The sequence below is a fragment of the Equus quagga genome, chromosome 11 (genome assembly GCF_021613505.1).
Source record: "Equus quagga isolate Etosha38 chromosome 11, UCLA_HA_Equagga_1.0, whole genome shotgun sequence".
Taxonomy (NCBI): Eukaryota; Metazoa; Chordata; class Mammalia; order Perissodactyla; family Equidae; genus Equus; species Equus quagga.
Window position 1 is genome coordinate 18,761,297 of NC_060277.1, and position 59,882 is coordinate 18,821,178.

At 39.3% G+C, this 59,882-nt stretch overlaps 2 protein-coding genes across 3 annotated transcripts; one reads left to right on the forward strand and one right to left on the reverse strand.

The window, feature by feature from the left end:
* Positions 1 to 5,253: 5,253 nt before the first annotated feature.
* TRAPPC3L (trafficking protein particle complex subunit 3L) lies at positions 5,254 to 43,438 on the forward strand. The gene is made up of 5 exons (XM_046676174.1): positions 5,254 to 6,200; positions 7,505 to 7,602; positions 10,371 to 10,470; positions 37,352 to 37,537; positions 41,170 to 43,438. Exons 1-5 carry the CDS (start codon positions 6,159 to 6,161, stop codon positions 41,287 to 41,289), a joined length of 546 nt encoding a protein of 181 aa, XP_046532130.1. The 5' UTR covers positions 5,254 to 6,158; the 3' UTR covers positions 41,290 to 43,438.
* Positions 26,768 to 35,204, reverse strand: CALHM5 (calcium homeostasis modulator family member 5). 2 transcript variants are annotated; one of them, XR_006890662.1, is made up of 3 exons: positions 34,609 to 35,204; positions 30,320 to 31,103; positions 26,768 to 28,082 (listed from the first exon to the last, which is right to left on the reverse strand). XR_006890662.1 is itself a non-coding variant. In XM_046676173.1 (2 exons), exons 1-2 carry the CDS (start codon positions 35,146 to 35,148, stop codon positions 30,714 to 30,716), a joined length of 930 nt encoding a protein of 309 aa, XP_046532129.1. In that variant the 5' UTR covers positions 35,149 to 35,204; the 3' UTR covers positions 26,768 to 30,713. The 2 variants fall into 2 exon arrangements, 1 of the variants encoding a protein (XP_046532129.1); XM_046676173.1 differs by having other exon boundaries at positions 26,768 to 31,103.
* Positions 43,439 to 59,882: the final 16,444 nt, after the last annotated feature.

Below are 59,882 nucleotides of genomic sequence, written 5' to 3' on the forward strand. Positions count from 1 at the left end.
AAAATGAACTCTGAGGAAAGACATGAGAGAAAAAAATAATAAGTACAAATACAATATTTTTAAAGTTCCTTTAGTTATTAGCTGTAGAAATAACTGCTTTCTATTTTAAAAGATGCAACTAAGGCAATACATGATTATAATAAGATATCACTCTCACTACTAAAATGGCTGAAATTTAAAAAAACTGACCATACTAAATATTGCTGAAGATTTCAAAGCAACTGGAACTCTCACACACTGATAGTAGGAATCTAAAACGGAACAACCACTTTGGAAAACTGTCAGTTTCTTTAAAAGTTAACTATTCACCCACAATATAACACAGTCATTTATCTCCTAGTTGTTTACTCAAGAGAAATGAAAGCATATGTCCATACGAAAACTTGTACATGGACATCCATAGAAGTTTTCTTTATAATAGCTACAAAATGGAAACAACATAAATGCCCATCAACAAGTGAGTGTATCAACAAATTGTTATATATCTATATAATGGAATACTACTCAGCAAGATAAAAGGAATAAATTATTGATATATACAACAACAAGAATGAATTCCAAATAATTTTCTAAATCAAAGCATTCAAGCAAAGGAGTACATAATATATGACTCTATTTATATCAAATTCTAAAAAATATAAATTAATCTATACTGACAGAAAACAGACCAGTGCTTGCTTAAGGAGTAGGGGGAGGAAGAATAAGAAGAAAGAGATTACCAGAGAGCATGAGAAGACTTCTGTGGGTTGTATCAATGTGTGCCCAAGGGATTTTAATTTACAGAGGTGATGGAGTGATGATATAGAGAAGCCAATGTCATTGAGAGAAGAATTTATTATTTCCATTTACCGAGAGAAGGGGGCATGCCAGGCCACACAGGGCCACATGGAGAAGCACCAGTTTTTGTCAGGAGTCAGAAAAGAGGAGCGGAAAGCCTGGACAAGAGCTTTTATTGGGGTTTCCATGGGAAAGGCAAGGCAGGCAGGGGAAACAGCTTAAACTTGGCTAGTTTAAATAATTTTAGCCAGTTTGGGAGATAGGAGCTGTCAGCTGTCACTACTTGTCCGGTGCCAGGTCCTGGGTTGACCTAGAGCAGGGGAAATATTGGCTTCGTGTATAAGAGTTAGACAAGAAGGTGGCTCAGAGCGTGGGCTCTGAGTCACACGGGAGATATAAACTACTTTGGCTGTTAGTGTAGCCTGTAATTAATGGATGCCAAATAGACAAAGAATCTAAGATAACACAGTTAAAATGGTGGTGATGGAAAGGTTAGCCATATTGATTGATTTGATGCCTTCAGTGTGGGTACATATGTCAAAACTCATCAAATTATATATCAATTATGTTTCAATAAAGCAGTAAAATTTTTAAGTATAATTATTAAATAATAGAAATACAGTGTACACGTCATTCAAAAAACAGAGGAAATAAACAGGGGCTATTGACAGGAAAAGAGATGGTAAAGAAAGAGAAAAAGATAAAAACAAAGCAAAATGATGGTATAAATGAGACCAAACATGTCAATAATAAAACAAAAAAACTTTAGTTAACCATTACTGAGTGCTTACTCCATGCTAGACACTGTTCTAAGAACTTTACCTTATTTAACCCCTACAATAACCCTATGATGAAGTACTAATATTATCCTCAACTTTTTTACAGATGAGAAAACCAAGGTGTGGTGAGATTAAGGAAATTGCACAGGGTCACACAGAGATGAGTGGAAGAACCAGGATTAGGACCCAGGTGGTCTGGTCCAAGCTGTTCACCGCCACACCAAAGCCGGAGTAAACTCACCTACAGAGATTAAAAAATAGAGTCATACTGCTTACAAGTGACACACTCAAAACTAGACAACATACAAAGCTTGAAAAATAAAGATATTGAAATATGTATCACTGGGAATAATAATATTAATATTTTGGGTAAAACTGAACTAATAGCAAAAAGTGTCAAGAGCGCTATTTTTGAATACTCCCCTCAAATAAAAGGAACAATCCATTATGAAGATCTGACCGTGATCAATTTGTATGTCTGTGACTGCATAACTTTGAAATACATAAAGCAAAAACTAATCAAATTATAAGGAGAATTCTTATAATCATAGAGAGAGATTTTAAACATCTCTATTAAAAAGGATGATCAAATAAACATTAGGATATAAAAGATGTGAAGAACAAAATTAGCAAGGTTTGTCTAAGATATATAGTATTCCATACCCTAAAAATAGAGAATAAACATTTTTAAAAGTTCCCGATAAATCATTTGCCAAACACATGATCGTGTATGAGATGACAGAAGAAATTTCGGTATTAATGTCCAGTAAGAAGGAAACAGATTAATAAACATGGTAATAGAATGCTATAGAGTAGGGGTTGGCACTCTATGGCTCATAGACCAAACTGGCCCACTGCCTGTTTTGTATGGTTTGTGAGCTAAGAATGGTTTTTACATTTAAAAATAATTGGAAATTTTTTTTTAATATTTTGTGACGTGAAAATTATGTGAAATTCAAATCTCAGTGTTTATAAATAAAGTTTTATTGAATCACAACCATGCCTGTTCCTGAGGTGTCTGTGGCTGCTTTCCCACTCCAACAGCGGAGGTGAATAGTTGTGACAGAGTCCGTATGACTGTAAAGCCTATAATATTTGCTGTCTGGCCCTTTAAAGAAAAAATTTGTTGATCCCTGCTACAGAACTGTGAAAATAAATTAACTGGAGTGATAGCTATGGATATGATTAAAACTTAACTTTAGAAGAAAAATGAAAGCTGTAGGATACATGTAATATGATGCATTATGTAAAGTTTTAAAACAAAATAATATTACATATTCTTTATGGTTACTACCATATATAGACTTTAAAAACATATATAAGAATGATAAATATCAAGTTCTTGGGAGTGGTGACCACTGAGGAAGAAAGAATAGAATGAAGGAGGGTATAGGATATTTCACCTGTCAGTACCACTTTATTGCTTTAAACAAATCCTGAAGTATATATAGCAACTTGTTCAGTACATCTTGGGGGTAAGTACCACATCTTTGTATGTTTTTAATTTTATATTAAAAAATCCGTTTAATAGAATCTATGGGAAGTGAGGAAGTTAAAAACAAAATCGTAGACCATTCTTTTGTGGGACTATGTAGGAGAGGATGGAGCATTGATTGATGAAAAGTCACTATTTGAGTGTCAAAGTCTTGCTGCAAAGGAGTTTGTTGATGACAAATTCTTAAGGTTTTATTGTTGTTCAATGTTGAAAGAACTAATTACTTCATCTGCAGTACCAGTGTGTAACCTGTCAATGATTTGAATGATTACATCTGTGAGTAATCAATTTTCTTTGGGGCTTTATAGCCAAATGTTCCCCTTCTTAAAGCTACCTTGCTGTCTCCAGTTTATCTAATATATAAAATGCCTGCTCTTCAGCAGGGATCCACCAGTTCATTCACTGAGTGCATGCTGGCACATGGATAGGGAAAATCAGGTCTGATAGCCAGAGCGTCTTCAGTGGGATTGGGGTGCCAAGCAAATCAACACTAATTTTATGTAAAGAAATTCGGTTAAAGTAAACCCCCAAAGCAGCCTTAACTAGAAAAAGAAGTTGCAAAAAGATAACAAGCTCCTGGACCAGATGTTATGGTAGCTGGAAGCAGCATTACCTTGTCTGACAGTGTGTGGATGATCTCCGATGGTGATCCTACAGCTGACAGATCATATGTCCTCCTCCTTTAGCATCTCCCCAAGTCTCTACTCAGCCGCCCAGAGACCTCTCAAGAGAGCAGTATAGGAGGGTGGCCTGGTTCATCATTTCCTTGGGTTGGTTGGCTGCAGTGAAGACATGATGAGATTGAAGAATGCATCGTTTTTCCAGCCCCAGCTCTGAATTCAGTCCTAGGCCACCGAAAGAACTCAATACAGGAGGAAAAACTCTTCTGCATTATTTTGAAATGTTTCTTCTTCCTAGTTTACTTCCAGAGCAGACATCATAAACCTGTTCGAAACATCACCTACCTCTGTGCTTTCTTCTGTTTAAACAAAGGGCGGTTTTACACAAAAAGAAGGAGCTTGGGGAACATAAGGCTCACTCTGATCACAAGAGCTGCTGAAGGCAAGTGGGTTTCACAGGCTAGAAAGCAGCAAACCAGGGTCCCGGCCAGTGCCTACTGCTGTGCTTGGGCGGGTGGTGCTCTTGCAGGGTAGCGCCTGGCAGGGACTCCTTCCCTAAGGCCTGTGGTGCTGGCTGCAGGGGCAGGGCAGAGGGGGAGACACATAAGTCTGGAGGAAGAGCTGGCTTTTTCTAATGTACCCACCATGTCCTGAATGCTCTCGGTGGCTCTGATGTCACCAAACGATAGCCATTAGAGTTGAGTGAAATCAATTCCTGTACCATCACACCCTTCCCAGCAAGTACACAGGACCTTTCTGTATTTTTCTCAGGAATCTCTCATCCAGAACCCAGAATTGCTTCCAAACTGGACCCAGCAACATGCTGTCACCATATGTTAGTGGGTTTTGCAAGTCTACCTCTAAAATATTTTGCTCTAACATAATTAGAAGGTGTGTAGAAGAAAAAAATTTTTGATTTGGAGTCAGCAAATTTAGCCCAAATCCCTATTCCTTGCCTACTATTCAGCTAACCTTGAACAAATTTCTTAACCTCTCTGACTTTTAGGTTCCTATCCCATAACATGGTAATGATTACCGTACTGACTACTTCACAGATTGTAGTTGAATTCAAATGAGAAAAAGAAAATGAAAACCATGCTGTAAACTGTAGTTTATATAACTATCATGTGTTATTAATCTATACCGTACAACCCAGCAAAACTGATTTTCCTCATAATAGTGTCATTGAAGATAGGCACTAATGGAAATACCTTAAATATTGTAGAATTCCATTGAATATATCCACCTACAAGAATAATCTATAGCAATTAGTGTTTCTATAGTGCATTATAATGTGTTTTATGGCATACATTATCTTTCTGATACTCACAATTATCCCGTGAGTTGGGTATTATTATTGCCATTTCACAGATGTGGAAACTGAGCCATAGAGCAATAAAACGGCTTGCCGGAGGCCACACAGCCTGTAAATGGTAGAACCGCAGCTTAGCCTGACTTCCAAATCCTCCTAGGCTCCTTCAACTACACCACATTCTTCTTCAAAATAGCCACTAGTCTGTCACTTTATAGCAAGAGTTTTCCAGAACACATAGGGCTTATTGACTCAAGCTTAAGTGGGAAACTACTTTCTTAAATGGAGTTTTATGCTTCTTTCCCGGAACGGTTTTGATCCTCCACACCCTGCAGTTGTCAAGATGAGAGAGTTTGTTGTTTTAATTTTATCTGTACTTCTGCACAAATAAAGAGAGCCTTCAAGAGCTGACGTCTCAGGGACTATCGGAAGAAAGCCAAGGGCTTGCTTTCTCTGCCAGAATCATTATACATTATTAAACTGTAGAACACCCATTTTGAGCAACAGTTTTATGAGAAAATAGCAGCAGCTAAACTCTATCAATCCTTAAAATTGCTGTTTATGAAGCAAAAAAGGTACCGGCTATATTTGAATTTTGTAATCACACAAGATGAGGGTCTGTGATACCCATTATTTGGGGTATAATGTGATAGCCGTTAGAGTTGTTGATTAGGTTTGAACCCAGGATTTAGTGGCTAAAGATTGCTGATCCTGTCTGGAATTCACACAACAATCAATATGAAGACTGAATAATGCGAACCTTTAGATCTCTCTTGGACTGTGAAGGTTTCTGTCTGTGATTTTAAAACAATGCCTTGGCATGAGAACAGAACACCACTCTTATACTTCCTTGGGCTAAAGAATTTTCAGTAGCTGGTGCTTCTGGTCTGACTTCTCACTTTCAGCTTAATGCCTCTAGATTACAGCTCCTCCTCGCAAGTGAAGCAGGACGTGATCAGCGGCAAGATACGAGGCTACCAGGCTGTCCTGGTTTGTGATGGTTTTCCTCTTCAGTTCAGCAAAGAGCAAAAGCAGGAGAGTGCAGAAGTAGCACTCGTGTTTCAAAGCAGGGAGGAACTCAAAAAAAACAAACCAAAGGACAAAGATTGGCACACCTCTAAAGAAGAAGCCAAAAAAAAGAAATCGAAGATCATATTCTTCATCTATCCAGCGCTATGTCTCGCCCTACACACAGAAGACCAGAATACCGTAAAATAGTAAGATCTTTTTATAAATATATTCTCAAAGAAATTTTTTTCAACTTCAGAGAAAATGTTTTCTTGAGTGATTTCTGACTTATTTTGAAAGGTGTCACTATAAGTAGATTTTTTCAGTGGAGCAAGGAAGTGTTTAGCGGAGTGTACCCCAATGACAACTCTGGGAATAGTTGCAATGATCTCTTACACACTGTAACAGGATAATCGATTCTTTATGCATATTTTAGGGTCTTCTTTTCTGACTAATTAGATCTATAAAAATGTCAAATTTTTCTTTCATCTCTGACAGAAAATATGAAAAGATTAAACAATGCTTTGTATTTCATACTTGTAATTCTTTGTTTCATACTTAGGAAATAGGAAATGAATGTATATAAAATAGTTGATTATGTGTTAAATTGAATAGGAATAGATCATCAAAAAACTCAGGATTAAAAGATTATCTTTAAACATATATTTCCTTGTCTTAAATGTGTTTATTATTATTATTTGTATATGCTATTGTCCTTTCTATATATTCCAAGTTCAGAGTTACTTTAAAAATTTAATTATTTGAGATTAGATTTAGATAAATATTCTTCTTTAATCTTCTCACTATAGTTTTAGGCATTCAGAAGTTATGGATGTGAAATCTCACCATTAAGTTTAAAGCTCCTTTAATTATTTCAGGACACTGATGGGTGTTGGATAAAATTAAGCTAATTTCAGCCATAGGTATAGAATTATATGACTAACTGGCACACCTTGGTTGGGAATGCCTGCAGATGACCCCTCTGGCATTCTGGGATCAAAGTATAAAGAAAAAAGAAATCTCAAAAATTTGCTGCTACAGCTGACTTCCTCCTGATGGTCTCCTTGGCAGATTCAGAATCCATTAGGGATTGTGCAGAATCATGAGAAGTCTCACCCAATTATTTCTTTCAACTGAAAACATGCTCGGCATATACCAAAGGCCATTCTAGAACGTTAGAAATTTATATCAGCAACTAGTATTCTTTTAAAAAACTTCCTCCATGAAAATACATTGCAAGTTATATAATGGAAACAAATGCACAGAAAGACGTCCTTGTGTTAAAAAATTTATTTTATTTCACAGCTCTCCCCACCCCTCAAGTAATGTATCCGATTATGGGTACAATTTGTTCTTAAAAGTGAAAATTGTGGCAATAATTAGAAGGAGGGTGGAAAAAGTGAACAGATGATCTGGAAATCTGCTTCCAACTAGAAAGATTTGTGGAAAAGTAATAGAGTAACATATTGTTTGTAACTTTGCCTGTAACATAAAACCAACCCTTTTTCTCTAGAACAAAGATCTTTTCGTCCTCACCTATGGAGCTCTGGTTGCCCAACTGTGTAAGGATTATGAGAAAGATGAAGATGTGAATAAATATTTAGATAAGATGTAAGTAGAAGTCTTTCATTCTTGTGGAATGTATGTTGTTTCTTAGCATCCTCTGCATTTTGTCCACCTCTGATGACTTTCCAGTTCCATTTCATCAGCTCTTCTCTTCCTTCAATGATTCACATGTTAAACCGAACATAATTTCTGACAACTGCCATTTGGATTGTCCTAAAGTAGAAAGCAATAGGAAGGAACTTCTTTTCTATGAATATCAAGCGTGGAATGTTTTTTTTTGGTTAGAAATCATTTCTTTGCTAGTCGCTTATAAGCAAAGGCTGTAGTAAAACCAAAATCATTGTTTTAACGCTATGATGGATCATCAAGTTGGAATCCTTTCAGAAGTCTTTTGTTGAAACATAACTCCTTCCAATATAAACATCTACTTACATAAGCAGAGACCATCTATGGAAAGAAATGCAAAAAACTACTAACGGTAGTTTCCTGAGAGAACTGGGAGAATGAGGATTATAGTTGAAGAGAGATTTACTTTCTCCTATGCAGTATTTTTATTGTTTGAATGCTTTTACATTACTATGCTTTACTTAAAAATATATTAAATAGAGAAACTCACTATTTCCTTTGAAAATAAAGACCATTCTTTTTGACTTTATTCATGGGAATTCTGTCTGCACAAATTCAGCCTTTAATTTTCTCAGAATAATTATATGATCATCAGATTCATGCCCAATAATAAAATATCTGTCAGTATTTTTTAAACCTCTTAATAATGGATCCTGAAAAGGACACTAAGAGGGCAGTGATTGGAAAACCTGTACTAGTTAGAAGATTTAAACAGATTGAAGGGCGAAATTAGCCCAGTTGAGCATTTTAGAGCTTTTTAAAGTTTATTTTATTTTCAGTTGGAATACAGAAAAAAGACAAAGGAGAGCTTGAAAGATTTTTTGTTTTGAACCCTTGGTTTCCTTCCTTTCTTTTTGCTTATTCTTTTTCTATTGGAAAGTTCTTTTCCATGGTCCTGTGTTTATTTTGGTTCACACACTTTTTTTTTTCATTTCTTCTTAGTCAGGAGCACTCTTTCAGCTAAACTGTCTGTAATGGTGGGAGCTGCTTAAACTGTTTTACACTTTGGTCATCCTTAAACATGTGATGTAGCATTTCCAGAAGTTACGCCATTTTATTTAACTTATGTTAAATTGGCGTTGTTTTGTGAAACAGCTGTAGAAAATGAAGAAACATTTGTTTGACTAAAAAAATACCTTTGGTTAGCTACATGGATGCACATTTCAACAAATATGAATGAAACATTAAAGAATAAATTTTGAGAGGCTGCAGAAAAGCCTTGCCTTAAAAAAACAATAATTCACATTTGGATTTCTTTAATAGCTTCTGCTGAGAGCATCTTACATTTTTACTTTGATATGTAAAATATCTACTTTACAGAAACATACCTTTGACCAAAGCAAGATATATATACGTACGCTGCACTAACCATAATGTTCTGGGTTCCCATTACTGTCGCCAGTGGCCAAGCCTGTGGATAGGCAGAAAAATTAGAAAACACTGGAAACGTTTTTTAAATCCTGGTACAACTATTTCTGTAAAGTGTATGTTCTGTTCTTTGAAAGTCTTTTCAGTGGGAACTTCCTGTTTAGGATCACAGAACATTTTTCTCGAAAGGCAAGTAAGCTAAATTGAATATTTCTATGCACTCAGAAATATAAATAGAATATCTCATAGATTTAATGAATTAACGAGCACTCTGACATCAAATCCATCTCCCTCCAACCACCCAGTCACAAAATATCTCCCCCACTTTTAGACCCTATGGAGCAAATATTGCGTCTGCAACTGTGGAGTCTTTACTTTGCTGGGAATCTGTTGCTCCGTTCAAATTCCTTCACTTGTCTGTGCATGTGTGGCTGTAAAATTCAAAGACAATTTTGTGCCAACAATTTGGCAAAAGCAGTCTTATTCCTTTCTATTTCTACCATTAAGGCCATATCTCCTCAACTAGATTGAAAGTTCTTAGGTTCTTAGGTCTAGCTTGTTGAAGGTGTCTTCTCAGCCATCTTAGCCACATTCTCCGTTGTATTATCGCATCTCAATAAAAGACTTTCAGAATCGTACTTCAGGTACTGCTCAAGCTGTTTGCTGTGTGCTGGAGCTAACAGATAATACAAATAGCTTCTCCCAAGTCCCATAGCTTCAGTTTCCCTGGTATGAGAAATGAATTTTCTGAATTTGGCTTTTTTTCTTTTTACTAAACTTCAGAGTTCTAACTGCTGATGCCTGCACTGGCAACAAAAACTGATTTCTCTATTCCCTTCTTCCCCTCCTTCCAGATCCCATCACAGACACGCCTCCCTCCTACCGTAACGGCTGTGCTAAGAGAAAAATGAGCATCCGGGAACCACATCTGTAGCCAACAAAAAGCTAGCTAGACCCTCATTCTGTTTCCGTCAACAGCTAATGATGAGAGAGTTAGCTGCTAATGAGAAACATCAGGCTGCACACATCAGACTCCTTTAACTTTAACTTACACTGTCAAATTTGGGCCAGCCCTTACTCCTCAGACTCCTTTGCTTGTAGGAGACTAGTTAATATTTCCTGGAAGTGTTGCTCTCTGTTTCTATGGTCTGTGGGGCTCCTTAGCCCACTGCCAAATAGCCATTTGACTTGTCAAGTTTAGTTTACTTTGTTATCCTCTTGTGCAAGGGCCGATCAGATGAATCCATTCTTAAACATTGATAGACGTCACTAATTCTCAAATATTATCTTCAGACCACACTCTTCTCCTTCATCCGCAGGGGATATGGCATTGGAACACGGCTGGTGGAGGACTTTTTGGCTCGCTCTTGTGTAGGAAGATGCCATAGCTATTCAGAAATCACAGACATAATTGCCCAGGTGAGCGCATTTTTCGGTCTGTCAGTATGTTTTGAAAATCTTTGATTTGTCCTCAGTTTGGTGATTTTCTACTCCGATGGAACCAAGTTCCAGTTGTATTCATTATTAGGTGCTAAGAGAGGGGATTCTGATCGAAAAGCATTTTATTTCAGCACAGAGATAAAGCTATTGTGAACGGAGAAAAATGCTTCCAGCCTTTTAACCATCTATCGATTTTTCTGAACACATGGTGTATGCGGAGTGTGTGTCCCACACAGGGAAAAATATTTTGAGAGGGTAAACAGAGGGGAATGTAGTAGGGCAACTTTATAACATGCATGTCCCGAACCAATTTCTTTATATAATCGTTTTCAGCACATGGAAGGAGATAGCCCTTGGCTGTCTCAGAGAATATTATTGTAGCCATTTCATTCCCAGAGCAATGTTTTCCCAAGAGGAAAATAAAGCTTCCTGCAAATGGAAGTGCTCTAAGACTTTCACAGTCCTCATATATGAGACAGAATTTGGCATCATCCAGAACTAGCTCAAATTTTTTAGATATAAGATGAGATGGGGAAATGCAGCCATAGTGAGACTTTCCTTAATCTGCCAGGTTATCAGATTAAATCAGGACTATGGTTATTACCCTAGTGTTGTTCATTTGAAGAAGACCTAGAAAGTGTGCACGGATGTGAGATATGTATGAGGTCCAGGGATGCCACCTCCAGGTTCTCACAACCGGCCAATTAAGTCAATCTCATTCTTCTTTTCTCTCCTGATGCTTAACATTATTATACGTTGCCATACTGACTCTTCACATGAGTGGCAATCATAGTGCTACATGTGCCTTGTGATTCTAAATGCAGTGTTACATATCTTTTTTGTCTTTCGTCCTTACAGTATCTCTGTGAAGTTGGCAGAGTAGGAGTTATTATCCCCATTTTTCCAGATAAGAAAACTGAGTCCCAGAAAGCAAATAATAAATTGATTACTAGTACATGTGAAAAAGAAATTTGCACATTCAAAAACACAATCCAAATGAAAGATTTTCCCGCTTATTGTCATTATTACTTTCATTATGTCATGGCTAGTGGATCATGTGGTTGAAATGGAAATCCAGGTCTTCTAGTCCTAGTGTAGTGAGTTTAGCACAGGACTAAACAGGTTGTTAAAAATTCTCTTTCCATATTGGAGGAATATAACTAAGATCTTGAAACAGTAGTTTGAAAAATGAAATAATTTTTCACTAAATCAATTCTATGGGCAATACTATAAGAATACCAGCTGTTTTAATGGAAAGGAAATATTAAAAATATCTAAATGCAGATGGTTGTGTTCTATTTCTGTAAAAAATGCCATTGGGATTTTGAAGGGAATTTTACTGAGTCAGTAGATTGCTTTGGGTAGTATGGGCATTTGAACAATATTGAGTATTCAAATCCATGAACACGGATGTCATTCCATTTGTTTTTGTCTTAATTTCTTTCATCAATGTTTTGTAGTTTTCAGTATACAGTCTTTCACCTCCTTAGTTAAGTTTATTCCTAGGCACTTCATCCTTTTTTTGTGCTATTGTAAAAGGAATTTTCTTAATTTCTTTTTTGGATAGTTCATTGTTACTGTATAACAACACAACTGATTTTTGTATGTTGATTTCATATCCTGAAGCTTTACTGAAAAGATTTATTAGTTATAAACAGGTTTTTGTGGTGTCTTTAGGGTTTTCTACATACAAAATCATGTTATCTGCAAAAAGAGATCATTTTACTTCTTTTCCAGTTTGGATGCCTTTTATTTCTTTTTCTTGCCTAATTGCTCTGGCCAGGACTTCCAGTACTATGTTGAGCAGAAATGGTGAGAGCAGTTATCCTTACTTTGCTCCTGATCTTAGAGGAAAAGCTTTTAATTTTTCACCATTGAGTACGGAAATGGGAAAAATGTCTCTTCAACAAATGGTGCTGAGAAAACTAAATTACCACATGCAAAAGAATGGAATTGAACCCTTATCTTACACCATACACAAAATCAACTCAAAATGGATCAAAAACTTAAACATAAGACCCAAAACTATAAAACTTCTAGAACAAAGCATAGGGCGAACTACCATGACATTGGTCTTGACAATGATTTCATGGATATGACATCAGAAGCACAGGCAACAAAAACAAAATAAGCAAGTCAGATTACATTAAACTAAAAAGCTTCTGCATGGTAAACAATCAACAGAGTAAAAAGGCAACGTACAGAATGGGAGAAAATATTTGCAAACCATATATGTGATAACAGGTTAATCTCCAGAGTATATAAGGAATTCCTATAACTCTAGTAAAAAAAAAAAAAAAAACTGCTAACCCGATTAAGAAATAGGTTAAGGATTTGAATAGACATTTCTCCAAAGAAGACATGCAAATGGCCAATAGGAATATGAAACAATGCTCAAAGTCACTAATCAGGGAAATGCAAATCAAAACTACACTAAGATATCACTTCACACTTGTAAAGATGTCTATTATTAAAAAAAACACAACAAGTGTTGGTGAGGATGTGGAGAAAGTAGAACCCTTGCACACTGTTGGTGGGAATGCAAAATGGTGCAGCCACCATGGAAAACAGTATGGAAGTTTCTCAAAAAGTTTAAAATAGAGTTACTATTATGATCTACCAATCCCACTTCTGGGTATTTATCCAAAAGAATTAAAATCAGGATATCAAAGAAATATTAGCACTTCTATATTCATTGCAGCACTGTTCACAGTAGCCAAAATGTGGAAACAACCTAAAAGTCTATTGACAGATGAATGGATAAAGAAAATATGGTGTATACATCAATGGCATTAAAAAGAAGCAAATTCTGCAATATGCAACAACATGGTTGAAGCCAGTCACAGAAGGACTAATACTGCATTATTCCACTTATATGAGGTATCTAAAATAGTCAAATTCATAGAATACAAGAGTGGAATGGTGGTTGCCAGGAACTATGGGGAGAAGGAAATGGAGAGTTACTAATCAATGGGCATAAAGTTTCAGTCAAGCAAGATGAATGAGCTCTGGCGGTGTATTGTACAACATTGTAGCTATAGTCAACAATAACGTATTGTACACTTAAACATTTAAGAGGGTAGATCTCATGTTAAGTATTCTTATCACAATTTAAAAAAAAAAACACTTGAAAGAAACAGGTCTGTTTGATATAAAACTAAGAGCATGTATAATATCCATTTTCCCAAATATCTCTTCTCTAAACCTTTCATGTCTTTTTGACCTTTCTGATGTCATGCAAATTCTTGTCTGCTCCTCCTGTCCTCAGTGAACTGGGAAAAGATCCACTTCCACTCCCATGCAAGAGTCCTTCTTAACAATGAGGAGAATATTTCATCACCCTTACTCATCTCTTGCGCAGACAAGTAGTCTCCTGGTCTTTGCACTTTCCTTCAAAGGCTTCCCTCTGCATCATTTTCACTTCTCCAGTAAAATGTTCTTTCACATGTGGGAATGATGTCACCCAATTCAAGAGCATTTTAACACTGATGAAGGGTCAGACTTTAGTTATGTCCTGACCCACTGAAGATTTGCTTATAATTAGCAGCTTTCATTAAAAGGTCTGGCCTTCGGGAGCGTTATCTCATTAATCCTTGTAAACGCGCCTCAGAGGAGGCAGGTGTCAGACGTTCCAGAGTCAGTTTTATAGAGAAGTGTGCGAGGTCAGAGGAAGTTTACGGTAGTCACATGCTGCTTGTGGAGCAGGGCAGAACCAGGAACAGAACCTGATGGTTGTGACCTTCGTTTGGCTGCCCTCTCAGACCATGCTCTTAGACAGAACACCATTATCATCCTTCTCGAGCGCCTGTGTACATGCACTGTGGCTTCCACAGAACTCATGATCCCTGCCCTGGTTTCAGAGAAAGGAAAAACAGAGAGAGAGAGAAAGAAGATGCTTTTGAAGAGAACTGACTAGATGAAGAAACCTATGGCCAGATGAGTGAAGTGAGTCCTCCAAGAGCTAGTTAGTGAAACACTGTGCGTAGGAACAGGTCTCCTGACCTTATGCTGTGCTCTACACTCTGCCTCTGGGAGGGGAAAATTATGTAACTTCAGGTATTAATAACATCCCTTTCTCTCTTATTTTCCTCACTTTGCCTTTTCCAAAGGAGAGGTCACTCTATCACTAAGCATCTGACAAATCGTGTCGGCAGGCCTTAGACCTCAAATTCCGCCATCTAGTGGTCTGAGAAAAAATCCCGTGACACAGGCCAAATCATTGATTGAAAAAAATCTTTAGTCAGCCTTATATTTTACACAAAAAGAGATGACAGGCTAATTCTAAAGGCATCTTCCTGAAACATTAAAATGTACCCATTTTTAACATGCGATTTTTTTCGTATACAAGCCTACTTTTTGTGGTGATTGCCTCGAGGTATAACTAACTACACATTTCAAATAAGACATATAATTCATAAAAATTGTCAGCAGCATTACAAATGATATTGAAAAACTTTAGTAATACAAAATCTTTCTTCATAAAAGCTCAAATTCCCACCTGTTGTCTTTTTTTCCCTTATGAGAGCCTTGTACAGTAAAAAGGGCATCTATCATTAACCCCATTTTACTGATCACGTAATTCAGACTTAGACGTCACCACAGACACATAGTAAGAAAAGTCAGCTTAGAATTCAATTCTTCTGACCTTATTCCAGTGTTTCTTCCAAATATTGTTTCTTTAAAATATGCCTTTGAAGATTTTCTCCTATTATGATCATTATTATGAGAAAAATGAAAATGTGGAATTTGCAGGAGAGTTGCCATAGTGGTTTTTAGTTGTGGTATTGAAATATTAGAAAGTTTAACTGTAACTTAACAGGCATAATCTCCTTCGGTTTATTATCAGGATGAATAGAAAATACAAAGTTACTTCTCTTTGGTCTAAGGTCTAAAAAACCTCCTTAGTTATACAAAAATATATTTCATGGTTTCCAAACACACTTAAGATAAAAGTTTTATTATTAGAGATAAACTTGATTATTTAAATCAAGATGGTCATATTGACAAGAAATATTATAATATTGCCTTTTAAGAGGAATTTACACACAAGGAGCTCTGATCCTCGTCAGATTCAGAGCAATAGTCTCATCAAGTCCAATGTAGTAGACATTAAAAGGTGAGTCCACATCCTGTTCAGCCACATTCCCACTGTGACCCTGAGCAAATCGTAAAGACTGCCAGAACCTCAGTTTCCATATATGTCAGACGAGAGTTTTCTCAGTATAGTTCTCCTGATTTTCAGCTATTACTTTCCCAAGCTGAAATCTAGACAGGGAACTATAATCATAAATAGCTGAATGTGGTGGGCGTAGCTTCCACGGCCTCTCTCAGAGCATCCATAGCTTCTAGTTACTGATGGTGTTTACAGCTGCTTGGTGCAGCACGAGCTGTTCATCGCGGCTGGGAAAGCTTTTTACTGTCAGGTCGATGTCGTAATGATGGTCGCTCTGAGGGGTATTGAGGGAATTTATAATTTTTCAACATAAACATCACATTATTCATGTTGTCAGTGTAAGATGAAATTTTTAAAGAAAGAAAAATATGATATAAAATATATAAAAAGACTTGTTAAAACTTGAAATTCTGGTCTTCAGACTAAAAAATTGGAACCCAATATATTGTACTTGTCGGAAATTCTGGAAAGCAAAAATGAGATCATTTCCTTTTAATAGTATAAATTGAAATTTTGCCTTAATTAAATAATGTGAGCAATGATTGTTTTTTGGATAAGTAATAAAAAAATCGAAGAAATAATTGAAAGCATGTGTTCATAGGAGGCAACATAAATGAGGATACCTAAAGCAGGAAAGGAAATCTAAATGGCGAATTTTGTAAATATAAACTCCAGGACAAAAGATTTAGGAATATAATCCAGAGAGGAGTCTAAATGGCAGAGGGAATTTTTTTTTAGTGGATAAATCATTTTTATTTCAATAAAGTGGTCCATTTAAGATTAGAGTTGATTCTAGAAGGACTCCAGCAAGTCCTTCTGGTCATATTTCTTTTATCCTGCTTCCGATCTGAATGCGCAAAACTGACATGGCAGAATCTATACAAATAATTCAAATACTTTGAAGCCTTAAAGTCCTGAGTCACTTTCAGGTGGTGGCAGCTCCGTGGACGTAGAATTGCCATCTCCAACAAAGATTCGTACTCAGAAGCACTGATTTAATACCTCAAAAGGGACATCCAAATCTGACTTTATTAGACATTTTCAGAGGGGTGTGCCATGGCTTGGAAGGTGAATCAGTGAGGTCTCAGTCAGGAGATAGAAATCACACAATCATTTCAACAAGGAAGGTTTAGCATAAAACATTAGTAACTATTTACAGGGGACTACCTGGTAAGAAAGGGAGAAAATGCTGAAGAATTCCCTAGTGCTGAGAGAGAATACCCAAAGAAGCACCACATTTTGAAGGAGGCCCCTCTTCCCAAGGCTGAGCCTCTAACGTCTTTGGAGACGTGTGATTGGGACCCACGGATGGGGGAAAAGGCCTCTGGGTTGCCTGGCTGAGACTGGTGGGCAGGGGATCCTGGATCAAAACTGGTAAGTGGGAATCTCCCACTGGGGTAAAAGTGGGTTGAGGCGGGCAGTGAAGGAACCACGGGCCGGGACTAGCCAGCTGGGAAGGGAGTGCCACTGGGTAGCCCACGCACTACCAGTCACCATTTCCAGCAGGAGTAAAACAAGAAAAGGCACGCTAGAGCCAGGAAGAGCAGCCCCCCCTCCTGCTGTGCCCCTACAGAACCTTCCACTGGCAAAGGAGAGAGATTTGCAAGATCTACCTCCAGCATCACAAGCAAGGCACTGAAGAGTGGGTTTGGAGCTGAGAGGCAACAATCCCGCTAACAACCAGCCCAGAAGGCAAGAGCCATTGTGGTGCTTGCTTACATGTCTACTACCGTTTGTGACTTTGGTGGCCTCATGTTTGACCCTATCCAAACTGCTTGCCTACACATGAGCTGTTCTCACCTCTAAGTGCAACTCTAGCAGGCTGGTGGAAGGGAGATGTGGCAAGGGAAACCGCATTCTTTTCTTTGAAGGGTAGGGCCAACTTCCTTACAGTGAAGATGCAAAATAGAATGAAAAGCACAATTTTCAATATGCAAACTTTTCTTCTGAAATAAAGATTTTCTGTTAAACACTGAAGTTTGTTAAATACAGCCGCTGCTTCTTTTTCTACGAATTTCTCTGTAACCAAATCTATGTCCTCTCTCCCCTAACTATTAAATCTACTCTGTTTTATTACCGTTAGAAGTGGTATTAAATGACATTATGGGCCAAGAACTGCAGAATGTGGCTGACCAATAACTTGTACTCTCTTCCATGGAAGTCCACGGAAGTGAGATGTAAGGCACAATGCAGGTCGGCACGTAAGCTGCCACCCAGTGGAAGATATGGTGGGATCTTGGGGCTGAGACTTACAGCCTGCGTAAGGATCTCAGACTCTTTAAATCAAACAAGTGCATTTTCTGAAATGTCCATATGTTAACGTGCCAAAGGGCGAAACTTCCTTTGCATTGTAGGAGGCAGGAGTTGCGAGGTCCAGATGAGTAAGCAAACATGACAGAACAACCTTGACAAGGTAAAGGAACTCATGATTAACCTTACTTAGAACATCTTTATGATGAAAATAGAGCAACCTAAGCCTGCATTTTAGTTTAATGTTTTAATCAGTCTGTGAAATACAATTTGACTGTGTTTTGTGCCTGTTGATCTTCCAAGAATTTGCTGTTGACCAGCTTCCTTTGTATATATTTCATTCTCCATCTAACCGGAACAAAAGTGTTTCGCAAAGAATAGAAATAATATAGTTTTCTCAGGTTACAGTAATACTCATAAACTTTGTTTGATTTGGTACTTTGTTGTACTATCCAGTGAAGTTAACTCTCTTTTCTGGGACATTTCATTTCCCTGAAGTCTGTAAGCTTTTCAAAGGGCGGGATAATTTCAGGCGTTCCTGGGGTTTGTCCCACCGTGCTGTGGCAAACCAGCACATTGTAGACATTCATTAAGTACCGTTGAAGTGAATTTAGGAAATATTTGGAGATGTTTTCACACATCTACTCACTGTTGCTCCTCCTATTCTGTCCACAAGAGGGCAGCAGTCCACATTCATCTTCAAATTAAAGAGTCCACTCCCTTTCCCTCGCACCCCAACTCTCACCACCTGCAGAAGCCCCCTTATTTCAAGCAACATTTATTACACTGAAACTTCAGCACTCCAGAAGTGTCTAGTTGCTCACAATAACAAATTCTCACCAACCAAATTTGAACTGCAATAGGATCCTGGACAGGAAAATAGCTGATTCTTATTAAATAATAGAAAGTGAAATCATCTTGATAATTTTATTGAAAGGTTTATTTTTCCCCTATTTATATGAGTGGAGAAAGTTTCAGGAGAAGAAGGACATTCATTCTTGTTACATTAAGGTCAATTGTGATTACAAAATGCAAGCATCAAATAGGTAATCAAATGATTAGACATTACAATTCACTTAACTTACTTAACAGGCATGTATCTCTTCCAGTTTATTATGAGGACAAATAAAAATGCAACTGTATCCCTCTCTTTTCTAAGACATAAATACATCTCCCTAGTTACCCAAAGTATATTTCATGCTTTCCAAACACATTTATGATAAAAAGTTTTATTATTAGGAGAAGCTAATTAGAGATACAATTAATCATGTAAATAAATAATTTCCATTTATTATGGAACATATTCGAAATATATCCTAAAATTCATCACGGAGCTAAATTGTGTTAGATAGACTCCTTTATATTGCTGGCATTGGGATTATGTCAGGTCATCGTCGTTTATGGTAAGGATATTTTGTGGCTCAACAGCTAGGCCTCATGGAAGAATAGAAACTGAAAATCCTTCATTCCATCTTATCATCTCGGTAGCAGACATTAGCGGTTCCCTACCTCAATCCTCTGCCACTTTGGTGACTCGTCTATTCTTGGCTTACTTTGCTCTTACAGCTTCCTGCCGGCATCTTTCTTTCTCCTTTATCTTCTCTCCACCTCAGCGATCCTGCTGCTTCATGGTTTTTGCTGCCTCATAGCTTCTGCTTACTCTCTTTTTCTGCATATTTTTTATCATCCAAACTGTGACTCTGTGTGTCTCATACTCAAAGTCCCAGAAAGAGGGTCTCCAGCCTGTCAGTCAATCACTAGCCCTCTGCTGGGTAAAGCTTTCACACTAGGCCACTTCCACGCCCATAGCCAAACTATGTACTGACCGCCTGGGCTTTCCAATGCCCGTGCAAGTCCATTGTCTGTGGCCAGAACAGCAGGGTAATGAGACACAGAGCATGGCCATCATAGGGAACCCCTAGGAAGAGGATTTGGGTATGAAAAACATTCTGAGATTTCCCAAAATGGGACAAAGTCATTAGCAAAGACCTTGTTCTTCCAGTCTAGGAAATCTGTAACAGTAATTTGAGTCTTACTTTACCTATGAACCTGCTGCTCGCTTTACTCGTCTTACTGATGCTGGTGTTTCCTTTCCTTTGCTGCAGAGGCTAGAATTTGTGTAGAGAATAATGCAGCAGGCTCCATTTAGCATGCTGACTATAAGGTATTGAAATAGAGAGAATTCTCATTGTTAGACGTTTTGCAGATAATAACCAAGTAAGCAAAGCTTTCAAAAGAAACCTTTCCCCTATGAAGCAGTCCAAGTGACACTACATTGTTAGTTGAAAGTAAATATTTTAGACCGTTAGCAGGAGTGGGTCAGACATTTCTCAGAACAGTAAACTTAGGGACCTTTGGTGGAAGGGAGATAACCAAATTCTCCTGGGAAAATGATGTTGTACTACAGTAGACGGTATTAAGTTTTCTTTTGAATTTCTAATAAGGGAATTAATCATAAAAGTTCACTCTTTTCCTCTAATCGTATGCAGCTTTTACTTTTGTTTCTCTTTTTCTAAATTTTTTTTCAATTCTTTCTTTTGTCATTCTGTGTTTTCTCAAAGAATGTTACCAGTGATGACCTGATTTTTCTTTCTTTTCCTTTTTTTTTTTTTTTGAGGAAGATTAGCCCTGAGCTAACTGCTGCCAATCCTCCTCTTTTTGCTGAGGAAGACTGGCCCTGAGCTAACACCCATGCCCATCTTCCTCTACTTTATATGTGGGATGCCTACCACAGCATGGCTTGATGAGCGGTGCCATGTCTGCATCTGGGATCCGAACCGGTAAACCCCAGGTCGCTGAAACAGAACGTGCGCATTTAACCGCTGTGCCACCAGGCCGGCCCCTGACCCGATTTTTTATGTGAAGAGTAAAACTGCCCAGGTGAAATGAACTTAAACCAGGCCATTCAAGTTGGAGACATCAGCGTATCTTAGGGTTGTTGTTTTTTTCTCTTAAAAACAAAACATTTTTGTTCCTTATACTCCTGTAGTTTAATTTCCTTCCTTTTTTTCTGATTGTATTTCACTTCCTTCATTTTCTAAACAATTTTTTTAATTGTGCATGTTTCAAACACATATTTTTTTCTAAAAGCCACCCTATTTCACAATTCTGGCTATAAGCCTAAAAGTAATGCACCCAGTACAATGCACAACACTTGAATTGTGTTGACATCGTAATTCTACGCACAAAATGAGAAGGCTTTTTTCTGTCCTTTGAATGTTCTTTCTTTCACCAGGATAAAAATTTAAATCTCAATTATAAGTTGCCTCCATTCCCACGCCACACACAGACTCACAGACACACACACCCCTCTCTCTTACACATCTTACTCTAAGGGATAGACTAAGAAATGCCACCTGAATGGCATAAAATAGAGGGAGACCTGGAAGCTTTTCATTACTAGGCAACCCCTGCCCTTTGTTAAGATCTCTCACTGATGTTGAGGACTGGTTTTTGGTGATGATCCCTCCAAAGGTGCCTCATTCTAGCTGCTTCACCTTATCATGGCTGGGAGCACATCACTGCCACTGCCACCTGTCGGCAGCACCAGATGATAATATGCCCTGGTTCAGCCTTCCGCCTTCTGGGACACGGAGAGGAGGCTCTGTGCTCCCCACACAGATACTAATGAAGGGTAATTTCCACTCAGCTCAAATCTACTCCAGCTCAGGCAACTCAGTGCTATACCCAAGATAACCTGCCAGGAAATCCCAACAGTACAGGGTCAGGCGGGGGGAGAGGCTGCAGAGCGGCAACCACTTACCTCCCCTCATCAGACAGCCAAGAGTTGTCACTCTGTTAGTTACAAAGATCCCCCAATCCTAAAATGATTAGGCATCTTGCCAATGTTTGATACTAGAGTAATTTATAAAGAGGTATTTGAGAATTTAGCTATTATTGTATATGCCTCCCACTCTCACCCAAAAAATTGAAGTGGGAAATGGAGGTACTGGAATGGTTGAGTCCTCTGGGTCCAGGTCGGGTTTGGGAGCCGGGCATTCCTTACTGTATGACTTGTGCAGGGTGCTGAAGGTGTGGGGAGAAGCCAAGTGAAAGGCTCAGTCATTAATTGGAAGGGCAGACGTGGAGAGTGAGGGTTCACAACCGAGTGGCAACAGAAGACCAAGTCACAGAGAGCAGTTCTCAGTGCCGTGCAGGCAGGAGTGGATTCCAGCACCAATGTGTCTCAGGCTCAGTGCCTTCCTAGGATTACTGCTTCCTTTCACTCCTCAACTGAGCAATGGGAGCTAATCAGATTAAGCCTAAATATTACGTCTTTCTTTGCTTTTAATTACTATTTTTCAAAGGCTAACTCACAATTTAGTGATAGGGCCCTATTGAGTTGCTTTACTTTTTCCAACATACGATATTAAAATAAGTGGGAGCTCTTGATAAACAGGGATGGAATTCCACGGAAGTCACAGCACAGCACCACACAGCATTCCAGAGAAGGCTGGCCTCACAGTTAGCTGAAGGCCAAGCCATTTTCCTTCTTAGTAACATTCTGGAGGAGGGAAGAAGGGAGTAGTAAAAATTAAAAGGAAAGAAGACCCCTTTATAGTCATAAAATCCTCAATATTTAAAAAATGATGAATATTAACAGCAAAAGGAACTCATAAAATATTTTGAGAATTCTTACCATTTGGGCCAGAAATATGGCAGATGGATTATTAAAAATAAGAAACTTGTTTAAACAAACATAATTGTTTGGGTTTAATTCTCCTATCCGAGTAGGCAAGAGCTGCCTTATATAAACACCCACACATTTGATCTTTCCCCTTTGTACCTCTGGGAAGGGTGAAAGAAGAAACGCACAGGAAGTATTCTTTTGTGCAAAGCCTGTGTGCATAGCTGCAAGATCTGTGGGTTCTGCAGACTGATTAGGTCCCACCCAGAAGACCACACCCACCACTTAGGGCAGAGTTCCAACCTGAAGGCAAGGCACTTGCAGGAAACCTGTCCTTAACCTTTCATTATGACTACATTTGTGTAACATTGTTTTTCCTTGAGTCACGGAGGAGTATCTCTTAAGGCTCAATTCTCAGTGACTTCTGCAGGTTATCTCCCCTTACTTATGAAAGCCAATCTTCCACTTCTGTTTTTGATCAGGTCTTACAGGAAATCTGGCTTTATCTAGGCATCTTGTCTTCTTGGCACTCTTACCAAAGACATTCCAGGGGGAGTTTTCAATCTTCCAGATATTTCAGCACTTGAAAATCTAAGCTGTCCTAACTTTCCATTGGAGATTCTTGGTTTTATTTCTGTGGCTTAACTTATTTAGCTGAAACTCATGAAAGATTGGCTTGTGAAAAAACCTAAGAGTGTGGATTGAAAATAGCAGTAGTGTCGTGAACACTTCATGTAGCTATTTACAAGGAAATTCCTTACCAGAAGATGAAAACTATTGAGGAAATAATCTGGGAGACAAAACCCCAGAGGCTAAAGCAAGATCCAGCTGGAGCTAAGGATTCATAGACACTTCGGGAAGTCCAGCCACACTCTGGGTCATCCCTGCTTGGTGTGACTCTTAGTTCATGTCAGGAGTAAGATTTTGTCCAGATTTGCCCTAACATCTCAGTTGATGCAGTCTTTCCTGCTCCATAGAAACACCTGAAGTGTTGCAAAAAAATTCTCCTGTCCAGGCCTTACCTTTGATCAATTACGTCATGGTCTCTGGGAATAAGGCCCAGGCATCAGAACTTTTTAGATGCTCCCCTACTGATCCTAATGGGCATGCACTGCTTTGGAGCAAGGGTTTTCCAAACTGTGTTCCTTGGTGGTCAAGGGCGATTTTTGTAAAGGAGAGGTAGATGTGAGGGCTGCCCCTCTTCCAGACCCTCAGTCCAAATTCTCCCAGGGTTACACTCTTCTAAGTGTTTCAAATAAAATAAAATGTCATCGAAAAAAAGTGAAAAACACTAAAGAGATATAATAAAAGATAGTCTTGATTGAAACAAACCTCACCCCACCAGTGTTTGCGATGTAGCTTATCCCTTAGAGAGGAGGTAGGAGAGAAGCTGCATCTTCCAGAACATTCACTCCGAAGAAGATGGAAATTGATCAAACACTTGTTTGTAGCTGCATATTTCTTTAATTGTTTTACTTCATATACAGGGTCAGTAAAACCCATTCTTAGCCAATTGTTTAAGTAACAAGCCTTTTTAAAACACTGATTACTATCCCTCATGTTTCCTCCCATGACGCAAATACCAAAAAAACCTCTGGGAAAAATAATTTTGTCCTGTTGACACCATCAGCAACCATTATTACTGCAGAAGCACATCCCTTTATGTTAAAATGTAGGAGTAAAATGTTGTTACAACACAACTATTATTTTATAGGTTATGTACTTTGCCAAAGGATGAATATATTTTGACGTACTATTCTTAAGCAGAATTACTCAATGTCACCTGAGTTCATACTTTTCTTATTTATCCTATTTCTTGAAATGATCTAGAGAATATGATTAGGTGAATTAATTAATTCATTTTCCCCCATTTTAATCTCAGTTTTCAATACAATTTAAAGCTTTTAAAGATTTTTCTCTGGCATTGGTGTAACTATAGGATCAGGAAATCTGAAACTATAAAAAGATAGCCAGGGGCTGGCCCAGTGGCGCAACATTTAAATGCGCACATTCCGCTTCAGCGACCAGGGGTTCTCCGGTTTGGATCCCGGGTGCGGACATGGCACCGCGTGGCAAGCCATGCTGTGGTGGGCGTCCCACATGTAAAGTAGAGGAAGATGGGCACGGATGTTAGCTCAGGGCCAGTCTTTCTCAGCAAAAAGAGGAGGATTGGCAGATGTTAACTCAGGGCTAATCTTCCTCAAAAAAAGAAAAAAAGATAGCCAGTCATGTGGACAGACAGAAAGATGGGCTTTAAAAGATATAAAAATTAAAGTTTGGGGACCATTCTAAATCTTTTACAAACTTTTCAATGCTGAAACTTTCTTCTTTATCAATTGTCATTTTTATCTAAGGAAATAAAATAGGAAGTTGACCTTACTGGCGTAGTGAACTAAGCATAGTTTGAGCATAACTGTCCCAAATATCTAGAAACCCAAGGTAAAAAGCTATACAGGATGGGAAAGAGGCCAGGGACCCACACAGAGGCCAGGAAACTTGGAGATAGACATCAATTCCCAGGAGTACACCAAGAAGCCAATTGACTGGGTATTGACGTTCTACTGGCTGTAAGATTTAGGAAGACAGAGTCGAAAGAAACTCTGAGATGTACTAATCCAACACTCTAATTTTACACCTGAGAAAATACACTTTTAAAGGTTAAAATGAATACTTGAGAATATACCAACATGAGGCAGCATTTATGTGGTGAGTTAGGAGTCAGACAAATTCAGGCCCAAAGTTAGGCTCGATCTCTTACCTGTAGCTTCACCTTAAGCTTCTGAACTTTAGTGTTATTCATAAAGATAGAAACAGTAATACCTCCTTCCTAGTAAGCTTGTGAAATTTTAAATTTAAATTAAATGTAAAGTGCACATAATAGGTTACCACTAAACATTAATTCTGCCTTTCCTCCTTTGTGGAAGAGCAAAATTTAGAATATGATCTCTCTTACAGCTAGACAAGTATTCCTTCTGCAGAAGTCAATTTGAACAAACAGCTGAGTGTTGAAAACATTCTTTGAAGCTGCCTAAAAGTAGCTTCCCTTCAAGACTCAGATACGACATTTTACGTTTGTAATAAGAATGTTCCCATCCCCAAAAGAGAGGAAACTAACCCAATGCTCTTGAACAAAATCCTACACAACTAGGTATAAGTCCAAAGCCACTGACACATGCCTTGCCTGTAAGAAATTTAGGCCTGTTTCTGGGGTTGCCCTCCGTACTCAGTCTCCAGCCTCAGCAGTTCAGCTTGCCCTTTTGCCTCTCCTAACATCTCATTATGTCTCAGGACACGTTTTGGGCTTCACTAAGGCTTATTCAGAAGCCATGGCTATAAATGACTAGAACTGGAGCTCGACCCTCTCTTGTGTCAGCTCCTCTGGGCAGCCAAGGCTCTCTTGGGACCTTTGGGTAATGATGGGATTAGCTTGAATATATGATAACAATCGAGGCAGCAACCACACAAAAGAGAAAAATCTTTATCCTTGCCGCTACCATATAAGAGGTGCATATCCGGATCCACTGCTGCTTGGTACTTACCTCACAGGTGAGGGGCTACAAATGTCAAAAAGTCAAGTACTGACTCTGTTCTGGTTGCATGGCAGAGCAAAATGGAAGGCGAGGGTAGGAATAAGTGAAACAAGAATCAAGACCACAAGACTCACAGTTTTTTTAAATTGCTATTAAATTAAAGAAATTCCAATAGGAACATAGCAGTTGCTTAGTTCTGAATCCAAAACCATAAAGTTTCTTGAAAGTCACATAGAGCAACGAGGAGAATAAGGGAAATCTCACAAACTCCATTTTCTTGATTGAAAAGAAAATGTTTCTCCATAATGAAAGAGTACAACTTGTAGCAGAGAAAATTAACCCAAAAGACCCATCTGAAGGCATATTTAGTAAAGTTATTTGACTTTAAAGATAAAGAATCCTGTGAAAATATAGGCAAAAACATCACATTAGTAATAAATCAGGATGGAATCAGATTTTTCCTTAGCAACCTTCAGTGGTGAAAGATAATGGAGTAACACTTAAAATATAGAGCTATATTAACACTTAAAATGTATAGAAAGCATGAACCAGATAAGCCGCCCTTCAAGTACAGGTCAATAGTTTGAATATGTAAGAATTCAGGAAACAGTGTTCCTGAGACCTTTTCTGAGAATAATACTAGAGGGTAAACTCCAGGCCAGAAGGAATAGATTGAGAAAATTTCAGCAAAAGAACTGAGTTGAGCATATAATTTATTTCTTTGCAAAACTATTGTGAAATTTTTCAAACATAAACAAATGTAAAGAGAATATGTAATAATATTTCCCTATTCCCCATTCATATTTCCCTAAATAATCTCAAAGATATCCTGTTACATTTGGTTCTTTAAAGCAGGATACAAATAAGGCCCACGTGTTGCTTCTGGTTGTTATGTCTCTTTTATTCTTCTTTTTTTTTATGTCATTGGTCTGTGGAAAACTGGGTCATATGTCAAATAGAATGTCTGATATTCTAGATTTACTCGGTTACTTTCTCATAGTGCTAATTAACTTGTTTTCTGTTGCCTATATTCCCTGTAAACTAGTAGTTAGGTCTAAATACTTCATTAGATTCAGATTTAGTTTTTTGGGGAAACAAAGATTTCACAGATGGTACCGTGTACTTACTCTTGCATTGCATCTCATTAGGAGACACATGATATCTGGTTGTCCCATTTTTAGGGATGCTAAGATAGATAAGTGGCTTCAAGTTGTGTGGTCCTCACCCTTTCATGCTTTCACCTAGTAGTTTAGAATTCATTATCTATTGTCCAGATGTATTATGTCATTAGGGGTTGCAAAATGGTTATTTTCTAATTCTGAAAAGCTCTACAAAAAATAAGAGAATAAAAGAATCAGTAGAGAGGTATAAAATTGATATGCACAAAGCAATAGCTTTTTCATGTACTCAAATAACCATCACTTAGAAGATACGTTGGAAAAAAGAAACTGTTTACAATAGCAGCAAAGAAAAGTACCTACAAGTACAAGAAACTTGCAAAACTGAAGTAAGGAAGACTTTAAAATACTCCTAAGGACAAAAGGTAGCCTTGAATAAATGGAAAGGCACCCCATGTTCTTATCAGGTTGATAGCAACATGACAAAGACATCTGATTCGGTAGATCTAGGGTGAGGCCCTGTCTTCCTGTGTTCCCCAGTGTGGGCTGCTTTGTGCTTTAGAGGAGTTGTTCCCAAGATGTGCTCTCTGGAACAACGGCGTCAGCGTCACCCGAGAACTCGTTAGAAATGCAAATCCTCCTGCCTTAACCCAGACCTACCAAATGGGACGCCCCGGGGCTAGGGCTCAGCAGTCCACATTTTCACAAGCCCTCCAGATGATTTTGATGTGAGCTAAAGTTTGAGAACAGGGCTCTGGCACATCTACATTGAAATTACACAGGAATCACGTGAAACTGCAGGCTTGATTCAACAGGTCTGGAATGGGGCCGTAGTTCTGCCTTTCTGACGAGGTCCTTCTTGATGCTGATGCTGATGATCTGAAGACGACACTCTGAGGAGCCAAACGAGAAGACCAATCTGTTTCCAGCTTACTCAAGGCCAACCTATCCTGTATCCTCCACTCCCATTTTTGTCTAGGTATTAATGACAAATAATGTTGCCCCTCTCAGTAACATGTTATTTTAAACAGAATTTAATGCACAGAAGTATATTCCTTTTAAACCAAGTTTAACCAGAAATAATTAAAAAGGAATCTCAGGCTTTGGTGGAGCCATTATGGAGAGGTACCTACTCAACATCTATCAAATCATTTCATAGAGGATATACTGCTGACTGGAATCTAGAGGGAAAAATTATTAAGGAAAAGCCTATGCATAGAGATAATCTTCATATAAATCTATGTATAAATCCAATTGGCCTCTAACTTCTCTCCTTTAATAAATTCTGATTTTCATGTGTTGGTGTTCGGGCTATCTACTGCTTCAAACTGCCTCCAAATTTGAGGGCTTAAAACAAGAAACATTCATTTAAGCTCATGATTTTCTGGCTCAGGGATTTGGACAGGACATAGTGCAGACTGCTCTACCATGTCTGCAGCCTGAGATGGAGTGGCTCAAAAGTCTGGATGTCTAAAGTGACTTCACTAGGAGCAAAGATCTGTGACCTTTGTTGTGGCTGTTGGTTGGGTTGCCCGGTTCTTCACCATGTCTTGTCTCCTGAGGCTGGAATGTCCAAAATGGTTTCTTTGCTCACATGTCTGGCACCTAATCCAGAATGATTGGAACAGTTGGGTCTAGCCAGGACTCTGTCGCTCCCTCTCTTTTTCTCTTTCTCACTCCCTGTCTCTTTTCTCTCTATCTTTCCACTTGGCTAGGTTGAACTTCTTCAGGGCTTGCAGCTCTCAAAGTAATTGGACTTATTACATGGTGCTGGCTTCCACCAGGTTGAGCATTGCCAGAGACCAAGGCATAGGCTGCAACACTTCCATAATCTGCCTTCACTTCTGTACATTCTATTGGTTTGTTAAGACTAGATTCAAGGTTGGTAGTGAGGAGAAGAATGTGACCCCATCTCTCAGCTGGAGCCATTGAGCCAGCTTTAATTTATCACAGTTAGGTTTTATTAAAGTGAATCCCAGATGCACCAAAGTTGGTTTGGCTAGAATCAATGTAAATGCAAAGGCACACTATCTATAATACCTTCCTTGAAAGCTCATACTGGCTCAAGAGAGCCATGGTTAGCATCTCTTCCTAACTCTGCATTCAGTGATATCACCTTGGCAACTTGAAGTTACACCATATCAAACACTTCAACTCAGGGCTTCTTTTCTTTTTTGAGAGCCAGTTGGTAAACATTTATCATATATCATATTTACAACCCAAATAAGATTTCAAATATTGCAACCTCACAGCCCCCACCTCCCACTCTTCTACCTACACACACACATCTGACCCTGCACCTTTGAGTTCCCAAGGATATGATCCAGGTCTAAAATCTATAGGGTCCTCCCCCTAGTTTTCAATAATGTTCCATGGCAGTAAGGAGTTAATCCCCAAGATTCTCAAAATAGGAGACAAGGACTGCCAGTGATATAAGGTGTGAGCCACAGCATAAAACATGGTGCCTCTTCCTTAAGCATCAGTTCTACTCAGAGATTTAGGGGGAATTTTTAAAAGTGTATATATTTAAACTAATGTGGATATATTACATAGTAGGTTGCAAAGTTTGCATCATTTATTATAAATGTAAAACCACAAAACAGTTTTACACCATCACTGCTTTGAATAGTTTCCCCAGACCTCGAGGCAGGGTCAACTTACCCATTCATCACAGTAGTGACTGTGCCTGGGGCCCATGATACTTGCAGGGTCCCACAAAAGTGTTTTTAATTTCGTTTAAAATCAGAAGGAAATAAATAAATGAAGGTTGAAGAAAATGTTTTAATATATAATATTATGTCTTTATATCAATACAGTTATAAATATATGTGTGTATGCACGTGTGTGTATTTTTCAATGTAGACAGGGTCCATGAAGGCAAAAGTGCCTAGGACCCACACAAGTCATAATACAGCCCTGCCTGTAGGGACATTCTTTCAGTACACAGTGGAAACATGTGATAAGCTCTGAATTTTAGGAACCATATCCTCTCAATTGGTTATTGTTGAGAACTGATATCTTCAGATTCCAAGGGAATGAATTTGAAATGGTAGAATTTCATACATCCTTGAAAGGCAATATGATAGATTTATAGGACAAGGACTCCCACTGACTACACCATGGGTCTCACCTTGCACGACAATCTATGTTGAGTACCTCACTCACAAGTCACCATTTCTGTCCCCAGATGCCATGACCAATATTTATAGAGAGTGGCAGACCTTCTTGTATGAATCTCACTGTCAAATCATGAAATCTCAGAACTTGAAGTGGCTGAGCCCAACCCCCAACCAATGGAAGAGCACCTTTGTCATCATCCTTGACCAGTTGCTCAGCATCAGTTTAAACACATCCTGACACCATCTGCACTGGGGAGCTGTAAAGCTGCTTCCCTTTGTATTGTTGTCTTATAAAGGAGCACTAAATGTGAGGAAAACAGAGATCTACAAGTTGCTGTTGATGCAGTAGGAAGATGTCAGAATGAGTGTACTACTGGACACCGTGAGTCAGTGATGATGGATGAACTAAACATCGTGAGCAGTACCCACAAGGACCATCGTGGTCTCATCGACCTCAGGGCTAAGCTCCAGACCATCTTCCACCACCTTATGGAGGGTGCTGTAATGTTGCCGGCTTTGGTCAAAAGAATGCAGCTCTGAAGCAGCCTCCCAGGCTGCAAAGGTGGGCATGGGGAAGACATCTGGCCTCTTGTTTTCAAAAAAGCATTTCAGGTTTCTCTCACTCAGCTTGTTGGCGTACTCCAGGAACATGTTTTCCAAATGCTCCTTCTCTTTTTGTACGTAGGTCTTCCAAAAACTCAGCTGAAGGTAGCTAACTTTGGATCGGCAGCGAGCATAACAGGTGGTGAGCAGAGAGAAGAAGGATGCTGAACAAATCAGGCACCATCCTAGAATCTTAGAAAGAAAGAAGTATTGAGGACATGTAAAGGCAAGGCCACTTCTCAGGGAGCCAAGTGGTTGTCATCAGGAAGGGTATGGCTAAATTAATACCACAGTCACTGCCACATCTCAGTTGAAATCCTTCATCTTAATTTTTATAAAGATTGGCACCTGAGCTAACATCTGTTGCCAATCTTCTTTTTTTCTTTTTCTTCTTCTCAAAGCCCCCCAATACATAGTTGTATATTCTAGTTGTGAGTGCCTCTGGTTGTGCTATGTGGGACGCCACCTCAGAGTGGCTTGATGAGCGGTGCCATGTCTGCGCCCAGGATCTGAACCAGCAAAACCCTGGGCTGCCGCAGCAGAGCACACGAACTTAACCACTCAGCCACAGGGCTGGCCCCCTTCATCTTAACTTTTTAACTGTCGAATAAAATTAGGGTTTCCCTAATCTCTAATCTCTATCCTACACACAGTTGCAGGTATGCGAAGAAATAACCAGAAGCCAGGCAAATGGAAAAGAGTAAAATGTATAGATTATCACAGAATTGGATAAACCAAGTCCTCAGATAGTATTAGCTATTAGAGGAAAGAATTCTGTGTGTGAGTAAATGTGGTCATTTGAGCAAATGACCAGTTCCTTAGCCAGGTGTTTTCAAGCATTGGAAAAAATTCCTCTCAATACAAACTGGTTCAGCTGGGTTTTTTTTTTTTCTGAATTTTAAAAGCAGAAGTCTAAATAGCTCAACTGCTAAACTTTTTTGTTCTAATTATATGTTTTCATGATTGGAATTAATTTCATATTTAGATGACCAACAGAACTCTTTCAAAGTTTCTCTTGACATTTTAGTTAAATGACCCTTAGTATTTCTCAGCTGATGGGCCTATTTGAAAATGGAAACAGAAATCTGCAGAGGAGCCCGTTCAGACTGTAACAAAACCATAGATAAGCTCATTGCTTTAAATCAGTGGCTTCTAAACTCTGGCTCAGATATGGAACTATTGTGCAGGGTCTCAGACTCCAGAAGAATGCCAACGCTGGATTGGCCCAACTTTCCCCTTATGATGGATGGGTGCTCTCTGTGCCTCAGTCTCCTCAGTTGTAAAATGGGGTTACTCACCTCAGAGGGTAATTTTGGAGATTAAAATCAAACGATGCTGGACACACATGTGCATTCAGTGTTAGCTGTTAGCACTTGCTACTATTTTTCAAATGTATATACGTTTACGTAAAAGCATTACTGAACTCGTAGTACCTTCCTGTCATTATGACTAGTGAATGAAAGTACTCATATTTACTTGGAATCACTTGTGGTTGGCTACCTCAGAACTTTCTCTTTTCTGCATCTTCTGCCTTCGTCTTTCCCCACCGCCATGCCTCCTGTGTGGGAGCAGTCTTCTCACCAGTATCTGAGCCGTTTCTGCTTGAGTCATAACCTATTTATCAGTTTCAGACCTCCCGCCCCCGTACTGCATAACCTTAGCATCACCTTGCTCTCATTTGAGTGCTGAGCACTGAGCCCTCTTGTTCTTCTCCAATTCACGGTACCCAGAATCTAACTAGACACAGAGATGGTCCTACACCAGCCATAAATAGCCCTCAATATTGTAGCATTCTGACTGAGTCTCTTCTCTCAATTTTCTCACCAATTTAGAATTGAGGACACTTACCATGTGCCAGCAGCTTTATGCCCATCTATGTCCATTATCTCTAAACCTTCCAACAACTCTCCAAGGTAGGTGTTACTACCCAACTAGAGGAAACTGGGGCTCAGAGAGGTCAAACCACTAGCTCTAGGTCACAGAGCTGGTAAGTGGTAGAATCAGGATTCAAACCCAAGGCTAACCAACCCCAAGGCAGAGTTCTTGCCACTACTCCACTCTACCTTCCTTAAGAACAGAGAGCCACCCAGCAGGAGTTCTTGTTTCTCTGCCCAACCCATGGATGGGGCACTTTTTCCACCCCCGCCCACATACCCAACTATCGGCCTGGACTGTTTGTTGCTCCTTCCTGCCTGAATCATGCAGTCAGCACCTGCTATGGATACGGCTTCTCTTGTTCACATCCCTCATGCATCCTCCCCCAGGAATCAGCCCCAGGTCCTTCTCATTCTGCTGAGAAGTAAACAGGTCAGAGTGGCCAGGCTGAGCTGTGACAGGATGTGTGTGATTTCCTTATACCCGTGTTTAGAGAAGAAAAGCTCACACAGTGATAAGTGTTTGGATCTGGCACTAACTGAATGGAGCCAGGGGCCTGAGGACATCAACCATAAATCACTCATTGTATCACAATGTTCATAATTAATACCTTCCTTCAACAAAAGAGGGAAGACATTTGGGAGTCTGGCATGTTTTTATCTAAGATGCACTTCATGAATTAAACAAAAGACTTTGTTTAGGGTCATTTTTAGGCTTTCAGTTTCTGAAAAGACTATGACTATACTACCAACCAGCTTTGGAATGTATGATTTTAAAAACAGACTTTGATGTCAATTATGCCTCATTAAAAATTTTTTTTTTAAAAAAACAGACTTTGCCTGGACATGTTGTCATAAAGGCAAGTCGTTGTGGAAAATACAAAATTATACTATTTTCAGTGCATTTATTCTTAAACAAATAGCATTCCTGACAAATTGTGGATCTGTTTATCTACTCTTGTTACTTGTTTGGTTTGGGGAATGCAATTCTTACTACTCACAAGTAGGAATTCAGTCTTTTCCTGAGGCCAGGGCAAGGCTTCACATCTGGATTTGTGTTCCTGTGTCTGCAAGGATGTCAAGCTACTTCCCTGTATCAGCTGTGATTTCTTTCTGTTAGATAAAACAATGCCCCCAGTCTCGAGTCTCTAAAGTAATGTAAGAACTTTTTTAGCTGTACGGTACAAAGAGCATAGGGCGTAACCTCCGTGGAGAATATGGTCCCTTTTCACTGACGGCTATTTAAAGACTGCCAAGTCCTACTTTCTGTGGGAAATTCTTCTGAGTCTTGACAGTGTTTACAATAGAGATAGCAGTTGCCAGAAATCTTTCAAGGGAATCCCTACACTAATTATATTACATGCAACTTTGAGAAGTATTAGCTCATTTGGTTCGGCTATATTTTAATAGATGAATACTATGTGTGTGTTTCTGAGAAACAAGTTTGCAAATAACTAATTGATAGAAGGCAGTAATTTCTAATTACAGCTCTGCCATTAACACTCAATTATGAGTTAGTGTCATGCATTATTTACAAAGTCAACCCAGAGAGATTGTTTTCAAGTACTTAAGTATTTACATATGCATCACCCAGAGGATATTTTCTTTCTGGAAATGGAAAAGACAACCCAATCAGCAATTCTACTGAGCCATCTAAGCTCTAAAAAGCTTTTCCCGAGATTGTCTTAATGCTGCATCTTGTTCCAATTTCCATTTCGTTTCGGAATGTTCTAGCGGGATTCAGTCTCAGCCCTGGCTGAAAGGAGTGGAGAAAAAGCTTCAGGCTCGCGCTGGGAGGGCAAGGCGAGCTTGTCCTCTCTTACCTGAGACTGGGCTTGCAGGGACAGTTTCAATTCTTCATTGTCTGTGGGTGTCATGCTGGTCTTGCCACAAGATACTTTGTGAAGTTCTTCCCAGCACTCTTTGGGCTTGCCCTTGCAAATCAGTCCCAGGAGGCTTGAACTTTTCGTCCCGCTCATGGCACATTCATAAAAAGTCCCATTGAGCAAAGCCACAGAAAGCCACATCATTGGTGCCACCAACGAACTCAGAGTGATCTGGCTGAGGACACAGAAGAAGCGGCTGCTGTGACGTCTGGAGAAGATTTTCCTGGGATTCACACAACAGCCTGTGAAGAGTCTCCAGGACCGGTTGTTCAGAGAGAATCCCAGGATCAGTAACACCCAGGCGGGAGCGAAAAGGAAAACCAGCCCATAGACCATATTCTCAGTGCTGCAGGGGCACTTAAAAGCCACGAGTGAAAAGAGACGCTCACCTCCCACGGTCAGCAGAGCCAGGAAGCTGTAGCCAATAGCAGTTTTCTGGTTAAGGAAGAATTTTAAAATCCCCTGAAAAGCATCCATGTTGGAGATACACAAAGAGGGAAAATGCTTTGCTCTTATTCATTGGCAGAGCAGCTGTGGCACTGGCCGAGGGTGGAGCTCTTTCTTCATTAGAAACAACAGTCCTCCTTCTCAGGCTGAATTCAGCCAGATAAGGAAATAATGTCATTCCCTAGGAATGAACATTTCCCAACTATGTTCAGATAATGCCTCCTACTGTTGTATATTGGTCCATGAAACCAGTGCCAAAAGACTGAGAATTAGAGTAAATTCAAAGCACACAGCCTCCATTTTTATGTTATTTTCATGGGGCTTGGATTTCTGATTCTCAATCATATAAATAATAGTCTAGGAATTTTCCAGCCAGAGGAATCAACATTAGCAGAAATGGGTTTCAGCCAATTGATAGGGAGCCAAATCGTCTCCAAGCCTGGAGTCTCATGGTGGTTTTTTTCTCTTGCTTCTTAAAGATTGCTACTTTTACTATTTTGACTTAAGATCTGGAAGATTCATTTTATAGCCTTTTAAATTGACTAGTGTTAGAGATTTGAACCGTGTTTTAGGATTTGGGCTATTTGAAATTTATATGGAAACGTTTAGGGAGAGTTTGAGTTTTGAATGAAAGACAAAATGAGAAAGAGCCTCATCATTTCTTTCCTAGACTATCACAGTAACCTCTTGATTGGTATCTCTGCCTTTGACCTTGTGTCCACCCCCACGCTCAACCCTAAATCCACCCTCCATGCTGACATGCAGGAGATCCCTCTAAAGCAGAAATTCAATTCTGCCCCAGCCTACTCACACCTCAGGGCTTCCTACTGCCCACAAGTTCATAGATGCCAACCTCTCCTGAACCTCATCAAGGTATTTCATCTCCATGATATGTTCCCTCCACCTAGAAGATCTCTCCCACCCCACCTTGTCCACCTGGCAAACTCTCCCTCAAGATTCATGGCAGGATAGAAGTCACTACCTCTGAATATTTCCAGGATTGCCTCCTACTATACAACACTGTACTTGTAGGACTTATTCCGTTGCAATTACTTGTTTAATATCTGTAGTCCCTTTTTGACTATGAGCTTTTATAAAAGAGGAACTATGTGCTATTTTCTTTTGTATTGTGGATCTAAACATGGTGTCAAACACAGAATGGCTGCTCATTAATAATTTGTTTTTCAAATAGTTATTGAATCCCACTGTGTGCCAGGCACGGTGCGAGACAGGCAGCGCTCAATGAGTACCTATTGAATGAATGGATGAATGAATGAATGAAGAATGAACATTTTAGTACTTCTAATTATAAATAATTCAAGGAAATTGTTTCCATTTCTCTCCTATACTGGTCTTAATTTTAAAAATTAAATTAATTAAAGCACTTGAATGATGACAATATATCAAACTGACAACTTTCCATTAATAAGCTTCAAATTCCGGGCCTGTGCATTTTGTGAAAAGAAACTGGCTTGGACTAGGAGTCAAAGAAATAAGTTATAGTATAGCCTTGGACATGTCATTTTACTTCTCCGAATCCCAGTTTATTCGTTTGTGAAAATTCGTTATAAAAGAAATAGTCTCCAAGGTTTCTGTCTCTGCACTGTGAAATTCTGTAAGCCCTGTAAAACAGCAAACTTTTGGGGGAAGTTCTTTTATGACTCGACTATACACCTCTCCCCCAACCTCTTGCTCCTTCTCAGAGACTTGTCATTCTTAGTGATATTACTCCCTTCATTTCCCAAAACACACCCTTTTTGGGGTCTAATCTTCCTGTAACGTTCTTGGCTCTATCATCTTCCTATTGTGGCAGATGTGTCCTCGGTCCCCTTCTAGTCCTAATTCCAGATCCCATCCTTTACTAGGCTCAGTATGACAAATATAGTAGTGTGTTGATGATTAATAATATTTTAATTTTTTACCCTGGTAAAAGATATTTATTTCTGAAAAAGATTTTTTTTTTGAAAATGATGCCTTAATTCTGTGTTTCATAAACCATATTTTTTTCACAGAAAACTAGTCCCTTAGGAGGTTGCATAAAAATAAAAGAGCTTAAGACTTACACAAGTCATAGGGTCAGTAAGTTCCAAAGCTAGGAGTGAACCCAGACTTCCTGACTATAAGCTCCACACGCATACCCATTGTGCACCACCTGGAAGAGGGTATTGGCTGCCCTACTAGTAGACACTTGTTCTAGACCAAATTTTAGTAATTTGTTTTTCCTCTTTATTAGGTTGCTTTCAAGATGTACTTGGGAATTACACCAAGTGTGACCTGTAACAATTCAAGCAGAAACGAATTTTCCCTGATTCTAGACAAGAATCCTCTGGTGGAGTTTGTGGAAGAGCTCCCCGCTGGACGGTCTTCTCTGTGCTACTGTAATTTACTCTGTGGGATTATCAGAGGTGCCCTGGAAATGGTAAAGCACATACTTCATTTTGCCGGGTATATTCGTTATGCAGTGCCGTGTAACAAATTACCCCAAAATAGAGCCGCTTAATACAACAGACATTTATTATCTCACACAGTTTCTGAGGATCAGAAATCTGGGAGAGTCTTGGCTGGGTGGTTGTGGCTCAGAGCCTTTCACAGCTAAATGCAGATGCAGTCAAGCTGTTGGCCAGGGCTGCAGTCTCTGAAGACTTGACTGAGCCTGGAGAATCTACTTCCAACCTCATTCACTCGGCCTCAGTGCCTTGCTGGCAGTTGGCTAGAGGCTTCAGGAAGTTCCTTGCCACATAGGGCTCTTTGTAGGTCTAATCACAACAGGTGCTGCCAACCCTGGTGCAATGTGGGAGGGGACTACCTGAGGGCATGAGTAGCAGGAGGTGGGGATCATTGCAGGCCACTTTGGAGGCTGGCTTCCACACCTGAATTATTCATTGTTTTAGCTAAGACAATTATTAGCATCTGCTAAGTGTCAGGCACTGAAGTTACAAAAAAGAGCAAGACATAGTTGCTGTCCTTCAAAAATCTTCTGTCCTGTGGAGAAATCAGGTGTGTAAAGCAGTGTACCTAAGGGCTATGGGAGGACCTTGAGGGAGGGGGCACGGTTCGGGGGCAGGGAAGACTTCCTAGAGCCACTCTAAGATAGCATTTGAAGGCTAAATACGAAATGAGGCATGGCCGGCCCAGTGCTGCAGTGGTTAAGTTCGCACATTCCACTTCTACAGCTCGGGGTTCACCGGTTCAGGTTCTGGGTGAGGACATAGGCACCACTTGTCAAGCCATGCTGTCATATAAGGTAGAGGCAGATGGGCATGGATGTTAGCTCAGGGCCACTCTTCCTCAGAAAAAAGAAGAGGGTTGGTGGCAGATGTTAGCTCAGGGATAATCTTCCACCCAAAAAAAAAAAAAAAAAAAAAGAGGCAAAGGTCTTGGGGTAAGGTGAGCAGGGGAAAATAATATTCCAGGTAAAAGGAGCAGCATGTCCAAAAGCACAAGAAGAATGTTTTATTCAAGGAACAAGGAACTTGAATTAGTTCAGTATGAGTGACATGTAGGGTGAGAGAGGTCATGAGAAAGTAGATTTAAATTCTTTATAGGGGCTGATGAAAAAAAACAAGGATTCATATGACAAGCTTAGGAATTTGGATTTTTATGTTGAAAACAGCCATGACCCATTATAGGTTTATAACAGGGAAATGAATATTTTGATATTTGTGTTTTAGGAATTTCATTCCTTTGTCAACAAAGTGAAAGTGTACAGGAGGGGACAGGGCTGGAGGGCAGGAGAGAGCAGTTAGGAAGCTGATAATGGTAACCTCCAGTAAAACCACAACAAAGCACTGACAGTAGGAGCGGAGAGAAGACAGATTTGAACAACTCCGAGAAGGCAGGACAGATAAGACTATGCTATTAGTTGGCTTAAAGGGACAAGATTGAGAAAAAGATTCAGGAACTCTTTTTAGGTTTCTGAGCAACATGTAGGGATGGATGTGCTATTAACCAAGAGAGTAAAACCAGGAGGAGTATACTGGGGGCGTTGGGGATTAGAAGAGACAAAGTGAGGAGTTCGGTTTGGAAGCTGCTGGGATTGAGGTGTCTAACCCCCACACAAGTGATGATACCCACTCAGCAGTTGTTATACATGTCTGGAAGTCACAGAGAGAAGTGGACCAAACAGGCATTGGAACTATCAAAGAATGCCTAGAGAGAGCATGTAGAGTAAGAAGAAAAAGGAGTCACAGATGGGACCCTAGGAAGCAACAAAATATAATGAGCAGGTTAAACAGAGAAGTCAAAGACTGCAAAGGATACCAAGGAGGAGTAATCAGAGGTAGGAAAAACACCAGGAAAGAATGGAGCTATAGAAACAAGGGAGGAGACTATTTCAAGAAGGATTGATTCACAAGCTCAAGGACGGCAGAGAGGCAAAGTAAAACAAGACCTAAAAAATATTCACATTTAGGGACCAAAAGGTCAGGAAGGACCTTGGTAAAAGCTGTTTTGGGAAAGTGGAGGGAGAAGAAGATAATCTCTCAAAGACTGGTGAGACAAGGGCAGCTTAGGAAGAGGTAACAGTCAACAGAGTCTCAATTTTCCAGAAGCTTCGCTATTAAGAATGTTGGGACCACAAAGCAGCTAAAGGTAAGACATGTGTTGACCTACCCAATAGTGAGACATGGGTATAATTTTCAGTTATTTGTGATAATTAGGGGAAGGATATAATAACAGGTAATCCAAAAGAGTAAAACAATACAAATAATGTGTTATTCACACAGGTCCTCCATGCTCTAACATTTTTTTAGGCTTGCCCTACAATCAATGGCCATGAAATCAAGAAAGGGGAAGGGAAGAGTTCTGGGAGCTAATGGGCAACGAGATGAACCATAAAACCAAGGCAAAAATAGGATAAGAAAGTCTCCAGCTTTCATGGATAACAGTTGATTACTATGCTGAATGACAAATACGTGTCAGAGCTCATGTGACCCCAAATATGCAAATAGTTTCAAATTCATCTCCTTGTTATTTTCATTGATTTGCTGTTAAGTTTTGGCAAAGACAAAAAAAGATCCTATGTGGATAAAAATAAGGGTGAATTTAGCTTCTATATTTCAGAGTGCAGTCTACATCCTTCTATTGGGTGGCGAGCATCACAAAGGCATGGTTTTTGCACCCTGAATGAGTCAGATAATTTGCCATACCGAAGTCTATGGGTTACTCAATCCAGACTGGTTGGCCAAGAATTCTTAGTGAGAGAGGGGAGTGAGTCAGATAAGATGTAATAAATAATAATAAATTGCCTACCAGACGCAGGTTTTTTCACTTATTATTTGCTTTTACTAGGTACTTTTGCTTATTTATCTTATTTACCCCAATGACTTAAAATAGCTTGACACTCTGTTGAGAGTAGGTCAGCAATATCATGCTGTTCTTACGTGAATACATTTTAATAAATAGAGAAGTAAGCCCTTAGGGTTACTTCAATGTCTGGGAAACGGGAAATTCTTGCCAGTGGAAAAGAAGGCCTGGGTATCACATATGCATGTCTGTAATTTCAGTCTTTAATTTTATATGTAAACTTTATTTAGTTGATATTTTTTCAACGCTCTCAAACTATTGTCGTTGAGTGACAAGTGATTATGTTATTTAGCTAATGACAAAATGATTTATAGCAAGTCAGTTGCAGGGGAATTGTTTAAGAACCCATTTATCCTTGGGAGTTCTGCTTGGCAAGGCACACTGAGTCAAGGTATCTTTGAGTTGGGAATTTGTATTCCTCTTGAGACGGATCCATAGTTCAGACCTGCGCTGTGACCATAAATGGGTCCACATCTCTGGGCTCGCCCCAGAGTCATCCAAGTTGGGCCTGGCCAGGACCGCCCTTTTCTTTGCAGACCCACACTACCGAGCTGACACACAATCAGACCATCTCTGGAGGACACAGTAAAGGGCCCTTTGTCCAAGAACAAGCTTACTTTTATTACTCCATAAGGAAAATCAGCTCCGTATGGGGTAAATAAAGCTGAAAAAAAAGACAAAAAATTTAGAGAGCTTTTATTTAAAACCTGAATGACGCAGGCCTGTTTTATTTTTTTTCTTTCCTAGGTTCATTTGGCTGCTGATGTTACATTTTTGCAAGACAGACTAAAAGGCGACAGTGTGACAGAAATAGGAATAACATTTCTGAAAAAGCCAGAGGAGAAAAAATATAGACGGAAAAAATAGGAGAAAAAAATATAGATGGTAAAAATGAAGAATAGCGTGCAAAATGCCACAGGGTGGCTAGTTGAGCAGTTAATGTTAGCTAAACATATACAGCCATAGAAATTTTGAATTGCTTAATAACATGGGCTTTAAAAGGCTTATAGATCAGCCAGAAATTTGAAATGTAGAGCACTAGGATTTAGAGCTGTCTTTTTTCTTTGCCTATAAATCACACATTCGCAATCTCATGTCCACGAGATTTCATATATAAATAACTCCCTGTAAGATGGCAAACATGAAATCCACATATTACGTAGTCCATGCAAAGAGAATCTACTCATTTCACTTATTATTGTAAGGAAAAAAAAAAGCATACCACCTATACAGTTGATCTATTTATCCCTTCTCGTTGGAAGAATGGATGAAATGATACACTATAGAATTCCTACATAGAAACAGTTTCTAGTACCATATATTGCACTCTCTATAGAAACAATGCCATTTGTAACACTTTTCCATATTCTTGAGAAACTATGGATGTGATTTTTCTCATATATTGGCTTGGCTTATAGCTTCAGCCTCCTGAAGCTACTCTTGGCTTGTAATTAACAAGACAAGCTATTTATTTGGATGTTAATTCTAAACATTTAAAAATAGCATCTCATTTTAATTCATTTAATTTTTAGACAGCAGGTATTAACCAAATTCCTTCGTTTTCTCATGAAATGTTAGTGATGATCAGGCCAGGAGATCTCTAAAATGAGAGGTAAACCATATTCTTTGAGAATACTTTCTTACCCCAAAGGTTATTCAGTTACAATTTTTGCTATCATTTTTATCCCCTAAAATCTTACAGGTATGTTTTGTCTGTGACCAGAACATATTTACAATTCAAAATGTACTGGGTAAAATAAACAGTACTCTTTACCAGACTTTGGCATTCAAAGGCAGCCTTTACAGCAGTCCAGAGTCTGCTAGGCTCTGCAGTGGACTCAAATTACAAGTAAAAGTAACAATTAGTGTGGCACCATCAGGTAAAACTGGTGTTAAGTGATATATGCTAGTGATAGACCACAACTAGGACTCAGGAGCCTGAAGCTACAGAGCCGGTTCCATTTCTAGTGGCTTCAGCTGATCCTGACTAGCTGCCGATCCTGAGCAAGGCATATCATCTCTTATTCTCTCTCTCGCTCTGTAAAGTGAAACGATTGGACACGATGAATATCTAAAATTATATCAGTGAATTTAAATGACATCAATAACCACTGAAATTCCATATTTGGGGACTTTAGAAGACTATGAAGAAATTATTTGTTCCCTACCTACCCATCTATCTCTTCAAAAGGACATTGAGGTGGGTACTAAGGACCAAATAGGGCCCCTGGAGCAGGTGCAGCATCGGGGAAGAAACTTCAAGCCAGTTGCACAGAAGGCCAGGAGTCGAATCTGGAAGAAGAAAATGTCTGCTATCATAAGGGATATCGCAATGCCATGTACTTTAACTGAGGCCTCCAAGAAGAATGTTTGCCTACAGTCCATCCCAAATCTTCTTTTCAGGATGTTTCCATCTTCTGCTCAGTTTCCTCTTTCTTCTTTATAGTACACTCACCCCTCCAGGAGCCCAAGATATTCATGTCTAAGGGCCTCTCTCTTAAATCAGCCTCCCACTAGCCCTCTTGAAAATGCTCCATGCCCTGGAATGTTCTCTACCTGTCTACACCTTCCTCTCTTTTCTCTCCCAACCCAGCCATCAAAACTCACTTGGCCCAATTTCTTCATGACCTACCCCTTTGAAAGCAGCTTAATCTGATTCTCTCAGTGATGCTGAGTGTTGGAACTGGTGCTGGTTTCAGGATGAGATTTGTTCTCCATGTCTTTTTTTCCCTCACTCTGGAGAGGGAGGGCAGTCTGTCAGCATTGAACTTATGCTATGAAAGGTGACCTGTATAACCAAGAGAGTGGCTTGTTTGTATTCAATAGGCATCCCATCGTGAAGAATGTGAGAATCTGGAAAGTGCTGTCCATTAAAATTATGAAAGCCACATCTATAAGTTTTCCAACAGCCATATTAAAGAGTAAAAAGAAACAGCTGACATTAATTTTAATAGTATATTTCATTTAGACTAATTATCCAAATATTATTATTTCAACATTTAGTCAATAAATTATTAATGAGGCATTTTGCATTCTTTGTTATACTGAGTCTTTAAACTCTAGTGTGTGTTTTATGCTTTTAGCACATCTCAATTCAGTGCTAAATTTCCAAAGTTTACAGACCCATCAAAACAATAAAATTGTGTTTAGCCTTGTTTAATAGCTTCAGTTTTTAAATCTAAGTTAAATAAAATTAAACTAAATTAAAAATTGATTTCCTGGGGCTGGTCCCATCACCTGGTTGTTAAGTTCAGGGCACTCCACTCTGGCAGCCCAGGTTTGGCTCCCAGGCATGGATCTACACCACTCGTCAGCAGCCATGCTGTGGTGGTGACCCACATACAAAATAGAGGAAGATTGGCACAGAACTTAGCTCAGGGTAAATCTTCTGCAAACAAAAAGGGCAGTTTGGCAACAGATATTAGCTCAGGGCAAATCTTCCTCAGCCAAAAAAAAAAAAAGTTGATTTCCCCAGTCACACTAGCCACATTTTAAGTGATCAGTAGCCATATGTGACCAGAGGCTACTGTAACGTACAACACAGGTCTAAAATTCCCCTTCAGAGATCCGTTGATCTCCTTGACCTTGGACACAACGGGGAGTTTCCAGGTTCACAGAGAGAGAGAGTGGGAAGAAAAGATAAAAGGTAAGGACAACCAGGAAAAAAGAGACTGTCAGATGCATGAAATGCCGTCTCTCCACTAACTGAGTGGTGATCCATAAAAACAGAAAAGTTTCTGTGTAAAGGTTTCATAGTAAAGAAAGGTTGCACAGCATCCCGTGGGCTCCAAGCGTATTTTCCTCACCTTTGTGTGAAGTTGAGTCTTTCTAATAAGGGCTTGTGGAAGTTGCACAGAATAACTACAGAGTTATATGATATTTTTTTCCCAAAAAAGTCTTCGCTCTGAACCCAAAACTTTGATCGATGCAGAGATTTTCATCATCTTGGCAAAGCCAAAGGGGCAGAGAGATAGGTTAGTGCTATTCAAATGACATCACCAGATTGTTGCCCAAGCTGGTTACTGAGGAGGCCTGCCTTAGTTGCCCGTTCACTATTTAAAGTTCCCTGGAATCAGAAATACTTCCTTTGGTGGCCTGCACACTTATTGTCTTTTCAAATCTCTTGAGTTCGTCCACTAGTTATTAGAAGGCTGGATCTCTTTAGCAGTTGGGATAAACTGTTATGAATAAATGGAAAGTTCCCTCTTCTCCCTGTTTATGAAAGACTAAAGTAGAAATTTTTAAAACCAGATAATTGAAGTGAGAGAATGACACTAAAACTTTTGTAACCAAAGAGGCCGCTTTAACCAAGTTCTGCTAAATGTTAACTAACCCAGTAGATGCTGAAAGATATGATATTATTCATGGTTAAGCATCCCTCCAATTGGGTCTGTAGACGCCGGGTATTGTATTTGAGAGCTTCATCCACCAGCTATGGAGGCTAATTCATATCTCCTTAGTAACACCAAAGGAGTCCATGATGAAGGCATCCTCTCAGGCCTTGAAATTTGGTATGACCAAAGATTGCTTCTTAAAAGAGGGAGCAAAATTTTGTTTACTCTGTTTGGTTGCATACTCCTTGAAAAATCTGTCCAGTTGCTGCGCTTCCTCATTCTGGTAAACCTTCCAGAAATTTAGCTGGACATGAACAGCGGTCAGCCAACAGTGGCTAGGGCAAATAATCAGCAGAGAGAAAAGGGATGCAGCTGGTATAAGGTCTGTGGTCTGTAAAGGAAATATCAGTTCTTATTCAATCAGCCATTGTCACCCTCAAATTGAGAGTAAGGCATCGCCACAACAATCATTAGCAAAAATTTATTTTTCAAATGTTTCTTTAAGAAGGAAGAAGCTAAACAAAAGAAGTCAAAAGTTAGAAATCCTTCCCTAAAAACAGTTAAGAAATAAATGTCCTAGGATAATTCCTTCTTCTCTCCTAAACTCAGACTCTGTCTTTCCCAGTTAAATCTTTCTCTGCTTTTCTTCTGTCATTTCTTTTGTCTTCCACTTTTTTTCTTCTAGGAGCTCTGTTGCCACTACATATGCTTCTCTTTCTTCCAAAGAATCTTCCTGCAACTCCTTTACTTCTTCCTTTATTCCCTCTTCCATTCCATTTATTCTAATTATGCTTCACATAATGAACACTTGTTGGCTGCCTGTATCTTTCCCCCTCCTAAGAGAATGACATTCTTCTGTTAAGGTGCTCACCATTTTATTAAGAACCTATCTACCTCAGAGGAAGTCATCCCCCTCCCTAGCTCCACTGCTATCACCTGAGCACAGTGGCTCATTCCCTATTGAATACCACCCCCCTGTCGGCCAGATATTGCCATTCAGGAGATGTCATTCCCCAGACCACAGTCACTGCTGCTGACATAGGAAGGAGGACAAGGATGACTGGGTAGAAGAGGAGAAAAGCCTATCTGTTACATGAGCCAGTAAATTTCCTGTATTCTTTAAGAGAGTAGAGCTGGGTTTCTGTTATAGTAACGCAACAAAGTTCATTGTATGATAAATATGTAATAAGTCAGATAATTTGCAACATATTGGAGAATTCCAAAGACAATAAACTGTTTATTATTACATTTTTCAAATGGTTGAATGCTCAACCAACAAAATGTGGATTTACAATAGCTCTCCTCCTCACAGAGAAGAGAGGTTTACAGGAAAGAGAAAATAGAAACTTGCATTATAGTGTACAACACACCCAGCTCACAAGTCCCAGAAAAGGGAGATCTGTAGGGAGAAGACCTTTTACATCAGTGGTAGCTCTTTTAAAAGCAAAACAAAACATGCATTTCAGGTCCTTGCTTCAACTATTTCTGCTGGAAACTTAAATCTCATCAAGAGTCACTTGAGGATTCCAAAGTCAGAAAAATCCCCCAATTTCTGAAGCCTCTCATAGCCTAAATCTTTCGAACTAAGAGATGGTATTTAGTGACTTGTTATTTCAGTGTAGCATGTGAGTCACTTAGATTTTAATGACTTAAAAGAGGAAGTGCTAAATCCTAAAGGTCTGTATATCCTCAACAATAGAAGCACCTGGAAATGCTGGTTTCTTGGCTTGGGATTCAATTAAGATTTTTATCAGGTGCTAGGCACATTAATTATGTGGTATGTCACCTTATTTTCACAACAATCTATGAGGCGTTAAGTTGGAACAGAGAGAGAGAATGGATTGGATATGAAACTACAAAGGAGGTAAATTTGCCAGTGCTGTAAATGCATTAAGATGTGGGGCTGGTGTGGAAAGGGAGTTGGCAATGGCCCCTCAGTGTCCAGCTTGGGAGCCTCAGTAAGAGACCACAGGAGAATGGGCTAGCGTAGAAAAGAAGCAAATAAGCTTTGAATATTTTGAATTCAAGGTGAGTTTGAAACATCCAAACAACTTCAGAAGAGAAGTCTGAACTGGCGATGGACTTTGGAGTCATCAGTATATGGATAATAGTAAAAGCATGGATGTGAATGGCAACATCTGGAGAGAGAATGGACTTGAGAAAATATAAGGAGTAAAGATGGAATCTTGAGAAATACCACCATTCAAGAGGCAGCAAGGAAAGAAAGAGACAAGTGAGACTGAACTTTCAGTCAAAGATGGAGATGGGAGAAACTGGTGACACTTACACCAAGACAGTTTCAAGGAGAATAGAGTGGTCAGAGGTATTAGATGCCACACCAAAGCCAACAAGTTTAGGCTAGAAAAGGGAGGTTGGATTTGCCAAGAAGACGGTCTTTGCCTCAAAGCAATTTCGGGGCAAGTTGGAGACAGCAGCCTCATTGTAGTGAATGGAAGAGTCAACAGCAGGTGAGATACTGCAAATACATGACTCTTAGAACTTGACCGTAGATGGAAAGAAATGTAGGGTATTCAGTGCAAAGTTGGGCTGTTTGCTCTTTTATTTTGATTTTTTAAGACTGCAGCCATTTGAAAATATAGGCGAGAGGCGATGACCGATGAAGCAAGATTGTGAGGAGGTGGAAGAGGGCAGGATCCAGATCCTAAGAGTGAAGTTTGACTCTGAGCTGCATAAAGACTACCCCTTTCAGTAAGAAAGAGTGATGAAGTTAGAGTGGGCGGAGATGAGAATAGGGTTGGAGGTGTTAGGGAAAACCTTGATAGAGCCCATGAGCATTGACTTAACCTTCCCTGCAAAGCAAGGTTCAAGATCTATGTGGAGATGGAGGTGGCAGAGGCCGGATGAAGATCATTTCTGCTGTAGGCCACCGCTCATACTCTCAACGCTCACCCCCAGAAGTAGAAAACAACCCAGCCTTCAGGTTGCATGATCATACACACGCCTAGGGAGAAAATACAGATCACATTTACTTCGCCTGTTGCTCTAATAAACAATTCTCCATCCTCTCACCAACACAATGGGGAGAACATCCCAAGTGGATGCACTTACCTGAGATCATGTGGATCATACGTAAGACTTCCTCTGTCTCTGATGGAGATAGGGAGATTTGGTTGCGGGCTCTCTTAGCTCTTCCATGCAGCAAGTAGATTTGATTTGTGGCTACAAAGCTGCCACAGGTACTCCTGCATTCTGAAACTGCTGATGGTGCACAAATAGAAATGGCCACTCAAGAAAACCACAGAAAGTCACACAACTGGACTTTTCCCAAAGATGTAAAAGAAATGGCTTTGCTCGCCTTGGGAAAGATTTTCCAAGAGTTCACACAGAATCCTGAGAAAAGGTGACAAATGTCACTATTGAAAACACATGCTGGGCAAAGCAGCACAAAACCTGGAGCCAATAAATAAAAGTGCGCATAGATGTAATTTTTACTGCTGCAGAGACACTTAAAAACTGACAGAAAGAAGAAAATCCCCACCCCCACTGTAACCAGTCCCTAAAAATTGTAACCTGCGACTCTCTTGTGGCTGCCTAAGACATTTCAGACAGTCTGGAAGAGCTCCAGTTCTAAATAGTGTACTTTCCAACCCTCTTGAGAGATGAAAAATTGCCCTTTTAAGCTTTTCTGAACACCTGCTGGATGGAGTCCCTCATGAGTATGTTAAATCAGAATGAATGAAAAGGAGCCCCAAAACTAGTTGCTCAGTTTAGATAGCTCGCAGGGCAAGTCTTTACCTAGAATTCAACTTCTCCAGGCCCAATTGTTGATTAAGATGGTATTTCTATGCATGGACCGACCAGCTGCGATTATGGGCATGAGAAAAAGGAGATAAAAAGGTCAGTTTGATAAAGAACATTGTAGCCCAGAATTTGAATTAGAAACTATCAGTATGAACTTATGATATATTTTTATGTTTTAAAAATCCAGATGTGATACCAGAAGCACAGACACAAAAGAAAAAGTGGATAAATTTTACTACATTAAAATTGAAAGCTTGTGTGCATCAAAGAACACAATTAACAGAGTGAAAAGGCAACCCATGGAATAGGAGAAAATATTTACAAGCAATATATGTGATAAGGTGTTAATATCCAGAATACGTAAGGAACTCTTACAGCTCAACAAAAACAAAAATAATCCAATGGAAAAGTGAGCAAAGGACTTGAACATTTTTCCAAAGAAGATATACAAATGGCAAATAAGCACATGAAAAGATGTTCAACATTACTAATTGTTAGAGAAATACAAATTAAAACCACAATGAGATACCACCTCACACCCGTTAGAATGGCTAGGATCCAAAAGAAACCCCTCAAAATAACAAATGTTGGCAAGGATGTGGAGAAATTGGAATCCTTGTGCATTGTTCTTGGGAATGTAAAAATGGTGAAGCTGCCATGGAAAACAGTAGAGTGATTCACTGAAAAATTAAAAATAGAGCTCCATATGATCCAGCAATTCCATTTCCTTTTTAAAAATTATTGTATCTGGGATTATAATGGTTTATAACATTGTGTAATTTCGGGTGTACACTAATGTTTATCAATTCCTTCATCATGCTCACCCCCAGTAGTCTAATTTTTATCCATTACCATACATATGTGCCCTTTTATCCCTTTCGCCCACCCCCCATCCCCTCTGGTAACCACTGATCTATTGTATTTATCCATGTATTTGTTATCTTCCACAATGTGTGAAATCATGCAGTATTTGTCTTTCTCTGTCTGGTTTATTTCACTTAACATCATGCCCTCAAGGTCCATCCATGTTGTTGCAAATGGGACAATTTTGTCTTTTTTATGGCTGAGTAGTATTCCATTCTGTATATATACACCACATCTTCTTTTTTTTATTTAGAGGAAGATTAGCCCTGAGCTAACTGCTGCCAATCCTCCTCTTTTTGCTGAGGAAGACTGGCCCTGAGCTAACATCCATGCCTATCTTCCTCTACTTTATATGTGGGACACCTACCACAGTGTGGCTTGCCAAGTGGTGCCATTTCTGCACTGGAGATCCAAACCGGCGAACCACAGGCCACCAAAATGGAATGTGCGAACTTAACCACTGCACTACCAGGCTGGCCCCCACCACATCTTTTTTATCCATTCATCTATCGACGGGCACTTGGGTTGTTTTCACCTCTTGGCTATTGTGAATAATGCTGCAATGAACACAGGGATGCATAAATCTCTTTGGAGCATTGATTTTCAGTTCTTTGGATAAATACCCAGTAGTGAGATAGCTGGATCATATGGTATTTCTATTTTTTTTTTGAGAAATCTGCATGCTGTTTTCCATTGTGGCTGCACCAGTTTGCATTCCCACCAGCAGTGTGTGAGCATTCCCTTTTGTCTACATCCTCTCCAACATTGGTTGTTTTTTGTCTTGGTAATTATAGCTATTCTGACTGGTGTAAGGTGATAACTCATTGTAGTTTTGATCTACATTTCCCTAATAATTAGTGATGTTGAGCATCTTTTCATGTGACTGTTACCCATCTGTATATCTTCCTTGGAAAAATGTCTGTCCACATCCTCTACCCATTCTTTGATCGGGTTTTTGTTGTTGTTGTTGAGTTGTATGAGTTCTTTATACATATTTTGGAGATCAACTGCTTGTCTGATAAATAATTTGCAAATATTTTCTCCCAGTTGGTGGATTGTCTTTCCATTTTGTTCATGGTTTCTTTTGCTTTGCAGAAGGTTTTTAGTCTGATGAAGTCCCATTTGTTAACTTTTCCTTTTGTTTCCCTTGCCCAAGTAGACATAGCATTTGACAAGATGTGGTTAAGACCAATGTCAAAGAGTGTACTGCCTATATTTTCTTCTAGGAGTTTTATGGTTTCAGGTCTTACATTCAAGTCTTCAATCCATTTTGAGTTAATTTTTGTGTATGGTGTAAGATAATGATCTACTTTCATTCTTTTGCATGTGGCTGTCCAGTTTTCTCAACACTAGTTATTGAAGAGAGTTTCCATTCTTCATTGTATGTTCTTGGCTCCTTTGTCAAAGATTAATTGTCCATAGATGTGTGGTTTTATTTCTGGACTTTCAGTTCCGATCCATTGATCTCTTTGTGTGTTTTTGTGCCAGTACCATGCCGTTTTGATTACTTTAGCTTTGTAGTATGTTTTGAAGTCAGGGATTGTGATACCTCCAGCTTTGTTCTTTTTTCTCAGGGTTGCTTTAGCTACTTGGGGTCTTTTGTTGTTCCATATAAATTTTTGGATTCTTTGTCCTATTTCTGTGAAGAATGTCACTAGGATTTTGATTGGAATTGCTTTGAATCTGTAGATCAGCAGTTCCATTTCTGGGTATATACCCAAAAGAATCAAAAGCAGGGTCTCAATGAGAAATTTGTACACCTGTGTTCATAGCAACATTATCCACAATAACCAAAACATGGAAATAATCCAAGTGTCCATCAAAGGCTGGAAGAACGAATAAACAACAATGTGGTATATACTTATGATGGAATATTATTCAGCCTTAAAAAGGAAGGAAATTCTGACATCTGCTACAACATGGATGAATCTTGAAGACATTATGCTAAATGAAATAAGCCAGTCACAGGAAGACAAATACCGCATGATTCCACTTCTATGAGGTACCTAGAGTAGTCAAATGAATAGAAACAGAAAGCAGAATGAGGGTTGCAGGGGCTAGGGGGTAGAGGGGCATGAGGAGTCATTCCTTAAAGAGTACAGAGTTTCAGTTTTGCCAGATGAAGAGAGTTCTGGAGATGGATGGTGGTGATGGTTGCAAAACAAGGTGAAATTCTTAATGCTGTTACATTGTGTATTTAAAAATAGTTATGGTGGTAAATTTTATGTTATGTGTATTTAACAGAGTTAAAAATTTTAAAAATAATAATGAGTCAAATGACTACAATAAAGAATTGCTTTTAAAAAAGATACTTAAGGGCTATAGCAATTTCGCAGTATTTGGACCTTGTTTCAATCCTAATTCAAACAAGTAATACCTTTATGAAGCAAGTGGGAACTGAAACATTGACTGGATATTGGATGGCATTACGGAATTGGGTAAATTAAAAAAGAAAAGAGAAACAAGATAGTTACGAAAATAATCACTAAAATGTAGAGAAAGAATCCATAAATGTTATCAATGTCACAATTGATGCTTTATGTCTTTTGCAATGCCAAACTGTCTTCCTGGGGTCCCCCAAATGTGGTCCTTACATCTACAGAGAGGAATATCTACATGACATCAACTTCTGCTTAAGATCTTCCAGTGTTTTCAGAACGGATTCCAAATAATCCTACGACTGGACCCATCACAATCTACTCTTTGAGAAGAATCTCTTGTTACTGAGATGAAACAAAATTTCTAGTGACCACTTTACTCAGTTCTGGTGACTATTTTGTTTTATTGGTTTAAAGTATGAAAAACAATATTCTAGTTATTGAGTAGATTTTCTTCACTCTAGCCTTTCTTTCTCTTTGCAATGTCACTCAAAAAATTTTAAAGCAGGAGCCAGTCTGATTTAGTAAATATTTATGAAAATCGGGTGCAATGCTTTTTATGACCCAAGCTCTGAAGATGCATATCATCACTTCCCTTTTTTCTGTTCTTTGGAAGTGAGGCAGTAAGTCCAGCACACAATCAAGAGAGGGAATTAGTCTCTATCTCTTGAAGGAAAGCGTTTCAAAGAATCTGTGGCTGTGTTTTAAAACCACCACACACTGTTTGAAAGAGGTTGCAGTGATTTTCCAGTAAAATATTGGGGACTCCTAATTTTGTTAAAATTTTAACTTTCTTCCTTTCTAACCCTTGACTAACCTGCATGGGGTTAATCTTATTATGGGGGCTGACTTTACCATCACTTTTGTCCTTTCCTTTCACTGGCATCTTAGAGATTCCCTTCTTTATCTTCTATGGGATCCCTTGTTTCCTTGATCCCATGACTTTCCTTTCTTGGTGTGCTCTCTCTTCTGGAAGGGTGCATACTCTGGTAGCTTCCTGATACAGGGTGAATAGGAGATAAAGTTTGTGAAAATATGATTCAGCTTCCACTTGTTTTTCAAATGTTGCAGTTCCTTTTGAGTTTAAATTCTTGATCTGTTCTTTTCCTCTGGAAAACTTTAGGGTCTTCTCCTTAACCCCATTGTTTCAAAATTGCACCATGATGCGTCTCACTGTGGGTGTGTATCTTTCCATTGTGCTGATCACCTGATGAAATTTTTCAATCTAGAAATCCATGTCTTTCCATTTGGGGAAAACTTATTGAAGTGTTTCTTTGATGATTTCTTATCCTATTCTATGCATTTTCCCTGCATTCTCCTGGAATCTTTTTAGTACGATGTTAGATCTGCTGGACCAGTCCTCTAATTTTCTTTACTTTTCTTTCTTTTCCGTCTATTTCTCTTAATCTTTTACTTCCTAGGCTATTTCCCCAAGTTTATTTTCCGTTCCTTCTATTGCATTTTTAATTTCTGATGTAATGTCTCCACTTCAATCTTTAAAGTCATTATTGGTAGGTTTTGGTTTTAAGTTTTCTTAAAAGTTTATTGTTTCTGTTTCCTCCGAATAACTTTTTCTGTTTGCTTTGGCTTCTGTCTTTCATACTTTCTCAAATCTCTGGAGCTCCTTGGTTATCCACTCATATTTGATACAATATGATCTTTGGTAGAGCTTGGATGGTAACATAGGAAGGTAAGTTGGGGAATTTAAATGTGAATCTCAAAACGTGTCATTTTAGTGAAGTCTCTTCTCCTGCACAGTCAGATTTGCTACACATGGCTCCTCTGACCTACTGCCTGGAGAATATAGGCCTGAATGCCAGCATTCTGGGAGCCAGGTTGGGGAGAAAGGAGAGGGAAATAAAAATTCGTTATGTATATTTTAACTTAATTTCCATTTGTTTCACTATAGCGTCCTTGCTTTCAGCTGGCTAGTCTAGTGTCCCTCGGTTCAAAAATATCTTTGGAAAACCATATCTAGAGATGAAAAGTATCCACCTTTTGCTAGGATAGGGAGAAGCAGTCACCCAGCTGCTTGGAATGGAGACAGAGACCTGAGGGGCCAATTCTTCTTAAACAGGATTTCAACCAATCCTGTTTTCAGCCCTGCCTCCAGCCCCATTGCCAGAGGCCACTGGTGCTCTAATTCCTAAGCCCTTTTTCCCACCAATTCCTCAGTACAAATCACATTGCTTCTCCCCTTTCTCCAGTGCTGATGGGATCCAGGTTTCCCAGGTCCGTTAGAACAGTCAACACTTACCATCTGCTTCCGACTTCCAAAAATTGTGTTGCTTTTTCCTCTCCTGTTCTCTGGTTGCTTTATGACATGAAAAAGATCCCTTAGCTTTTGTTTTGTTGTGCTTGAATATGTACATTCAAAACAACAGTTTTAACCAGAAGTACATTTTTTGGTGGTCTTTCACTGCCAGTAATCATATTTACCAAGCTTTATTTTTAATAAGTGTACATTGAGGAATCTCAAATTGGAGCGGGAATATGTATAGAGGATCTGGAACAAAGGTTCACATTTTAAGAAAATAAAAAAACTATTTTATAGAGAGAGTTTCAGCATACCTCTGCAGGGAGAGTTAGCAGCTTCTAGCTGGGATAAATATGTTTGTGAAGCTGGAAAAATTCAGGAGTTCTGTTGGTATGAACAGTGGCAAGCAGATTTGAAGTCAAAGAATGTGGACTCCTTAAAGTTAGTTGTCTTAGACTGCATATGAATTGAATAGGAACAGTTGTCTCATCAAGAAATCTTGAGCAGAGCTACGACCTAAGAAAGGGGTTAGGATGGTTTTGATTTTTAAGAGAAAAAACATCTGTTTTTTATTTTATGCACTGCCCTGTCTCCAAGTGCTAAGTATCTTTAAAGTCACCTAGACACATAATGATCTGGTCTCCATGAAAGAAACTAGGGTCTAAAGAATTCCCTACATATCTATCTACTTGCTTGGCCATTAAAATAAGTTGTCCCACAGTTTGACCATATCTCAGATTTGAGTTTATTCAAGTTCCTATTTTTGGATAGACTCTGTGATTTAAGAGTATTGTTAAGGAAGGCAAACAACAGTTCCTTTTTCACCTGCCTCTGGTTAGCTGAAGTACTGTTTCCCAAACTGTGTTCTATGGAACATCACTCAATGACCCAAGTTGTCAGTGAATACTCCATGAAATAAAAACTGTCTTTCAAATTTTGTTTCTTTACTATATGTAAGAAAAACATTAAATACATTTATATAATGGTTTTTCTTATGTTATAATCTTCCTTTAAGAAATGGAGTGCCATTCACAAAAGACCAACAAATAACATAAGAAATCACCTGATTTATAAACACAGGATTTTCAAGTCTAGGAATGGTAGCATATTTACCAAATGCAGCCTCTGGTTGCTAATTTATTATGTATGATTATGTACCTTATGTCTTAAATTTTCAAGAAATATTTGTGATACTTTAAAATTTTTCTTCTTAATAACATTTTACAAATTTAATCTTTCTGACTTGTTTTTATCAGTTTGTTGCTGTTTTGTACCATTTTCAAGATAACGTTTTTTTTTTTAAAAGAAAAGCCTTCAGAAGGCATAAAATCATGCTGGGAAGAGAAAACATATATTTTTAATATGATACAAAGAGGTATATGATCAAGCGCCATAGTCAGTTTGAGAGGTGAATCCTAAGAGTTCAGAGAAGGAAGCAGTTGCTGTGAACTGATGCAGTTGGGGACACATTGAGGAGGAAGTATGAATTAAAATTGGACTTGAAAGACTGAAAACATTGCATGTTGGGACATAGTCCTCCATGGGTCTCTCACGCTTTTATATATCCTACCGGTATGCCAAGAATGCAAGGCTCTGACTGCTTTTCACTCAGCCATTTTCTCAGGGTTGTGTTTGCAGCAAGCAACCTTGAGAGACGAAGTAATCTCCCTCTTGGACAAGGAGCAGCCTTATTACTATATGCTGTAAAATGGTGGTGCCCCAAGCTCAGCATCCTCTCCAGTAACACAACCTACTGTGTGCAGGCATCCATCTTAGCCTTCTGTGTTGTTCCCAGAGGACTTGGGGGCTAGGCAAACCAATGCAAACATAATGTTCATGCTGTTTGCTCTGCTGTGACTAATATAGTCTTTTGTCATTGGCCCAGAAATTTCGTCTATTCTACCAGCTTCCAGGATACAGTAACAGACTGTTAGCTTATGAGTAGGGTGAAATCAAACAAGACATTGGAATAATGACAGAAAAGAAAATCAAGGGGAGTGAAGAAGAGCACCTGAGCCTTTCATTCTGGTTAATAGGTGTGGGAAAATGGTCAGAGAAGACTTGATTAAATCGGAGATTGTATATTGGAAGAATATGGAAAAATAAGGGTAGCTAGGTGGGATGGAGTGGAGGGTAGATGGATTTTAAGGGCTTAGAGTGGCAGTGCTGTAAACTGAATATTTGTATCTCCTCAAAATTCTTATGTTGAAACCTAATCCCTAATGAGGTGATATTGAAGGTAGGGCCTTTTGGAGATAATTAGGTCATGAGGGTAGAGCCCTCATGAAAGGGATGAGTACCCTTATAAAAGAAGCTCCAAAGAGACCCTCACCCCTTCTGCCATGTGAAGCTACAGTGAAGAGAGGGCTGTCTAGGAAGCAGGTCCTCATGAGACACTGAATCTATTGATGTCTTGATCTTGGACTTCCCAGCCTCCCAAGCTGTGAGAAATCAATTTCTATTGTTTATACTCAGTCTATGGTATTTTGTTATAGCAGCCCAAACAGACTAAGACAGAAAGGCAAAGGGTTTTAGATCTGTTTCCTAAGTCAATATATTAAGCACTGAGCATACAATGGGGAACAAAATCGGACACAGTCCTCCCAACTCATGTGAAAATGAAATGTTCCTATCCCCTAAACTCAAGAAAGGGATTTAGACCATAGAAAGGGCCCTAGACCCAAGCTTTGAATAAGAAACCACTATAATCAAATTGAAACCTGTCTCAATTGACCACTGAAAACTTTTGCTTCAGTAACCACGATTCTGAAAGCCAACCAATCAGTGATAGTCTCACACTTCTGAAAGTCAGCCATCAGTTACTCTCCCATAATTCAGAAAGTCAGCCATCAGTGACAGTCCCATAATTCTGAAAACCATCCAAACACTGTCCCATAATTCTGAAAGTCAGCCAATCAGCAATAGCTTCCCTCCAATGACTGCACTTCCAAGCTTAAAATCCACCAATTCTCAAACAATTCCCTTACTGAATGTCCACAAATTCCTGAAATCTACCTTTTCCCAAAATCCTATATGAGATCAGTAGATTTCTTTGTTTAAGAAGCCTGTGACCCACAAGCACAGCTCTCTTTTGCTTAACAAGCAATGAATGGAGCTTCTTGTTTCAGAAACTGAGTGGTAGACTCTTTCTTGCACATGGAGCTTAAGAGTCTGGATTTGATGAGACAAAAAATATGGATCTCTCAAACAGGGTGAATCAGTGTTTTAGGAAACTTGAACATGCAGCCACAGGAAGGAGGGATTGGAGGAGGGAGAAAGTGCAGACAGGTAAAGCAGGGAAAGGACGATCGCAATAAACCAGCATCAGAGGAGACAGAGTCTGTGGAACTTGAAATTCATCTCAGCACCTTATGTTGGATCCAGCATAGAACGTGCTGCAGTGCGTTGACCTAGAGCACCAAACACCACTGAAGAAGGAAAGATACGTGGCTCTAAGAAGCAGCAAATTGCTGAGGAAAAGAGACAAAGGAGAAGGGACCCCCTGAGAGCTTTCAAAATAGGGAGGGGTTAGTTTGTTTTGATTTACAGCAAATGTCAAAACAAAATATTTGTGGATATTTGGGTCTTGGTGACAGGTGCTATTTAATAGGTGAGAAAAGGTGACCATACACCGCCACCATGCTGGGAAGAGTTCTGAGAGAGATGGTTTTCCATGGCAATATTGTACTGAGTTAGATAGCTTCTTAAGCTGCCACTGTTTTTAAAAAATCCTACCCATAGTGAATGAAACATTACATTGAAAAATATAATCACTACCCGGCAACAAGAGAATGAATTCAAGAAAAGAACAGCCCAGAGGGATGACGTATTGTACAGAAACCCTGAAACGACTGATTCCTGTCATCACTAGCTGTTTACGTATTTTCCTATCAATTCCTTGAGAGCAGAAGGTGCATCTTATTTCTTGCCTTTTCTCCAATCCATTTTGCTTACTGTCTTAACAGTAAGAACTATAAATTTTGTTTATTGAGCATTTTCTAGGCATTATCTCATTTATTCCTTGCAAAAATCATCTAAGTAATGTGATTATTTCACATTTTATAGAGGCTGAAACTGAGACATGGAGAGATTTTTCAGGTTATATCCCTAGTAGAGGCTGAGCCAGAACATGAACCCAGTACTACAGACTGAGTGTTTGTGTGTTCCCCGCCCCCCAGCAAATTCATATGTTGAAACCCAACCTCCAGTGTGATGGTATTAGGAGGTAGGACCTTTGGAGGGTGATTAGGTCATGAGGGCAGAGCTCTCATCAATGGGATTGGTGCCCTTACAAAACACACCCTAGAGAGCTCCCTTGCCACTTCCACCATGTGAGGACACAGTGAGAAGTCAGCCATCTATGAACCAGGAAATGTCTCACCAGACATTCAAAACTGGGAGAAAGAAGATTCTGCTGTTCATAAGCCACTCAGTCTGTAGCACTTTGTCTCTAGTGACTAAGCTCTTAATCATGTAGTGTAAAGACTCTCACATACAGTGAGTATTCTCAATACGTGTTTGGATGTTTCTTGAATGACTGAAAATGAACATATTAAGGAGCTGCTGATGAACATGAGGGCATTGGTTAAATGGAGCCCAAACCTTGACAAGGAGAATCACTGAATGGTGAGCTGCGGAGTTTTAAAAGCAATCTGTGACTGTTGAATATGCATGCCCATTTCTCACCATTATTAATACTCTTATCAAACCAAGTTTTCTTAAGTAATATTCTGCTCGCCAAAAAAACTCCCAAAAATGAACACACACATACATACACATACACTTCCCATGAGACTAATTCCACAGTAACATTCTCTACCAGGTCTCAGGCATTTCTCTCCTAGTTCCAGGGCTATGGCCATCCATTGTCTAAAGGGACCATCAGTTCCTCTTTTTTAGATCAGCATTTTGCCTTCTGTTGACTGTCCCAAAGTGTCCAATGATCTGACTTAATCATCAGATGATTTAGGCACTGTAGGGAATATGTGAGGTGGTTATTCAGTTCATTCAGAGTAAAAGCCAAAGTCCTCACGATGACCCCAAGGTCTAACATGATCTGCCCCCTTCACCACTCTGACCTCCTGGCGTACTTCTATCCCCCAGCTCACTACTCACGGGGCCGCAGTGGCTAACCCTTCACCCCTTCAAGTCTCTGCTCAAAGAGCACTTCTCAGCGGGGGCGACAGTTCTCCAAGCTCCAGAATTTCTTTCTTTCTTTTTTTTAACGACTGGCACCTGAGCTAACATCTGTTGCCAATCTTATTTTTCTTCTTCTTCTTCTCCCAAAGCCCCCCAGTACATAGTTGTATTTTCTGGTTGTAGGTCCCTCTGGTTGTGCTATGTGGGACACCACTTCAGGATGGCCTGATGAATGATGCCATGTCCTCACACAGGATCCAAACTGGGGAAGCCCTGGGCTGTCAAAGCAGAGCACACAAACTTAACTACTCTGCCACAGGGAGGTCCCCCAGTTCTAGCATTTCTGATGCCACTTAGAGTAGAGGGTAAACCTTATTTCTGATATATATGTTCTTCTTTTTTTCACTGTGTTCTTCTCCTCCTTACATATTCAATTATTTACATATTTATTGTGCTTACTGTTTATTATATCTCACTCCCCTTACAGTGTAAGCTCCACATTCACCAGCCAAAAGTACATAATTGGAAATACCAAGTGTTGCAGTGGAGAGAAGCAATGGGAGCTCTCAAATAGTATAAATTGGTTCAACCCTGAAGGCAAAATTTGACATTATCTTGCAAACTGGATTCTCTACATGCCCTTGTGCTTCCACCTATTCCTAGGAACATACCCTAAAGAAACACTTGCACCTGTACTCCAGAATGTTCACTCCAGCATTGCTCATA

What these genes read in the sequence shown, in the direction of transcription:
- CALHM5 (XM_046676173.1), bottom strand. Translation starts at nt 35,148, where the DNA reads ATGGATGCTTTTCAGGGGATTTTAAAATTCTTCCTTAACCAGAAAACT. An exon ending in CCCTGCAAGCCCAGTCTCAG is followed by an intron (nt 31,104 to 34,608) that starts GTAAGAGAGGAC and finishes TTTCTTTCTAAG; the next exon opens with ATTCTAGGATGGTGCCTGAT.
- TRAPPC3L (XM_046676174.1), top strand. Translation starts at nt 6,159, where the DNA reads ATGTCTCGCCCTACACACAGAAGACCAGAATACCGTAAAATA. An exon ending in GACCAGAATACCGTAAAATA is followed by an intron (nt 6,201 to 7,504) that starts GTAAGATCTTTT and finishes CTTTTTCTCTAG; the next exon opens with AACAAAGATCTTTTCGTCCT. An exon ending in TCACAGACATAATTGCCCAG is followed by an intron (nt 10,471 to 37,351) that starts GTGAGCGCATTT and finishes CCTCTTTATTAG; the next exon opens with GTTGCTTTCAAGATGTACTT.